This window comes from Rhipicephalus sanguineus, chromosome 3, assembly GCF_013339695.2.
Source record: "Rhipicephalus sanguineus isolate Rsan-2018 chromosome 3, BIME_Rsan_1.4, whole genome shotgun sequence".
NCBI classification, from domain to species: domain Eukaryota; kingdom Metazoa; phylum Arthropoda; class Arachnida; order Ixodida; family Ixodidae; genus Rhipicephalus; species Rhipicephalus sanguineus.
In genome coordinates this window covers 207839558-207900809 of record NC_051178.1, presented here as the reverse complement: position 1 = coordinate 207900809, position 61252 = coordinate 207839558, and the positions used below count along the sequence as shown (strand labels likewise).

The following is a 61252-nucleotide window of genomic DNA, read 5'->3' as shown; positions in this document are numbered from 1 at the left end:
CAAAAGCAGCCTATGTCTACTTCGCTTAATCGCGATAACTTAAGAGGTTGTCATACGCTGTTTATATTAGTAAGCAGTGCGGTCACTAGTGCTCCCCGTTGTTCATCTTTACCGCGCCCATGCGCATTCGTCTTTGTATGAATCATCAAGCTGACACTTTCCTCGAGAGCCGTCCTCCGCTGTCGTCGTCGGTTCAAATTACTGTTACTAAGCAACACCACCCGATTATCATGACAACGCTTTACTAGACCTTCACAAGTTTTTCGCTGGGTCATCGCAGCACTGTGGCAATCTTTCTGAATTTTAATTATTTTATGCAGTCTACTGTATATATGTATTACTGATAATTAACAGGCAGAAAGTGCAGTCAATATAGATACTCGATTTTCATTAGTCACAATCACGTAAAAACCAAATATGGAAATCAAGCTTAGGGGAACTCGTTTCAGTTATTTAATTCATGTAGTCAAACTATGATATAAAGCGAAATTATAGTTGCAAAAGAAAAAGAAAACGAGCATATGTGGTATACGAACCCACAGCTCCAAATTACCCATGCAAAGCTCAGTTTATGCATCACATTACTCGGGTACTTGCTTGACACACACGCACACCTTTAATTTTTCGCAATGCTTCATACTTTACTGGCTGATGCCGGTTCAGCATCTTGTACTACTTTGTCAGTTCCATACTCCTGAAAAAAATCCGCAGACGTAGGCATCAGTGGACCCTCCAGTGGAGATATTTTTTGACGTGCAAATTGGACTTGAGAGATATCTTTAAGATCATTACTGCTTTTCTCTCAATTATGCAATGCTTTAAACGCAACTGCCGAATAACTTTTGTCCATCTTTTAGCATTTATCGGTGCCAAGAATGACATCACTTGCATGCATGAACGTTAAGTATGCAATACTCGAGCTAGCCACACACAGAAAGCTCAGACTGTAGCCAGCGCATTTTTATAAATGCAAAGTAAGCAATTCAATTGTATATTTCTTTGCATCTTAAGGCGCCCAGCAGCATTTCTTCTTTTTTTATAACCAACAGTGTATCTAGCACAGAGATTTGTTGTGCTCATAGCTATAAGGCATGGTCGGAAAAACGGACACAGGGAAGCAAAGTTGCAAATGAAGTACTAGTTTATTTCTGACACAAAGTATGAAACTGTTGTTGATATTGCAAAAGACACACAGTTATTCAGCCAACGGATCTCCACCACTAAATGTATTCCAAGCACATTTTTGGTGAGCACAGACAGCATCAAGTTACAAAATAAGGAGGTGACAGTTTTACATTACTACAATACAACCAGCTGACACATTATTATGTGTGTTGCTAGCGCAAAGCAAAACATCATGCAGTACTCTATGCCAACATGTGTATTAACCCCACAAAGCCCAAGCACCATTTCACAGGAAGGAACAAATAAAAAAACTTGACCACCTTAATTCCTGTCCATACAGAGACTATACATTTGTACCAATTTACACCAAACAATGAAATGTTATTTGAGTAAAATGTAATTAGTAGAGCAATTGCCTATTATTAATCAGTTAGCAAACAGGGCACAATTTATCTTGGTAGAACATGACTGAAATTTTGATGGACAATGCAATGAAAACAGAGGGGGCAGAGAAGTGAACCGAGTGCAAAACTTTTCAGATAGCCTTGCTGTATACGTACATCACACAGAAGCACTATTAAGTCAGTGCCCTGACCACATCTCTGCCCAACTGTTTTCGTTACGCTGTCTATAAAAACAGCTTACTAAGCTATCCACATCATAAACATTGCTCCAATGAGTCGAAGAAGCTACTGCAAGTGTTGGGTTTAGTTTTTCATGCTTAAATCAGCGTTGGTTTCTCACACAAACAATATTCAACTAAAACACACTATCACGAACTATTCAGTACAGATAACATAGTAGTACTTTATTCTTTTAAGCAAATTGCTTGAAATTTTTTTTCTATTCAGTGTCTGTTGTTTTTGCAAAAATTATATGTCCCTTGTTATTTGTAATGCATGTAAGCAAATGATAACAAACCTTTATTGTCAGTTATATTTTATTGCTGTATTGCTTGCATTATATCTTACCATCATGTACAAGTATCTTCCACAGCATAAAATACTTTGCTGTTATTATTTAACTTTTAATCAGTTCCTTCTTGGGCCAAACATAGCCAGCAGTACAAATAAATAAACAAAAATGCATCAAACTCAGCGTGTCAAAGCATGGGCTCTGTGGGGTCACATGCAGTTAAACAACACTGTGATGAAAGATGACATGCATAATGAAATCATTAAAAAACTCTTCAATTTCTGTACAATAACAAAAGGCTTTAGTATCTTTTGGATTCCTGTAATAATAACATGACTAGTTAATGTACATCGGGCACTAGTATTAGGACTAAATTCGCAGCTAATACCGGACTTGCACAATATCAGTTGTAAATAAACACCTAATTTTCACTAGGTTCTCACGGAAATATATTTTTTGTAATGGCTGGATAAGCACAGCTTATTAATTTGTATAAATTAAGTACACAAAATGTCAACTCCAAATAAAATTTACAGGCATACAAAATACATCTTCAAGCATGTTGTGTGACGATTTTGGCATTCAATCTGGCAAAAAATAAGCTTCTCGTAAGAAAAACGAAAGAAAAAACTCGCTTAGTTGGTTTTGCAATAACATGCGCTTCTAGAGCAACGAACAAATGATGAAATCTTAAGGGCAGCAAGGCGACTACTTTGGTGACTAGATAACTGCTGAAAGTGCCAAAGTAATGTTTGCTGCTGTCATGCACTAAAGTTACTTAAAACTACACTCGATATGCAAGCTACATGAAAATTACATGTGGTTATTACATTCTCACTGATGCTGATGGGCAAGTGGCAATATTTCAAAAACATCAGGCATGGCGCAAAAAAGAATCATACGTCAAACAATTAAAGGGACACTAAAGTGAAATGATGAATTAGTTTAGACTGATACATTATTCTTTGAAAACTCCACTGTTATTAATTTCATCATCATAGGTTAATTATTAGAGGAGAGAATGAAGGTCAAAGTATGATTTTTAAATTTCGCACTGAATAAAAAGCACATGAATGTCAGCATGATGCCATGAATTTCAAAGCGTTTTTTTTTTCCAATTCGGGTACATTGGCTTAATAAAAGTTCCTGGAACTTGGTATGTTATGTCTATGGCCCCTTCTAGAAGACAATGTACTTTATTTTTAGTGATTAAGAGCTATGCAAGCCACAGTGGACTCCAACAAAATCTATGACATCACGGCGATTGGTGCGAGAACTTCAAGGTGACGTCGCCACCTGCATCTTCTTTCTATGCATTTTCTCGTTTACCAAGCATCTTCTCACGGCAGCAGTGGTGCTTTGCTATTATGCAAGGGTAACCTACTAATACAAAAAAAATCATTTTTCTCTTTTGCGTCCCTTTAAGTAAACAATAAAATAAAAGCCAGTGACCAGCAGACTCTGCTATTTGGAAGCACATTAGCAGCATAACATAATGTTTCTTCTTCTGATCTAGTAAACTTACTGCACAATTATGAAACATGAATATAATGGATACAGAAAACACACTGCATGCACAGCTCTCTTGACTCCTTTTAAATTAAAATAGCCAATACACTGAGTGACTTGCCTGAAAGTGTTTCAGCTATCAAGAACATTGTCACTAGAAAACATAACTGTCGTTATGTGTTAAAAATTTTGAAGTGCACACAGCAAACCCAACCTCCAAAGCTAGTCTGCATGCTGGATAAACATGAGCTGTACTCAATACTCACAGCGTAGATATCTGATGTATAAATTCTCACAAGAACATGTCAAGGGGATCTCAGAAATCACTCACTCTGTCCACACTAAAGTTTACCTCTACCAAAGTTGAGGATGTAAAGCTGTTAACTGGGACATACAAATCCTCTAAAAACACACACACACGCACAGGACATTCACACTTGGTTACACACACCAATCTTTGACAAACTAAAACTTACTTTGGTAAAATGACACAAATATTGAGCCCAGTTGCAATTATGTATTTTATACAGCACTGCACAGAGCATGTCTTAGTTTTGGCACATGTAAACATACCTCTAAGACGCGTACCAATATCCACTCATTCATCACCATAATCATTATGTTAAAGCATAAATATGTATACCACATCCTAATTAAATTGCAAAACAGCTCTGAAATTGCTTAATCCTTCAATACATGAGCAACTGAGATAAAAATTTTTGCTAATCGAAAATTTAACAGAAACCTTCATCCATCATTGATCATTTCTTGTAACGACAGGTTATTCAAAGATTTCATATGTAAGAGCTGTGAAATTTAATAATTGAAGTGGCAGAACAGCACATGCACCTGCAACGTCACTCACAATGCCCTTCGGTATTCAATAAATGTTCCCCTCCCAAGTGCAGTTTAGCAATAGCACACAGCAAATGCCTTCAATCAGTGCATACCAGGGGCGTAGCCAGAAATTTTTCTCGAGGCGGATGTTCAATTACCCCTTAATGTATGTTTGTATGTGCGTTTGTGTGTGTGAGCGTACATATACAAATACAAAACTGAAAAATATCGGGAGAGGGGGGTTTATCCGTCCAACCCCCCCCCCCCCCAACCCCCTGGCTACACCAATGGCACATACAATGCCGATGTCCCTCTTATTCACACACCCATGTGGTGCCATAACGACCTGTTTCCTTGCTAATAACTACAAAGGGGCCCTCAACACCTTTCTAGGTTATTACAGAATGAGTTTACTAGTTAACTCTGTTGCTTCCCAAATCTCCAGCTACAAAAATTTGACAACAAAGCAAAAGGGAAAGCAAGAAATTTTGGGCTGCTTTTAAAACGAAAATTAGTTCCCTGCTGACCTCAGTGCAATATTATTTGGTTTTTATATTCACAGGAACCTTGACTAGAGATAGGCCATACTTTCTGACTATGTTCAAAAAATGTCATAGCGCCCCTTTCAGATAAAACTTGCCACTGGCTAGAACATATTCTTGGTCCTTAACGTTCAATTAAACACTGACCTTGTTGTTTCCCTGGTCCACAGGAACATTTAGTTCCCTACGAGCAGCCAGAGCAGCGCACAACACTACAGCACCTAGCTTCTCTGATAGTGAATGATCCAGTTGGACAAGGACATCTATTGTAATATAACTGAAAGCTTTCACATAAAATATGCAATCTTGTTGCAATATTTGAGCAAACACAAAGCAGCACCAAGTGACAAATCTTTTCGATTTTTTAACATGAAAATGCAGGTCCTATAACAAGCACAGAAAATAAAAATGGGACTAGTATGGCTACCAAAGGGCAGCGCTCATTAAAAACTTCAAGTAGTTGAGGGAAAGTTTCCAGGCGTCACGAAACTCACTATAAGCTCAAATTTGTGAAAGGCAATTATTATGTTCATGCCACTGATGAAAGCAATGTTTCCTCTCTTATTGCAACGTTAGGCCTAAATATATAGCTCTGACAAGACTGCCGTTGAAGCAGGTCTTTCATAGATGTCACCGTCACGATAACAAGAGAAGTACCACTGCAAAGGTGGTGCACAGGGAAAACAAACCTACAGGACTCCTAACCAGGCTTGGAAATCACAGCCAAAGAGGTTTGATGCGCAGCTAGTGTGGCGACAACTTTGTCTGCAAAATATTACATGGTTGAAAGGCTTTTGCAAAAACAGATTTTTTAAAGGGGTCATGAACCACCCCTCGTGCCTGGTGAAAAAACACATACAGCAGAAAGCAGGTGCTGCTGCGAACAGCTCAGCCAAATCTTACAGTTATGCACAGCAAGAAAAGTTCACAAGCGGAGCACGAAGTTGCCACTTTCTAAAGCGCCCTCTTTTCATACAAAGGCTTATACTCGCGCTCTTCGGAGGACCGTCATATAGCAGATTTTGAGTCCCACAAAAAGATTGCTGCTACTGGCCGATAGTTAGCATAAAGCAAGAGCGGTGTTTGGATTAGATGCGCTTCTTGCCACATGGTGCCGCCAAGTACAGGGTGATGCACCCTATAGTGTGCTAAAATGACATAGTAGTGACTCTTGCGCCCACAGGAGTAAAGCGGGGAGACAGTGAACGAGTTTCATGATGCGTGCTCAAGGTCACGGCACGCGCATGTCGTAGCTTCGTTCCCCCTTGTCATTTTTCCGAGTGTGGCTTCCAGTGTGCTCGTTGGGGCAATAGAAGAGAGAAAGCACTTACAGCGTGCAACAAATCCCTGCAACTCCGCTCGTACTTGTCGAATTTGAGAAATTTTTGCGGCGATTGATTCGCGAGGCAATAAACTCCGATGCTAAGGTCAATTGATCGTTAGTCAGAAAAGTGGTTCATGACCCCTTTAATGTAGCCATTTTGACAAGCAGCAGAGATAATGTCACTGGCACGGTACACCTGCACATAAACGTGTAGCATATGCATCACATGGACAGCCAGCAACCATACAAACCACTCGTGAAATGCAGAGCATGAAACCACCTCTGTTATTAGGCTGTGGTGCAAGAAAAAAGAAAGGCAGGGCTTGCAACCTAAACACCAGACAGGCCCTCTACAGATGTGAAAGAAGGAAAAGAGGAATGTCACTTCTGGGTGCTGATCCACACAATGGGAAATGGTCTCTGCCTTAAGGGAGGATAACTTGGCTTCCAAAAACATGGACTCGCTACTTTCCATTTGCTGCTATCCTGGCTACTACTAAACATTGTTCGACTGTAACAATGAGAAAGAAAATGTCTGGATTCCATTCCAACCTAGTGAGGGGTATAAGCACTTCGTTCTGAGATACACCAAATAAGCCACAGAATGCAATCCAACGTACGAACACAAATTCCAAGTACTTGAGCATTAATTTCTGCACTGACATTTGAACTGTTTGCTGTGGACAACCATATTAAATTTCCAGCAATGATATACAGGGGCTTATACATACAAAGTTCTGTACTATTACTGCAAAAATCTATTACTAGAGAAGTGTATCCAGCATACAGCCATGCTGTTGACATTAGCCCTGCCTCTATGTAGTGAGGTGTATCTAAGAACAAGGCAACTTATTTTAGTAATGTTGTTTTATAATGAAACAATGCTCTTTGCAGCTACTTTGATGACTGAGGTGGCCACAAGAATCAATGTATGTACTGTGCTGTACTGCTAGCAACATTTTAGAAAGAAAAAAAAAAAATAAAGACCCTTTGCTTACTATTCTACTGCTAACAGTTAATTAAAACAGTGACTACAACACCAGTGTTGGACAAAACAAATCTGTGAGTGTAGTACAAATGGTAACACGATACAGACAGAACTCGTCAAGACTACACAACCCTACCCAGCTGAACTTCATTATATTATGTACAACCATGTCACAAACGAAAACACACAAATCCAGATATAGTACATTCATCTTATGTTGCGTTTGGCTTATCACTGAGCCATATTCAAAGAGCCAATTATTAGGGAATACAAAATGCATTCACAAAGCTGTAAACTGAGCAGCATTATGGGCAATGTCTTCAGCAACTAAAGATGTACATGAACAACACTCTTTTCCCGGACCCTCTTCCTAACTGTCAAATTATTTCTCATAACATAGTTCTTCAGCATATATGAAATCCAGCCACTATTTAAATCAGAGCAGAGCTAATGTATTTCACTGATTTGGATGACACTGATGTGGTAGCCATGGTAGCATCAGATAAAATTTTGACCATTAGCATAGGTAGTTCACTCTTTTTGAGTAAAACTGACAAAGAGCCCAATTACGCAGTCTGCAAAAGAATGTAGGCTACACATGGTGGTGAAGTGCAATTATGAAATGTTCTACTATTACAGTAAATGCTCATTATAACATATCTTCATCTTCAAGCAGAAGGCTTTGCTCTGCATAATCTTGGGAGTCAGAGACATGCTAGGGACACAAAGGCTGGTGGTCCTTCATTTTTGTTTTATGTGCACCAGGTGAAAGCTGCTGCCTGTGAAAGCTGTACTGCTACAATATGCCAATGCAATTAATCTTCTTTATCACGTGTGACCAGAAATTATATGGGAATAGAATGCAAACTCTGGGAGTGGCAAGGAAACCTACACAAGCAAAGGAGTCTGGGGGGCACACCAGCCTTCCTTTATGTGACCATGTGCCCTGCAGATGGACAAATCAGCTTGAGAAATAGCAAGAAAAAAAAAAAAATGAAATTTGAGATATTTTGCATGTGTAGCCTGTACAAAGTGCACTGTACTAGTTTTAATCGAATGCAGAACTATGGCGTTGATATGACGAGTGAAAAAGGAACTGTAGGCGTATGATTCTCAAAGCCCTACACAAATTTCAATGCAATATGCCTATCGTAGTTATGCACCAATGAACTCAGATCCAGTGCCCATACAACATCTTATGCCTGCCACTTTCCAGTTTTGCCTCACTTTGTGCTCAAATAAGGCAGCAGGTGTGAAAAATTCAAACTCTGATCATTCAAACTTTCAGTTAATTCAAACGGATTTCAAATTATTGGTTGGCTGGCTACTTTTGCAATGTATTTTAAAGCCTCTTAATTCAAACTGCTCCATCGCTTTAATTTGGGTAATTCATACCTTTTGCTTTTCTGTGTCAGAAAATATCTGCTACTTTTGTCACTCCTAGCTGAACATTAGCATTCTTACATAACTAACAGTCGCAAATACAGCCAATTGTCTCCTTACATGTGTCAAAGCAACGAAACCTCATGCACCAACAATTTTAGTCGATTAAGGAACAAAGAAAAAACTGAGATGACCTGACCTAGCTCTATTGCGTGCCAGACGCTTCTGATGTTTTCGCCACAGTACACAAGCGTCATGTGGAAGTTGTACTAACATTGGGAAGGAGTTACCACTGGTCATGGGACGCAGCAAATTCTGTCCTTTACACAAGCTTGAATATGCCGTATAATGACAAGTGTACCACTATGATCACTGATGTCTCCAAACTTTACTGGCAAGCATTCAGAGCTGTCTACGGTGTTGCTGCGGCCCTAAGAAATAATAAACAAAAATGCACACCAGTTTTCATTTGTTGTCCTCCCCCCCTTCGCACTATGAATCCCCTAAATTTTGAGGTCCCCGGTTCGGCAGGTACATATGTATGTGAATGATTCATTACACAATTTCTTTCCCCTTCCCCTTACCCCCGTGAAGAGTAGCAGGCTAGAAACCCACTTTCCAGGCCGACATCTCCTCCTTCTTGTCATTAAAACGTCGTCGTCGTCTTCTTCTTCATTACACCACAAGTTTTGATGTGGATCCGAGTGATATTTATGAAAACGTCTGATAAGTGAAACAAAATACAGGGGTCCCCTGAGTTTGAATTATAGAGAGCATACTGTAGGTTTAAAACTAAGTGAAACGAGACAAAAACATAATCTCATGACTTCCAGTGCTAAGACTGCTATAAACAAGAACAAAAGGGATGCAGAAAGAACTTCAAAGAACAGAAAGGTTTCCTTGAGGTATTTTAACAGCAGCACATGACTCAAGGCTTCGAGTGCACTAGCAGCCCCTCCCCCTGGTGATCGTGTGTGCCACTGAAGTTACAGGAATTGACTTTGCAGGGTCAGTGTTTGTGAAAGACTTAAGTGGCGCTAAGGTGTATATATGCTCTTTTTATGTGCTGTTGTTTTAGCAATTTGAGTATGTTGTTGGAGTTGCCGCAAACGCTTTCCTCATGGCATTCGAAAGATTTTGTGCAAGACGTGGAATACTGCCAACAGGGCTGTGCCAATATCAGCTCATTTGCTACAAAGCCCAGATGTCTTCTGAAGCACTCAGCTCATGCAGATAGACACATGGGACCTAGGTGAAGAATAGTGCAAGTGTGTGTGTGTATTGTCGCAGTGGCTCGATTTAGTGGCACTGTTACTGTGTCATCAAATGTAGAGTGTATTGAAACAAACTTTATCATCATTGCTTTACAAATCTCACCAACTCTATTGCTCTGCTGTGCTCTGTTGATGTGCAAATAATACATGAAATATATGTATTACAGGCGCAGTTTACTTGAAACCAGAACTAGCTTCTTTGTAATTATCTGCTTCTAATTATTTATTTTTTACAACTTTTGAAGATGCTGCCTGATCAATATTAAGAGACATACACTAACTTTATTCTGCATGTATTAGTTCAGGCAGTACTAACAAGATTAATTGATTTATTTTAGCTGCTTCAACATATTCAGTGCGGGAAATCTTGCAAATCTAAACTCCTCTGTGCCGTGGTCTGATGAGATGCGCTACTGGGCACACACAGCGGTGCATCTCATTGCACATACTATGTGGCACATTTCTACAAACTGCACTGCACGCACTCTCTTTTGTGCTTTTGTTGTTATGTGGCAAGTGGCAAGCATAAGCAACCACAGAGACAGTTGTAGTACTAAATGCAATGCTATCTTGCTTATCTTGCAAGTGATCTCGGTTGCTGAGATAAGGGATGTTGCCGACAAGGCTAGTATCTTACAAGCGATCTTACAAGTGAGAAAAAAGATGTCATCACTCGTTTCTGGCTATCACAGAGCTTGCTCTCCATGATGTAATGTGGGTAATAAAATCCATAGGACTGTGTGGATGTTCTGTAATAAAATCGAGTCACAAGATTATAAAGATATGAAGTTGAGCTATGTGGCAGGGATTTGTCGTAGAAGAAAGTATGGCAAGCAGAAATGGGCACAAGACAAGAGAAACAAGCAACAGAAACACCAATTATTAAGGGGGGACGCGGCCCTTGAAAACCGAAAAATCGCGAAAAAGTCGATTTTTGAAAAACCACATTTTTGGGTTGTATGTCTCATAAACTACCTATTCTGTAATTATCAGCATCTAATTCAACCGCAAAGTGGAAAAAAAGTGCTATTTTCGAGGCCGCCGCGGTGTCCAAAACATGCGCAAATCGCGAAATCAAACCAAACTTCGCGCGCACGCCATTCCCAGACCATGCGGTCGTCCCGCGCCATCTTGGTGTTGTTTTGACCGTGAATTCTTTCTCTCTCGTTTGCCGCCTTGCAAAATGGCGTCGGCGGCACGGTTGAGACGCTATTGGCGTTTTCCCGCGATGCGATGCGGAGCGCTGATTGGCTAGAGCAGCGCATTCATATCTCGCGGGAGAAAGCGCACCCGCCATTGGCTGCTGTGCAGCAGCGGGGGCGGTCGCTCCTGTCGATGGCGCGTCCAGCGCGCTCGCCTCGTTGTTCTCTGCACCGTACGCCTGGATAGACGTCTGCTTACGAGCCGCTCTTCGCCTTGCGCGATCTTTTCGATCATTTTCGCTTCTTTTTCTTTTTGCACTACTTCTGTGCCCTTCGTCTTTGTTGTTGCGGGCGATGCCGGCAATGAAGCTGAAAACAGTGCCGAGGTCCGGTGCGCGGAGGCGCGCTATACGGCTTTTACGAGCATCGAAATTCCGCGATTCTGCTACGGGTGCCGGCTGCGTAGACGCTTGCAGCGGCGGAACTGTGCTGTAGGCTGTTGCCAGTCGAGAATCCGACACATCGAGTGTGGCTGGAGCCGCAAATGCACCGAGTGTTTCCGAGATCGCTGCACGCGGCATGTGCTCCGTATCGGTGCCATCGAGCGCGACACCGAGTGTTTCTGAGATCGCCGGACCCAGCACTTCGTCGGAATCGGTGCCATCGAGCGTGACACCGTCGCACCGAGTGTTTCTGAGATCGCCGGACCCAGCACCTCGTCTGAATCGGTGCCATTGAGCGTGAGTGGACCGTCGCTCCATCTGCGGACGCGTTTCCTAACGAAGGAAGAAATCGATGCGAATGCGAAACGTCGTGACGCGGCTCGCGCTGAACTGGAGACACAAAATGCATCAGTCATTCCACTCTATTTTGTGGTCCCTGATGCCGAAAGAACAGCACTACATGAAGCGGTGCTGCAAAGCAACCCAAGTGATATCGGACTCCATTGGACTTCAACCAGGTCACCTGGCCGTCCAGCGAGCTCGTGAAAAATATGCTTTACGCGTTAAAAAAAATTCAAAATGACACCTAGAGAAGATGGAGGGAAGACAAAAGAGGCAAAGAGTGCACAAGGAAAGAAGTGTTAATTTCAAGGGCTCGTTTTCTTTGTTATACACAATATTAATGAGAACTAACAGTCTGTTAGTTCTCATTAATAAGAGTGCACAAGGACACTTCAAGCTACTCTGCAGGAGCTTTTTGAGAAAAACACATGTACTGAACTTTCAAAGCCCGTTTTCTCAGAATGGATTTTTTAGCTAGTTGTGGTGCTGAGGAAAGCGATGTCTCAAGAACTGCTCATCAGATTTGCGTGCAGTTTTTTTTTATTCTGTTCCTGGATGATCTGTCCAGGGTGTAACAAGCTGCTTTTTTTAAAAACTGGTGCTGATAATTAATAACAAACAATTAAAATTTGATAAATCTCATCATTGTGGGCTACATCAAATTCAAAGTTGCATAAAAAATTTTTGGAGGGGAAATTAAAAAAAAGGGCTTTGTAGCACCCTAGGATATCTATCCAGGGATGACCACAAAGAATTTCAGCTTTCTACTATGTCCTGGGATTTCTCCCGGCTCTTCCTCAGGCACACATGTGAACCACCCAGTTAGACCTCGGGAACTGATCAACACAATTTGATGAAACTTTGCAGTTTCTCAAGTTTTAGTGTAGTGAACATACCCTGAAAGTTTCATCAAGATATCTCAAGAAATAAAAAAGTTCGGTCTCCGGGGTAGCCTCCCCCCTTAACTAAAAAGAAAAAGGTTGCACTGCGGCAAAAGAAAAGGTAGAAACAAAACTTGTCGGTGCATGCTCGGGAACGGAAGCACCACCTGTCAATCTGGCACACATGCCAGCTCATACGAGTTTAATTTAAGCATGACATTTCTTATTTACGCGAGGGGATCAAAGGCTAGCTCACACATGCACTTCTACAAATACTGATATGCCAAGTCTCTACCATAGGACGCGTTCTTCGTTCTTGTGTCTGTATACAAACGTGCATTTATCGAATCTCGGCGTGCATTTATAATCCCAACATTGCAATAAAAATCAGATGGTGATCCTCCTGTTAACCTCTGATACCTCTGATAATACAATGGCTTGTCTGCCATACGTAAAAGTGGCCGCAATTTATAAAGTAGACCAGTATAGCATTCTGTAAATTTATTGGAGTGTTTTATGAAACACATATCTTTTGTCTTTCCCCAGCTCTCTCTTTCTCTGCACAGCGGCACATAACTTCCCTAGTTTATTGGCAGCTGTCAAAAACATTTTCTGGTGTTACTGAAGTTAGTTTCTTAAATTTTATGCTGCCCTACTACAGTTGAACCCCTTTATAAGAGGCACGCATGGGGGAGAAATTCTTGCCTGTTATACGAGGTGTCTCTTATAAGCAGGGTACTAAGTTATGCATTTTCCTATCAACCCTTACTTTCATGTAGCACGCTGGTGTCTCTTATACCCCACGTGTTTCTTATATCAGTGTCTCTTATAAAGGGGTTCAACTGTATTTGGTAATTTAATGTGGCCCATTCTATGTAAAAAAGAATTCACTAATGACCATACAATCCTTAAATGCCAAATTTCAAAATAAAGAAGTAAACTGACAATTTTACTGATTTTGTTATTACTGAGGTTTAATTATTAACTGTATTCCTATGCTGCCAATGTAATGACGTTGCCCTTACATCAACTATCAAAGACAAACTTCTGGTGATGTACTGGCTGTGGATCAGTGTGCTTTTGTAAAAGATATGTTATCATCAAGCTTCATGTCTGTACACTGTGTGCTTACGCTGCCTTCACATAGCTAGGGCACAGGCCAATTCAGTTATGGTGCTATATTTCATAACCCATTTCATTCTTTTCTTTTTTTTTGCTCTTTCATAATTTGTCGCATGTAGTGGCTGACACTGGCAACGATGATGTCAGGGCGCTGTCAGAGCCAATAACAAAGGATAGTGGAAATGAAAGACAGATTGGATTGCTGCAAAACACAGCCCCTAATGTTACCTCTTCCAGAAGTGACAAGTGAGAAGGGTGGGAAGGGGGACACAAGGCCACCTCTGCAGGTTTTCTTTCCTACAGCATGAGCCCCTTTTCTCATAACCTTGAGCATAAAAACTCACTGCAAAAGTCCAAGACATGTACACATAGGACATTGGGTGCTCTAGTACCTACATAGAGCACTTGCAATGCAATCCACACACCCCAACAGCAAAAACACAAGATGGCACCAGTAATGAAATTTCAAGGCTGCAGCCACCAGAAAGCAAGCGAAGTCAAAAGGGTTCTGAACGTCCTTCAAGTGAATTAACAGCTATGGAATTAATGCTCTAGCATATTAAATATGCTAGTCAATGTCTGTCTAAAGTGGGTAAATATTGGTACTGCACACTTACAGAAGATCTCGCTAGTGATCACTTACTGAAGTCTGATGAAAGCATGCTTGACTAAACTTACTTCACAAGTACAAATTGTGGCACCTTGCAATGAATCTGAAAGTAGCAATGTGACTGAAAACAGTGAATGTGAACCAGTGAGAAATTACAAAGTTCCATCAAAATCCTTATCTTTACAGTTGCAAACATTCAAGGCAGCATCTTTCAATACATCAGACTCTGCAAAGCAAGAACACTTGCTTTCAATTGTTGCCCCTGTCATAAACTAAAAATACACCAAAACTCTCTTATGCCTACTTTTTTTTTTCTGGCAACAAAACTTCTACAGGAGAATTCGGTACTCCACCCAAAGTGGCCATGATACAGCAAAGCTCACTTTTCCACGTCTTACATATTACAAAAGAAAAAAACAGTTCATTTTCACTCAGAGTGCTTTAGCTGTCAGTCGGAGAGTTATGACAAAGCAGTACAAGCGGTGCATTCAGTCTACACCAAGCAGAACAAACTTTAATCTAAAAGTGCAAGTGAACTAAATGCAAAGATTACAATTCAATTAGTACTATTCATAGTGGCCACATATATGCACGTCTCATCCTTTAGGCTTTATCCTTTTGAATAGAGCTGTGCGAATAGCAAAATTTTGGGTGCGAAGCGAATTCGAATATTGAAGTGTGAGTGCGAATCGAACTGAATATTTTTTGAATATTTCTCCGAATATTTCTCGAATATTTTTCAAATACTTCGAAGAAAAATTGCAGAAAGAAAGTTGGAGAGGATTCCTAAGCATATTCTTATGAGATAGCAACATGAAAGTGTTTCATTTGGCTAGGTTGATGAAGCGCTGGCGGGGTGGTGTTTCATAATTGTCTTATCAAGAATGAGGCAATGTAGAGGCCGAATTGCATTTATGTACATGATTTGGTGCAACCAAAGTGTTGCCGACAACACTTTACACATGACAGGCAAAGATGCCATTTCCTTAGCCTCTCCTCCTCTTTCAACTTCTGTAGAAGCCCAACTGATATGGCGGACAGGGGTGTGCTCCCTTCAAGTCCGGAGTTCCAAATCTGCCTCGTATACGTCGATATATAAGAACATCTGAAATTTTGGATGCTAAAAAGCTTCGGCGTCCGATTTTTCGGACGTCCTGCCCAAATTTCAGGTCCAAAACAGCATTAATTGAACCCCCACCTCTGCCATATCTTTCGTCTCCATGTTGGAACCAGCATTTTCTTGAGTTAATACATTTGCGACTGTAGCGGAGCTTGACAGGCAGCTTTGCCGCAATACGGAGGTGTGATGAGGTGAAGCATATTGAAAATCTAGGGACCACTTCCAATCGGACTTTGTGTCTTGGCCAAGTTCGGGTCTAAAGGAGCTTGAAAGGCAGCTTTGCCGTAGTACGAGAGTGTAATGAGGTGAAGCATATTAAAAAATCTGAAGGGGTTACTTTCAATTGGACGTTGACTGTATTTGCCTTTGGGAAGTTCAAATTGTTCTAATAGTAAAATTCCAATGCGAATCGAATAGCAAACACTATTAGAAAAATATTCGAAATTTCGAATATTCGCACACCCCTACTTTTGAATGATGGGCACGCCATGTGTTACTATGCACCATGTACCATAGGTTTAAGGGCCCCTGCAACAGCTTTCTTAAGTTACCATAAAATGATCTTACTATTGGACTCACAAATCTCCTGCCACAAAAATCTCTATGAATCCATCAAGTATAAGAGAAGTTATTCGCACAAAATACATGCTTTTTCTCTTCCTCCGTCACCATAAGCATGCTGGAAACTATGGAGGGGGGCGGCAAGGATGCGATGTGTTGCCCTAAAAGTTACAATGCTGTGCACCATGGCTTTGAGCATTTTCTGTTCTTTCTTCTTTGACCGTATTCATCATTACTTCTGATTCAAATGTGGGTGGCACCAGCACATAACAGCAGACAGTCACTACCTTGAGTTCATAAGAGGTTTTTGGGTATCATTAAAAAAAACTTGGATGATGCTTAAGCTTCGCCATCAAGAGTAGAATGCCATAGCGTAATTGGGCCTTGTTCGCATAGCCTTCTCATTTGCTACCTGCTCGCTACACCTGCAACCTGCAACACCCAATTGCCACGCAGAAGGCCTGGGTTCAATTCCGGCTCAGACCCATGATTTTTATTATTTGCATAAACAGCAATTTTTCACTCATGGACAATGCAGATTTTTCGCTAGCAACCAAGACACCAACACCGGGAATTTCTGAGAAACAAGCTCTTTAACACTACCGTGTTAATATGTAGGCTACTTGCACTGGTCCATCATATCAGTATTTCAGAGACAGGGGCCATTCAAGCAACACCGACTCATATAGGCTTTTTGACACCACTTGTTGCACAGAAATGAAAGCTATTACAAAATTTTTGTTTACGAACACCTGCATGTAGTAAGGGGGCTTTACAATTGCAGATCCTCTCAAGAAATAATTGTTGCAAGGCTCAACATGAGCACTCAAGAAGAGCAAGGCAGCGTGCACAGACACCCAAGCAAGATAACTTGAGTATAGCACTGCTAAGGTTCATGGATGCATATACCAAAAGTGGTGAAAAATTCTCACCATGTAGCACCAGAACAACGTTTGCTATGAATAATAATTTCATTGAAATGTTTGCATTTAGTATGTCTCTAGCATTGGACCTAAAGAACTGCACAATTTGCTATCATCAACTGAAGGTTCAGGTTTCTTTTACAATAATACAGTCAAACTCAGGTAAATCGAATTATCTTTTATAACGAACAATTTTCGATCATGGCAATGCTTCAATGTCAATGCATAGGAAAATCTACGGCTACATCAACCAAAAATAGCCGGAACACTTGGCACATTGAACATCGAGCAGCGGTAATCGCTCCACGAAGTTGGCTTTCCCTCACAAACTTTGGCTTTTTCTCACGGAAGGGCAATTTCACGCATGCATTTGGGACACCGAGCGGTGTGATTAAAAGACGCTGCGCAGCACGAGTAGAAACTACCCTATGTCATCCCGTGCTTTGCCCCACAATTCCTCGTCATTGTGTTGCCAGCCCGTCGTGCAGGGCCGCCATTCGCTTTTTCGCTTTCTTATTTAACGTCATGAAAAAACAGAAGCACCTTCTGTTTTTCGCAAAGCTGGCGATAATCAATACAGTTAAATTTGGGCCCTATGTCACCGCTGCGTACAGCATCCAAAGAAGGACGCTAAATATGATATTGAAAAACAAGACTGACATAGGGCTAACACAGACTTGATGCTTCGAGCGCCCAACGAGTATGCATAGCTGCATATGAAGATCTTGAGGTGCTACTTACATCAATACCATATTTTCTCCCTTATAACCCGCTCCTTCATATAACCACACACCCCCAACTACAAACCACGGAAAAATACAAAATAAAAAATAAAAACCGCATGTTGCCGTGAAGGCATCTTCCTTACATTATCATGACGCAGTGCCGTGAGCTCAGCTCGCACAATGAAATTCACATCACAAGTACAATAGTTTCATTCAAAGTTGTATATCGAATTATCCGATATATCGAAGTAATTCCTGTTTCATGCGAGTTCAGTATATGCGGGTTCAACTGTAGAAGAAACCTTGTAAAGCTTGCAATGACTATGTGCACATGTTAGCCTCCACCAACACACAGCTACAACCCTCTGAATAATGCTGCACTATGTTGTGCCTACTCTGGGCAGGATACCAAAAACTGCTATAAAACCTTTGTGACCTCAAAAGAACTTATCCAAGGACCATGCTTAAGCTTAAAAAATGACAAAATGATAGTTACGTTGTGCATTACCTGCTTCTGGTGAGAATGTTCAGACAAATCCATTCAAACACGTGTCAGAAACAGATCACTTCTAACCTTCAAAAGTGTGCACAGTGGTGTGACAACTGTGCATTGAAATGTGCAACATAAAAAATCTTACAGCTGATATATTCCAGTGGGTAAACTGCAGCTTCACAACTTTTCTTTTTTTTTCCCACTGTGGGATGACAAAGGTCATGAAGAAGCATGCACCCTCAGTTTGACGTAATGAGGTCATCGTAGACAACACAAACATGCACGGCATCACCTACCTCACTGGAATTCAACATGGCTTCATGGCGAGATGAATGCAAAGAGGCACAACATACAGAAGGGGGTCTTCACAAAAATGGCTGTTTTAGGGATTCCTCAAGTTTTCGGTGAGCGCCTGGTCAGAGAGTTCTGAAGCCGGTAAAGCAGTGTTGTCTTGGGGATGCCAAAGCGCCTTGCCGCAGCTGTCATAGGCACACCTTCCGCAAAGACAGCACTCAATGCCCGCTGCATCTGCTCCTCTGTCCAGCCAGAGTTGCGACCACCTCTCGCAGGAAATAAGGAATGGGGAGTACCTGCAAAATGGAAGGAAAATGTCAATATATTCATCATTAGTTTGGTTTATTCCACCAATGATGAATGCCTCTTCTTGCCATACGTCACCTCCACCTACCCCTTGCCAGTACATTCCATACTGCCATCACTCCCTGATCCCCTTGCTGCCATTTTTGCCATCAACAAGGCCAGCCATTACTTTAATAAACCACCAATTCACTCTCCGCCCAACACATTATGTGGTATATTGAATTCTCTGTATAGCATTGTGATACAGTAGCGCATGAGTGCAGTCATGTGATTCTATTTCATATTTCGCGGGCTTTCTTCAAATGTCGGGAAAAAAAACACCACGCAGCATGTACAGTATGATCCACTGTTAAAAGGAACACCCAAATGAGCACCTTACATATTGCTGGCCCTCTAAATGCAAGTACACGTGGAAACTTGGCTTGTGCACGGCACTAGTCTGACAAAAGGAGTCAGAACTGTCAACCACCAGCAGTCGTATGCAAATCTAAGCCACAATGCTTTTCCAAGGGAGCTAAATCTAGACATATACTTCATGCAAGTGTTTCCTTTAACAGTGGACCCGTCTGTACATAGCCACAAAATATTGGACCGATTCTTTTGGAATGGCATCTACAATGTAACAAAACGCACTTGACCTAAAGTGAACATTAAAAATTTTGCACAATTGATCTCAGTTAACTAACGAAGCACAATATAAAAATACCCTAACGATGCCACACAACAGCAAACCATATGTGATTGGTTTCATTCAGTTATGGTTATCTACTTCTTTTTATACCTTGGTTCTTGCCATGTGAAACACCCTATATAATAAGCAACACACACTACATCCCTTAAAGGGCCCCTCACCAGGCCACATAGCAAATTTTAGTTAGACGCTGGAAGTTGTTGTGTGCCGAATGAAGAGCAGTATGCTGCAATAATTTTCAAATCGGTTCATTACGAGCTGAGAAAAACAATAAATTGTAGCGACGTGAAACCATGATGCGAGGAGTCGAGTTTCAAACCCTTGCCACTCGCCCCGTGTGGCCTTAGCAAGCCAAATCCCTTCCCTGCCCTCTTCACTTGACACATACGCATGAACACGTCATGTGCATGCATGGTCACGTGCGCATGACGTGCCCGAGCCAGCCCGAGCACGCGAGCGGCGTTGCACGGCCGCTACCTTTGCTTTTATGTAGCGGCCGTGGCCGTTCTGTCGGCGTTCTCTGTGGTGTACTGCCTGTTTCTGCGGGACGGGCATGAAAGTTGAGACATTTGTACGGGCACGAGAGTGGCGGTATCATGAGCCAGTGCCACATGAACGTTTACTTGGATGCGGTAGAATAAATGAGCATAATGAGTGCTCGAACGCGCCAGAACACTACTTTCGTTTCCAGGGCTGGCGTCTGCTCGATGCGCTAACCGCGGGGACACGAACGCATGAGAAAGGGAGGCACATTAGCCCCGCATCTCGCTGCAATTCACGAAAAAAAATGAAAAAGACGCACACATTCCCTTTGTATGTCTTCATTATTTCTCTCAAGTTTTGTTAATCTATTCAAGCAACAAATTACACAAACTACACATGTCGTGTCAAATAATTATCGCAGTGTCACGTGCTACTGCTGGCGATGTCAGAGCACAGTCGTCTACGTAGAGGAGCGACGTCACAGCACTACCATCTACGTAGGGCCATTTTCTCATGTATGTCATCCCCTCAGTCTCTAAAGCGCGCGCCCACGAGAGGAAGGGCAAGCAGCAGTTCACCTTGTAATTTGACCCATTTCCGCGGCAGCGTAGCATTGCAAATTTTGGCAGACGTGATCGTGAACGCCCAGTGTATGCATTGTGCTCATTAGCTCAAAATTGTCAAACCTTGTGAGGGGCCCTTTAACAATGGCCCCTTCCGATTCTTTACGCTTCACTGCGTAGCACCTTTGTACTCTGGTGAAGCTGACTTTTAGTAACCGCTATAGGTGCAAACTGATTGGCATGTGAGAGTGCTGATTCGAGGCTGCGAGATAATCATGACGGAAGAAGTTGTGGCTTGAACATTGAAACGACTGATGGTTAGTGGATGGGCTTTGTCAGTTTTGGTCTCAAGGAGGCACCAGTAGTGCATTAAAGAAAACATACCTCTCACTGCTCCGACTGGCAAGTGAATAACATGCAGTTGTGCATGTGGTCGTTCTCTATTATACATGGCATTCTAGAGAGAAGACAGGTTTTGCAAAAATGTATTTGTGAATGTTTCTCTTTTGGGAAAAATTCTTTAGTGCTTGCTGCTGTAGATTTGTTTATAGAGAGTCGCAAAAAGTTTAGTTCCGCTTAACAAGGAGGAAGAGGAATAAACTTTTATTGAAACCAGCAGTTTAGTTGGCTGGGTCTAGGCCTCCCACGTGGGGATGTCGAGGTCTTGCCTCTTCGCCGCCTCGTGGGCTTGCTGGGTAGCCCAAAGTTGGCCTTCGAATTGGGAGCTGCGCAGGGTGGTGTGCCATCTCGATGGGAGGGTCTCGGTGTTGATGGACGGGCATTGCAGTTTACATTCCCACAGCATATGCAGGAGCGAGGCTACCTGGGTCTTGCAGATCTTACAAGTGTGACGAGGATAAATGTCTGGGTATATTTTGTGGTATCGATACAGTGATGGGTACATGTTTGTCTGTAACAGGCGGAGGGTGGTTGTCTGTGCTGTTTTAGCTTGTGATGAGGGGTTGGGAAGATTCTTGTAGCAGGTGTACCAGCTGCAACAACATTCCGCTCAACAAAAGCTTTTTTTTTACATTACCCAAATAGAAAACAAGCCAATTAAAAGGCTGCTCCATATAAGCAGTAATTCCGTGCGATATTGGTTTTCTGAGACTCTACTGTGCATCTATGAAACAATCAATCACATGACATTCTGCCTGAATACTAGGAAATGGCACAGGAATCTACAATAGCCGATTGTAACCATCAAAAGGCTCATAATTTTTTTCTTTCTTATGTAATTTAATAATTGTCGCACCTTGCCCGGAACTGTTGCCAGAGTTTGAGCTCTCGCCTGATGCTGCCAGAGTTGCCAGCAGCGCAGACGCATCTTCTTCTGTTTCTGGCTTTCCGGAACCAGACTCCAGCATTTTTGCTGTAGCCAGCAAGCTAAGCTGAGAAGACGCTGGGAACATCTTCTGGTGGCAATTGCTGTCAACAGCGCTTGAACTGGACTGCAAAAGAAAGATGGTGTGTGTCATGTTTGCTGGTTCTACAAAGAAGCATTGGCGACTGCATTTTGAGTGTCAGCGTACATGCCGCATCTGTGAAAACGGCATCGTGGAGCAAGTGTGTGTGCGTGTGTGTGTGTGTGCAAACTAACGGCATCTAGAGGCAAGGCAGAGAAGATGAAAAGAGGACGAAGCATCGTGGAATAGGTGCCTGTGAGCCAAGAACAGCAATGCGGGTAGGCGGAGAAAACATTCACGTATTAATTAAACTAACTAACGTGTGGGACACTCACGACCTTGCACACAATGATAAATAAAAGCTAGGGTTTGAAACAAAATCGACACCAGGCACTCTGCCTGGAAGTCAAGCATTCTTCCACAGAACCATTCAAGTGCTTGAAACTTCCTCAGAAAAAGTTCATCTGTTCATCACCGATCTCCACCTGTACTCCTATATGACCACTGCAAGTAGTTAGGTGCCATCAAGTCACTGAAAATGCCAGGTGATTCCACGAGTGTTAAGAAAGCCATTACAGTAAAATCTCGTTAATTCAGATTTCACAGGACCAGAAAAGCTGTCCGAATTAACCGAACGCCGAAATATTGAAAGTTTCAAGGAAACAACTCTGAATAAAGTCTATTACACCAATGCACTTTCATTTTCTTGAGGAATATGTCTATCCAGTAATTGTTTTGCATAAGAACAGTGCAAAAGCCGCAATTTTCGTCAACTGAGACTTCCTTCCCAACGTGAACGCGGCTAAGGACCCTGTGTCTTAATCCGAAATGTGCTCTTAACCCATACCTTATTACAGAGCAGCAAAGCGATTGCGGGTGGCGACCACACCTTTTTGAAAGCCCACGGCCATTTCTACTGTCCCCGAACGCCCTTTTCGCTCATTTGCATCGCATATTTGCAGCGCTTCGCGTTCGGCGCGCTCTGAGGATCTTCCGAGTTACCGGGTTGCGGCCAAATTTGACCGAATTAACGAGAGTTTGATGCCATTAAACAATACATACGCTGGCCGGTGGCTAGAGAACACGTCCGAATTATCTGATTTTCCAAATTAACGAGTGTCAAATTAACGAGATTTTACTGTACTTTAAGCTCACCTGGATGTTTCCCATGACCTAAAAAATACCATCTAAACATTTCGTGCATAAGTGGCCTCCTTATCTCTTACCTTCACCTTATGTAGCATTACTTTTCATTGAACCGGCAACAGTCATGATATGGCCAAAATAATTGTTTTACTTTCATGACCTTTACTTCAAATAAACATTAGGGAACAACCTCTTTTGTGACTGAGGCAGTGGTTCATTTTGCAGTCCACGGAATTCACAAAACTCTGCCAGCACTCTGCTCCAAAGAATCTGGCATTTTTTCACAAGGTCTAGAACTCGTACCCAAGCCGGGGTTTAAACCATGAAAACTTTAGTTTTGAGTTACTCGCACATTATTTCAAACTATATAATACAGGCAAGAAAAAAAGCCAAAGTGGAGTCTCACTTCATTGCTAGAACCTCCTGGAAACATGTGATCATGCTTGCAAGTAAGCTGTTGTCAGAGTAAACCTGATAAGCACAGCACATCAATGTCCTTTAGATGTCTGCAAGCTGATTTACTGCGTGGGACCATGCAGAAATGAGAGAGTGGAAGCAGCGAATTCAAGTTAAGACAAGCTTTTGAATCACTAGCATCTTGGAATTACCTGTTAAAACTTGCACCAGTTGTCAACTTGCCACCAATAGTTTGCCCACCTTTCTCAAACTATATTGGGAGCAGATGTGGAGCAGAACTGATAGCATCAGAAATCACTGCAGATTTCCTTTACCAGAATAAAATGACAATAAGAGGAACTGAACAAATATGCCTCCACAGTTCAGAATGTCAGAGTTCTACTGTACGGTCAGTTGCTGCCTACCTCATCACCCTTTGCTAGTGCTTGCTCTAGAAGCCGTGATGTCTCGAAGTCTTTGTCTTCTTCCGTAGTTTCGTGACATGTATGCAGCCTATGCTTTTGCTCACAGTTTCCACTCAGTTCTTTGGTGGACAACAGAGTTTCCAACACTGAGCAGGAGCTTGTGCTCTTGCTAGACCTGGTAGTTCTCTGCAGAGCAACAGCCTCAGAGGTACGCTTAGGCAAAAACTCCCCATCACTTGAGTTCTCCTCCTCTGCCTCATCATTGCTTGAGACCTGACTTTCTGAAAAGACAATGAAACAGCATCAAGGCTGCTGCCAGCAGGCCAACACTTAAGAAAACATGGCTACGACTGAGTCATTGAAACTTTTCAGCTTTTAGGTTAGCTTTAAAAGCTATTTAAGGACTCCAACTCCAGCAGTATATTGTAGTAGAGTCCTGCCAATATGCTGGCAAGCACTGCAAATCTTTTCAAAACCTGCACTTCAGCACTTGTGCCAGTGAAGCTGTATGCCATAAACTATTGGTGCTTTCATAGCTGAGGGCAACCTTGGAGCTTGGCCACTACACACTCATGGACAAGTGAAATACAAACAAGTTAAGGTTAACCAAAATGCATTATTCCGTTCTTGTTTCTGCCAGTGGCGGCACGTTTTTGGCTTGCACGCTTATACTGAGGCCTAAACAACCTCTGGCAACTACATAATTGTTGGCCCGAGATGGTGCTCTCGAATTATGACTTGCAAAACCTATTTCTTTCATTTCTTGATCGTGTTTCATTTGTCTTTGACTGTACTTACAAAGCCTTCAATCAAATTGCGACTAACTTTAATGAAAATACTATGCTAGCTATGAAAATTTGCTTGCACAGACAATTTATGCACTTTGAACTACATGTTTCCCAATTCAGTAAAACTCAATGAGTGCATAATTATGTAATGGAAAATTTTATGTGCCTGAATAAATATTGTAATCATGGCATACTTATTGGTATATTTGAGCTTAGACAATCATATGTGAAGGCAACTCCATTCTGTGTAATGTTTCCACAGCACTTCTGTACAAAGACAATCACCATCAAATTTGGCACTGAGTATGCTAATTTTGTATCCAGAAACAACATGTTGGCACAAAGACAAACCCTGTCGTGCATTGCAGCTGACTGCGGGAAAAATAATTGAAGCAAGCCTTCATTTTGGAGGTTGCAAGCAGTCGCGCAACTTATAGCAGCTCCACCTGGCACATTCAAGGGCATACAAGGGAAAAACAAGCATTTAGTTTTACAGTGGCTATTCTGTTACCATGTGGTCTCATTAACCTAAAAAATCAGTTTAATACCAATGTTCCCTTAGTCCTGTTCCCTGCTTTTATATTCAAAACGTTAAACATATTCAACAGGTGGTGTCTAAAACATGGTTGTGACACATTTCCAGCTCCTGAAAGTGCTTATGCCAAACAAAGGTATGGCTTTCAAGATCGATTTTCGTTACTCCAAGAAGGCACTCAGGGAAGCATGGTTGCAGACACTACCTGTAATGCTGAAAAGCTTAAGCAATCTCCTAGTCACGTGTTCAACACCCTGGTCAGCCTCGCCCCTACGTAACTAAAGTGAATACATTCAGTGTAGTTTGCCATCTTGCCCAAATACCAAAAAGCTTAGTATTGTGTTTTAACTTGGGCAACATAGGTGATGAGAGGGCCGTCAGTGTGCCACTTGAACAGACTACGTCGCAAATTATCGAAAAGAACATAAGGAAGAAACACTTTTCATACATGGTGCAATCTTTAGTCGTGCTAAGCAAACTTCACTCTTGCAATGACAAGAGTGCAGGCAATGGTCCTGGGCACAATCCCCGTACCAGGATGAGTTTTTCGGCAACTAAGAAGCTTTCTTTCCGAGCAATCCGTATCGACTTCCTTGTGGCTTCGTACTACAAACTGGCTGGTTATCAATGTCCCTTTCTTAGTAATGACCAACTACCTTGCTCTCGAGGGGTGACATGTCGAGGTCTCACTCTTTTTCTCTTGCTGCTTGGTGGTGATTTCAGTGGTCTCTTCGATGGCGATGCAACGGTTGCAGAGTCCACATTGCTTGCTCGCACATCAGAGGAAGTCAAACTATAAGAAACAGGCCGATGTATTTATATCCACAATAAAGTCCTTTCTCACTAAAATTGTCAATAATAATGACATTTGCATATGGCACAACTTAATATGGTTATCTAAAAGCTCTATGTGAGATAAAACTGAAGTACATCCTAGATTATGCACTGCTTTTGTACCATTGGCCTCATAGGCCTGCAAACACCCTTACTTATTTTTTTTGCTAAGACTTTTGCCCTATAGACACTTCTGCAGGCATGCGGTGATTAAACATTCAGTTCACATCATGTTTAAACAGTTCAAGAAGATTACAAGGCATCCATGCTACTCACAACAATAATACAGAACAAAAATACAAATGTGTGCTCCCTAACAGAGTAGAGCTACATGCAGAAAGAGTTTACAGAGAAAGCTGTTGTCATCAGATCACAACGGCAGTGCGGTAGTTGTCGACCGCCACGTGTAATCACTACCGCATGAAATAAGAAAAAATTAAATGAGAAAAAAAATATCCAGGATCAATAGGATTTGAACCTGGGCCCTCTGCGTGGCAGTCAAGTATTCTACCAAAGAGCCAAGCTGGTGCTTGAAACTCCTTTGCAAAAAGACCTTACACAGATGTCATGTCGGGCAAGAAATCGCATAAACCCAAAGTCCACGACCATTGGCTGATTTAAGCATCATGAGCTGCATGGTTACCACGGCCGCCGCGGGATGCCACCACGTGCCCGCAGGCACACTCGCGATTACACTGCAAGTAGGCTGCGCATTCAAAGAAAAGAAAAGGAAGTGCTTAAGGTCATGATGCGCGCTTACGAACCGACACACCTCCTTGCCCCTTGTCATCCCCCTGCGTAGCTCTCAGCACGCTCACTGGTACGAAAGGAGAGAGAAAGCGCTTCAAGCGTGCAACAAATTCCCATAACTCCTCTCGTACTTGATGGATTCTAAAAATTTTTTCAGCAGTCAATTCATGAGGCAATAAGCTATTTTAATGAAGCCCTTCGATGATTACTCAGAAAAATGTTGCAGGGCCCCTTTAAATTTTCGTTACAATGCTCCTTTAAAGGGACACTAAAGGCAAATATTAAGTTGACGTTGATTGTTGAAATGGCGTTCCACAAACCTCGCAGTGCTTGTTTCGTGTCAAGGAAATGCTTATTTTGAAAGAAAATCACGTTTTAGAGGTCTGCGCCACCTTAGCACACTTCGAATCCCCCGCCTGATCAGGCCTGCTGACGTAGCAGCTGCCGTGCCCAACGTTGCCCGCCTTTACTGCCCAGCCGCCAATGCTATGGTTTCTTGCGCAAAAGTGGCCATCAACTTTGCCAAGATGCAGCCATAGGCCACTCCAAAACTGTATAGTTCACTGTAACGGAGTTTAGCTTGGTCAGCAGCAGCAGCAGTAGAGTATCAACAGTGCGAAAATAGCAAGAGCCAAGAACACGCAGCAATACGCAATACCGAAACCACCGAGACGCGCAGCTCGGTGAAAACGGAACTTTTGAACCCCTCGCATCGTTCCCCATGGTAACGCAAGTTCTTTTTTCCATGAATCAAACAGAAACGAACAAGCAGCATTTAATTACGTCTTGTGATGCATGGAAGGTTCTTTTTTTATCGCAACTAGTTTGATTACTAGTAGTTAATTATACTCGGGACTCTTGACGACATCGGGATCATTTCCAAAATATCCCACTCATGGCGCACATCGTGTCCTACATTTACCTTAATTTCTCAATTAGTAGAGCACTGCTGTTGATACTACTGATGTTTTAGACAATATCACACATTGACCTTTCACTCTGACATAAATTGTTATTTGCCTTTAGTGTCCCTTTAAAGAGGCCATGACACCAGATTTTTTTAGGTTATATTTTGCCTCGCACGTACAATTTACCATACATGTCCCAGAGAAAGCTGAAAAAATTTGGGTGCATTTGATAAGATAGCAAATTTATGTTTTTGACTTAATTATATTTTTTATGTTGTAGTTAAACTGTGCAGCTGCCTGACAACACTAGCATTTGAAAAACGAGATCACAACCCCAGCAATATCAACTTGAAATTGTCAGAAGCCTACCGGAAATACGTCATAGATACCATGCACAGTTTCATTTTCACGTGTGCATCTTGGCAATCAGATTGAGATAGTTCTCACATTTATGCTGTTTTTTGTTTTGCAAATGAAAGAACCAAAAACACAGTGTACTGTGAAGAATTGGGAGCTGTTGTTCAATAGAGAGGAAGACTTCTGCTACAGTACTCGCAGAGCTGTCAGCATGCATAATCTCAGCACGAAGCACAGTTGGTTCCAGGCTCTTATGGCACAGACAACCCACAATCTTTTACATCTCAAAGCCATACCAAAATATTTTTCACTGTTAGTGTATAGGACATGATTTAAGATTAAAGTTTCAAGTTAGAACACTCACTGAGAGTCCGGTGCACTGAATGTGTTCAACCATATGTTTCAACTGCACTCAGCAGCAATGATAAACTGAGCACTGTTGGACGACCATGTCATGGCCCACCAACAAAGCAGTGTAAGTTCTTCACTACATTGCAAATAATGTTTTTGGCTTGGTTGTGCCGCCTTGCTTATAGATGAAAGAGCAATGCCTTTCACACTTTTTGTCACACTTTTACCCGCAGCAGCATCACTATTACCATCAGCCTGACTATGCCTACTGCTGGGCAAAGGCCTCTACAATGTTTCGGTTATCAACCTGGTCCTGTGCTCGCTGCAGCCACGTTATTCCCGCAAACTTATTAATTTCATCACCCACCTAACTTTCTGCCTCCCCCTCGTATGCTTGCCTTCTCTTAGAATCCAGTCTGTTACTTTTAATGACCAGCGGTTATCTTGCCTTCGCACTACATGCCCTGTCCATTTCTTCTTGATTTCAATTAAGATGTCCTCAACACCTCTTTGTTCCCTGATCCAACCTGCACTCTTCTGGTCCCTTAAGGTTACACCTATAACTTTTCTTTCCATGGCTGGTGGCATTGTTCTCAATTTAAGTAGAACCCACTTCGAAAGCCTTTAAGTTTCTGCTCCGTAGGTAAGTACCAGTAAGATGCAGCTGTTATATACCTTTCTCTTGAGGGATAATGGTAAAGTACCATTCATGATTTGAGAATGCCTGCCAAATCTGAATGGTGGTTTACCACTATCCCTCAGCACCTTGCAGCATCACAGTCAGAACGAGTTCCTCATTGTTAGGCTCCATAAAAAGCCACAGCAGGCCAACAAACCTGGGCAACTGTTCAGCCAATTCAGGAGTGTCGCTGGTCAGGTCGGTCAGGCCTTTCACTTGAAGTGCCTCCGCAGCTCTCAGCAGTGAAGAAAGCTGTTCGCGTGAGACATTCACTTCCCCGTGGTACATGAAATCAACAATGGCTCTCAGTTCAGAGAATTTGAAATCTTTGAGAATGACGATTGGGTGCTGGTGGCTGTTCTCTGCAAATAAGGTCTGCAAAGTATGAAACATCCGGAGATCTGCCGTTACTTTCTCGCTTAACAATGTCGGCATCCGAGGCAAAATTATAACAGTAATATAAAAAATCAGCAAAAGTATCTTTTGCCATTTTTGTTACACAAAGGCATGCATAGAAAACCAGTATGCATGATATGAGCCCAAAGCAGTTACAGTGAAGTGATGTGAGCATTTACTGTAACTAAATCTAAGCATTTTATCTTGTGTTTTCATAACTTTTCAATAAACATTCTAGAAGAAACAGCAAGGCAACAAGCCTACCACAAAATGAAATGACCCACGCTATTCAAGCACTGCCTTTATTCTATTTGAACTTACCTAGCGATAATATGGCAGTAAGCTAGCGAGTGTTTTTTTGTTTTAATTTGTTGATGTAATTTTTCTTACAGATTATTACTATCACATTAACATTCCTCCAAGTCTGGAGCTTTTTGCATGATGTGATATCGAATATGAAGCATTGACATTTTTGGCAAACTCCACTTTCTTTTCCTCTCAAAATTTCTAACTTCATCCTCGTAGTTAAATTTTAAACTTCCATATTTTCCCAGCAACTACATTAAAGACAGCTACATTTTGTTTGTTTAAAAAATAAATAAATAAGCAAATGGCTGATTTGAGCGCACTCAAACCAAAAAATACTGTTGCGCAACTTTCACTGAGTTGTTTGGAGCTGCTCGCCAAACGACATAAGCTCCCACATATAAATAAATCAGAAAAGCAGAACGAGTAAATCGGAATAATACAGATGCCTTTCGAACAACTAAGAATTTATCAGGTACCTGAAAAAAGGGGCTGCAGGCTGACAGCATGGCCTTGTGAGCCTTGAGACTAAAGCCTTCACAGGCAAGCGTGACATCTGTGAGTGATTCGCTGAACAGTAGCTGGTCGAGGGCGCTCAGAAGGTTGCTGTAGTGGCTTTTCCACTTGAGACAAAATTGTTGGGACCCCATGGTGGCACCTGACAAGAGAACACAAGAGAAAGACAACGTGTTTAGTTTGTTTCCAAAGGTACCGTTAGGTTTCGGTTGCGAAATGGGCTGACCCCAATTGTACGCGCGCGACAGTTTAGTATAGCAGAAAAGGTAATGACTCCTCGAAACATTTAAAATCAAAGATCAACAGGTACTGGCCGCGGGTAAATCAGAACTAGCGCCGGAGGGGTCGGGAAAAAAAAAAAGAAAAAAGAAACTCGCTTCCCTGTGATGCAGCCGAAAGCTTTTTGCGAGGCCACTTGAATTTGTGGCAGTGGTAGCAAAACTCACGAACTTCCTGTCTATTAAGCACTTAAGTTTGGATAAGAACGGCCGCTTACATAGTTATTCTCAGCCCCAGTTAAGACGCAGCATGACGAACACATACCACTCCGTGTTTCACAATGCGCAAAATGCATCACTCGACGAGAGCCACGACTAGTGGCAGCGTTAAAACCTCCCAAAAACTAATTGTTGCATTGTTAATGTCAGTTCTCACGTAGTACGTTGCACAATATGAGGGAGGTACTCAGTGAAAAGAAGAGAGTAGGTCACTCACCTCGCGCGAAATAAAACTCTGTTTACAAACCGATCCGACGCTTGCATAGAGTAACAGAAAATGACAAGAGTGGACACACGAGCCTATAAGCGGCGGAGCTACGCAGCTTCACGCCAGCCGTTAGACGGCAGCACGTCACTCCCTGTTTCCAAGAGAACGCGCGTACTAGTTATCCACTGCAGTACCTTTTCTGGTTCACGATACATCTACTTGTCTTTGTCAGACTATGTGGCTGCGGCAGTGGCTTCCGCTGGCTCGTAGTGCGGCTCTAAATCCGTCTTTATCATCTGCGATTGGACAGTTCGAAATCATCGATTGGTAGCTGTCATGACCATATGACCATATATGGTCAGGGATTGCCGGCATGGCAAGACGACGCGGCATGAGCGGCGACGCATGTGAAATTCGCTGGGATCGTCTGCCGGGAACTCACTCTGTTTGGCGGCTGCTTGGTAAGAACGCCTTCATTAGGTTCTTTTTTCCCTTCATTACTTTGCAATGTATTTGTCGCTACAGCTTTAAGTTGACATTTGACGCACTTTGTGTTTTAGCGCCGAAAGCTTCTTTCTGCTTCACGCTTCGCGTATGATGCTCGTGAACTGCTTTGCATTAAGAAATAGCAACTTGAAATGCTGTGCAGCACGTTAGCGAAGAAATCGTTTCTTGGCGCCAAAAATGAGTCGCCGCTTGCGTCGTAAGGTTTTCTTTGTGCATTCAATGCCGTTACACGCAGTTCTAATTCACTGCATGGGTGTGCAAACGTGTGAAAGAGTGCAGTTGTGCTTAGAATCGTTATTTGTGGTATTCACAGTTTGCTTGACGCCTATGTTAAGAGCCGAATAAGAGAGAACTTGAGAAATGAGAACTGTGTTCGTTGGCCGTGGCTACGACGTAATATTCTCGTTAAATACTGCCTCAGTAGTTCATGCACCGAAGGTTGCTTTGTGTTCACTGCGGCAACTGCTTGAGACTGTTTTTCGCGAAAGGGCGCTGAGAAGTGCGTCGGAGACAATTTGCGCGAAGGCCAGAGAAAATACGGTAAACTTTTTTCTCTTTTTCCAGGTCATGCCGTCCGGAGTCAAGTACTACGGCAGCTACTGCTGCGCTGCGTGGTGCAACGACTAAGTGGTTCAGGATTCCGCGAGACGACAGGTAGCCCTTTGCACCTTTCCAAGATGTAATTTTGAAGTTGTGGTTGTCATTAGCTAACTATCAAAGTATGTCCGTATCTTTCGCACTATTTTGCCGTTCAGCTAGTTAGTGTTTGGATGGTCATACATATTCTTCATTCGCTTAAATCGAGTGGCCCCTTTTCTCTCTGAAGTCCCCTTTTCCTCTGTGATGCTAATGCTGTCTTCTGCACATTTATTGTATTGTAAGAATTTTCTAAATATCGCCTATTTATTCCTACTGTGCAATTTCTCAACATGTGGCAGCTGTCTTGCATTGTGCAGTGCACCCATCTTTTGTATGTGCTTAGTGAGAATGTGACTTGAAATAAATGTTTCGTCTCTCCCAACGATTGTCATGTCTGCATAAACAATGGCATTGTGTGCTCGCCGCTCTGGCGGTGTGGCTTACACGAAGCTACTTATGCATGCAAGTAACGCGTTAAAAGAAAAAAAAAATATATATATATAACCCCCGAGACAATCACACGAACAAAAGTGGTCTCGGGGGCCGTGTAATTTTACCTATAGCTAAATAATGGCCTCTGAGATTCGCATTTTTAATTTTTTTTTGCGATTTCTGATCTCTGAGGCGGCTGTTAGGATTCCCCACATCCGTTTGGTGCGCTGCGAACCCAAATCAGCCAAGACACTGTATATCATCTTGCGGACAGTCAAGATGATATACAGCGACTGGCAGATATATGCGGAAGGGAGTGTGAGGCTCTAGGACTAGGATTTAGTGCAACAAAATGTGGATTGATGGTATTCAATGATCACGGAGACCATACGGTATTAATACAGGGCCAAAAAATACCGAGGGTAAGCGAGTACAAGTACCTCGGAGTATGGGTAAATGAGGGGGATAGATATATGGAGGTACAAGAGAAAGCATCGGTAGCAAAGGGAAAGAGGAATGCTGCAATTATGAAGCACAGAGCTTTATGGGGATACAATAGGTACGAGGTGCTTCGAGGGCTGTGGAAGGGTGTGATGGTTCCGGGGCTTACATTTGGGAACTCAGTGGTGTGCATGAAGTCAGAGGTGCAATCAGGAATGGATGTAAATCAAAGGACGGTGGGCCGCCTCGCGTTGGGCGCTCACGGGAAGACGACAAATGAGGCGGTAAAGGGTGATATGGGATGGACAGGCTTTGAAGTGAGGGAAGCGCAGAGCAAAATGAGATTCGAAGAGAGGCTGAGGAAAATGAAGGAGAGTAGATGGGCAGAGAAGGTTTTCAGGTATTTGTATAGAAAAAGCGTTGACACGCAGTGGAGAAAAAGAACTAGGAGGCTCACCAGTAAATATACGGCTGGCAGTGCGGGCGATATGGCAACAAGGAGCATTAAGCGGAAGGTCAGAGAGGCGGAGAGGACTTATTGGATGACAGCGATGGAAAAGAAGCCGGCTCTGAGTAACTACCGAAAAGGAAAAAAACGAAATAAGGAGGGAAAGGTTTTATGATAATTCAAGGGGAAGCGCTTTACTGTTTGAAGCAAGGTCGGGCTGCCTTAGAACGCGTAGTTATAAAGCGAGATTTAGTAACGAAGAAGAACAATGTACATGCTGCGGGGGAACTAAGGAAACGATGGAACATGTACTGATTGAATGTGGCGATATTCACCCAGGTATACGTGTGGGCACGAGTCTACATGAAGCCTTGGGTTTTAGGGACAACAATGGAAAGCTGAACACGTCCGCGATAGAAATAAGTAAGAGACGGTTAGAGTATTGGTGGCAGAAAAGTAGAGATAAAGAACAAAAATAAATAATGGGGGAAAAATAAGGTCATTCTGCCTTAAGAGGCAGAGAGATGGACCGTGAATTTATATTTTTTGGTATAATAACATAGATTTAATCAATGTAGATAAGGTATTTGGCCAACATGAAACAAGGAAGGTTTTTTTTTTTTTTTTTTTTTTTTTTTTTTTCTTCGAGCCTGGTGGCAGACATGTCACCGCCCCGTTTTAAAGGGGACGCTCATAGCATCCATCCATCCAACCCAGCCGCAGGGGCCTACGGGAGTGTCCTCTCTTAACCTTTTTTATATTACTCTATGACGCTTGCTCGAGTTTATATCTCAAGGTTGCTAGTACACCGTTCCTGATGTGCGACGAGAGTGCCAAGTTTAGCGAAAATAACCAACAAAAACTATTGCAAAAACAAACTGTCAACTAAATGAACACCCAAAATACACAACTACACAAATCTTCTCAGTGAAGGTAGCATTAAAGTGCATTTGGAAGTAATTAAGCTGAGTAGATAACGTGTTTTTACTTCTATTAGGCGCCACTGAGGTGTCTACTTCACTGATTTGACTACTAGAATTTGTCTCTGGTGGAGATTAGTAGTGGCAGTAGTGGTGTGGTGGCTAGCCCATATGGGCTAGCCATACCATAGTCGTACGCTCTAGTAGTGGTCTGCTTGCTATGGTAACGAAGTTTAGCGAAGTGCAGCCGTTTCGTTTGTCACCCTTTGCATTCTCGTTCCCGTCTAAGCGTACGCGTGGCTAGTATAAACAGCTGGAAAGAAAGCGTTACAAGCGGCATGCTCGAGAAAGTGATCATTCAGTGTCACCGTTATGTTGTAGGAGCATGCTGTGTGTTGTGGTGGGAGACAGTGCTTCGAAACCAGTGTGCTCACGGAGTTAAAGCCACCGGTTCCTTGTGGTTAAACATCAGCTCCTAGCTTTGCCTTTAGGTTCCTTGTATCCGTACATCTTAAAAGCTGGTGTCTTGTGCATGTTGTGGATGTCTGGACTGTCTTTTTGAATGCTTTCACAGAAGTACTGCTTCTAAAATATATATTTGCAGGGAGTACCATTGTGAGGCTTAAATTTGCTTTTCTCGTGCAGGACTCCACTGAAAAGTGCCGTTGATTACTACTGGTGGAGACACTGCAAGTGTGGAAGTTGCGGTACAAGCCAATGAGAACAGCCGGGTTGTGCAAGTTGACCTGTTTGACGTATCACCGCATAAAGAAAACAAGGCGTTTTTTTTTCCCCTCTATATTCATATGCTTGTGAAGGTGTACGTTATTTTGTTAGTGTGCATTTTAATGGCCAATGTGAATTGCTCTTCGTTAAGCTATTGATGATTGCTATGATATCATGTACAAATATGTGTGTGTGTGCTTGCAGTAAAGCACATCGTAAAAATGACCTGTACTATTATGTTACAAAATGTAGTCCACATAAATACTGCACATCATCAGTTTGTGATGTGCAGTATGTAATGCCTGTGTTTTGCCAATACTTCTGCATCTGACAAATATGGGAACTTAATTAGGCTGACTAGTTGGTACCAGCAATTTCTCCGTGTGTACTTATATTTCATTCACTTTAGCAGAGAGTACGCGGACCTGTCATGGTACCCCAGTGGCAGCATTGCACTACTGAGCTTGAGGTCGCAGGTTCCATCCCATGCTGGAGTGGCCGGATTTCAATAAGGGTCATATGAAAAAAAAAAAAAAGATTATGTATGCACATTTATGTTCGCCCTGTGGCCAGCTGTAATCCGGAGTCCCCCTACTTTGGCATGCCTCATAATGAAAATGTGACATTGGCAAATATTGCTGGCCGGAGGGCACTCTATAGATCTAATTTATCAGCCCAGTTCTTCCGTGAATGGTCTATATATGGGTGTGGAGAAAGTAAGACGACATTAAAAACAATATTCTGACATGCTTCGAGGTTCATCGTTCACCGCTTGCACACTGTGGCGCTTTCAGATTATGAACATTCTTCTCTTATGATCAGGAGTTCAATATCACGACTAATCTTTGTCACATTTTCCCAATTTTGCTACTTGCACTCGCTGATATGCGTTCTGGCACTGCAGTCACAAGGAGAAGCTTCAGCACACGGTGCCCATTCCCCAGAATTTGACTTAACCATGTGTGTGCTGTCAATGTCTCAATCCTCATTCAGCAGTTCTTCGTGTTAAATCAAATTTTCTGCAACAATTTGCGATGAAAATGTCTAACATGGCAACATCCTTGCACCACTGATGTGAAAAGTATTCAACATAATTCAAATTCGGAATGTATGCCAAAACCACAATCCAATTATGAGGCATGCCCTAGCGGGTGACTCAAAAGTCTAACTTTGACTACATGCTGTTCTTTAATGTGCTGCTAAATCAAAGCACACGAGCATTTTTGCATGTACCCCCATCAAAATGTGGCTGGGACAGAACCCACTTTCTCAAGTTCAGCTGTACAGCAAGCCACAGTGCCTCTGAGGTGGGTGAGGTAAACAGCACTGCTGTTAATAATGCACAAATATCCTTCATTGTCTTAGATGCAAAGTATTCCATAGTCTGTCAGTAGGGTGGCAAAAGTTTGTTTGGTTAGGCAACATAGTAGAGATGAACTTGCGGTCACTACGTCTTGGAGTCTGAACATGTTCCCTGAAGCTAGTTGTACTGGCTCTGAAATGAATCCACTTTTTTCATCTTTGACTTGGACACGAACTGCAACTTTGTGCTCACCATGTTGCATATATGCAACAGTGGCCACTCATTATGCTAAATGACAAATAAAGAGAATGCTTTTCACATGGTTATTTCAGTTATGAGCTAGAGTAGTGTGATATGAAGTACAAAGAAGCATCTGATTTTTATGTATGCATGAAACATTGCAGGGCCATAAATGTTTTGCTGTATGAGTATAGCCAGCAGACATGCAACATATCAAAAAAAGGCAATAGTAGACTATCAATTTCGGTTCTGAATTCTGTTCAGAAAGCATGTTTCTGCAACATCCTAAAGATACATTGTGCAACTTCAGACATTGACATGACTTCATTGTCAAGCTCATACTGACTGAAATTGCAGCTGTGTTTGCAAATGTGTGTGTATGTCAATAGGTTCCATATGGTCAGCATCGACACAAGCACTGGCATGGATTCTTGTTTCATAAGATCTGATAGCTTTGTGCTGCGAAAAGTTGTGTTTTTTCACTTAAACTGCTTCATCATGCATCAAGAGAATAATGTGTAAAACTAACAGTGTGGCAAAGAAGACAGCAGAATAACACAAACATTGGCTGCACTTATGCTTGTGTCTCTTGCCTTTAAACTTCGTCTGCACTGCATTGCTAATGTTAACCAAGAACAGGCACCTACTGGCCCAGTTCTCTATGTAGTCAGTGCTTGCGATACTTTGCTCACCTTTTCTTCATATTCATTGCACTGTTTGTCTTAGTCTATGCATCAGCACCCAGTTCACTGTCCAGTCAGTGCTTGCTTTGAATCGCTTTTATTTGACTTCATCCTTGTTTTGTCGTTGGTTTTAACCAAGAACCAGTACCAACTTGCCCTTTTTTCTGTTTTCTTGAAAAAAAAGTCACAGTTTCACCGCAAGGGCGAAGCAATGAATGCGATAGCAAGAAACTAATGCTATACGAAGTGAGGCTCGCCAATGGATACTCTCAGTTTGAACAGCGCTCCTGTTGCAAAGGCGGCCGAAGCAGCGAAGGAAACTAGCGTGCTTCAAGTGTCGAGCTGTGACACTTGATAGTTCGCGCTCATCGTCTGTTTGTTCGTTTACCGGCGTCCCTTCAGCTCGAGTGACTTTTGTACGCTCCGTAACATGAGCACGGACATCACGGTGAAAGGTTGAAACATCCCTCTTGCCCTCACCACGGGAAAACCGCGCGAGCAGACAGCGGAAGGGCAAGGTTCTCCCTGCGCAAACATAAGAAGCGAGCGAGCTCGCCGACGACTTTTAAATGCGCCCGTCGTGCTCCTAGCGCCATCTCGCTGGTAATGAAGAAACGCTTATAAGCGCCGGCCGTCTCCGAGTCCGTCCAGCGGTAAAGGGTGTGTATATAACGCTCGCCGTTAGCTACGTGGAGGATCTGCGTTTCGTGGCGTAGCGGTTAGCGCCGCTCGCTGCGGAGCAAGAGGTCCCTGGTTCGATTCCGCGCTTCGGAAGCATATTTTTCTTTGCGGCTTTTTTATATATATACATACTTATACATATACGGTGCATGACGGCGACGGCGACGGCAAAATTCAGCCGAGACTGTCCATATAATTGCTATCGCAATAATAATTTGTGAAAACTGATACTGAACTCTGACTGGCACAAGTAACGGTGGGAAACTGTCAAATTTTACTTATCTTCGCATCCCCATGGTCTGCATGAGCATTTCATGTTTGTATCACTGCCTCGGAGGTCAGAGTTAGCTCTTGATGTGTCTTTGTAGTTGTCTGCTGTTTCTTGCACTTGTATTCCTTTACAGTGAAATACTTTCTTTTAATTGTTTGTCTTTTTGGTGCTAAAACTGTTTGCAACTGTCTTGGTGCAAAACTTTTGGTGTTGGTTTTTTGGCACTTATACTTTGCGACGAAATCAGAACTGAAATGGTCTACCTACCCACTCTATGAAAAAAAAAAACAGTCACATTTTGCCGGAGGTTTTTTTTTTTAGATATTGCTTGATATGTGCATTCACTGATCAAAAAATGCATGTGTTTTATGTACGCAATTCCTAGAATAACTACTTCAATGCCCGAGGTTGCAGATATGCAGCACTTCACAGACAAAAGAGATTGTTATGTTGCTTGGACTTCATGAACCTTTTGATTCAACATTTCTTAATTTTGAGGCGTGTGCAGGTCTTTACAAAGTGTGAGGTGTACTGACACTGCATATAGCTTTGCTTTTTTTTTTTGCTACCTTCGAATGCCGTCTGTGTCACTGTATTCCATCGAATATTCCTGACAGTGCATTGCACCAAAGCATAATAACGAGTAGTGTCTACATCCTTAATGCTCCTAAATGTGAATACTGTGAACAACTTGCCTTCATAAATTGTTTTGAGTAACTTGTAAAGCAATTAATCTCCTCTTTTATGTATGACCATTGGAAGGGTAATCAGTAATGTTGCACGGCAAAAAAAAAAAAAAACTGCTCGTTGCTTAACTTCTTTTATTCCGAAGTCAATCAAAGAAAAGTTGGGCAGCTCTTCATGTCACTGAACTTATGCAATTTGCCGGTGGTTGGGACAGTTTCCACCTTACTTTAACTGTAGCACTTAAGCCAACTTTCTTTCAGCCTCAAATTAATTGAACACTTAAGGCACTGCATGTTGGCTCACTGCTAGTGTTTGAGAGGTATCCGTTTTAGATGCCTGCTGTTTCAGACGAAAGTGAAGCTATTGCTGGGCTGCTCATTGTCAGATTGCATGTTCATTTGCAAACTTTAGTGGTAGCATTTTATGAAATTGAAGTACAAATGCTGACCAACATCTTTTGATATTTTAAAGTATGGTACGTTGTCTTTGTACCAACACTACTTTCTACTTTGAACCATTATGCTGTCCAGCTTAGTAGACGTTCCGTAGATGTGGCATGCATTGTCCATGAGTGCTCTCTATTATCTTATGCTTTTCTTTGCCGCCTCTGCAAAAGAATTTTGTTTGGTACTAACCACATTTTTTTTATTTCCTTTCTGAAGTGCGGACACGATCCGGCCCCTCAGTGCTGCAAAAGAAGCACCATCTTCAATCGGCGGCACGACCTGTGACTGCACCATGCCCTTATTGCTTCGCCCATCTCAGTGTGAAATCCCTGTCAAGGCACAAGAAGGACATGCATGGAAGCCAGAAGAAAGTGCACAAGTGCTCAATGTGTGATGCTAAGTTGACACGGCTTGACAATCTTCGACGACACATGCTGCTTCGTCACCGTTACCAGAAGACACACTGACACCACTAAACATGTGACTGGCAGGAACCATTCTCATCCAGTCAAATAATCTCAATTTCAGTATGTTTACCTAATGGTTAGTTGTGACTTGCTTCTGTGCCAGGTTTAATTGAATCTTAGCGGTGATGTGGAGTAAGTGCAATGAGAAACCAACATTGCAGCAAGGAAATGTACATTGAAGGTTTTGAGCATTACGTCGATGTATACTGTGTGATTTACTTTTGTGCAGCATTTAAGTAAAAGTGTGCTTAATTTCTAGTGCCATTTTACAGCAGACTCTACTTCACTTTAGAAAAAAGGAAAATTTCTTTTTGTTTCTTAATGTGTGATGCCGTTTCCATGAAACTGCTGCATTTACCAAACAATGTTTGCCAACATTTTAGGTGACATTAAGAGAAAAAGAGTGGACCTGGGCTGGCCACATGCTTACTGGCACAGCTTTTTGTGAAAATGAATGTTAGGTGATATCACGTGTTATGATAACTATGTGAAACACATACTTTTTATACCTTCTTCATTTTTAATTGTATCTTCTCTGAAGCTTTATTGGTTTGGTTGTTTTTAATGGCTGCTGGCATCCCGTTCATTCATTGTATACCATCAGGGGCATAGCCAGAAATTTTTTTCCGGGGGGGGGGGGGTTCAACCATACACTATGTATGTTGTGCGTGCATTTGTATGTGTGCGTGTATATACGTGCAAGCAAAATTTGAAAACTTTTGGGGGGGGGGGGGGTTAGAACCCCCCAACCCTCCCCTTGGCTACGCCCCTGTGTACCATATTTAACTCTCTCTGATGTATACTCGGCGACAACTTATCTTGGCATTGAAGCGAAGGCTACGGAGGCGGGGCATCCGCACATTTGTGTTACTACGCAAGTAGTTCGGCATCTTGCAGCCGATTTCAGTTCCAGTTTCGGTTTCGCTTGCTCGCATCCCTAGAGCGTTTAGCACCACGTCTACATGCAGAATGGGAACATCAGTGTGCGTAGATGCATCTACCTACTGTACTGTATATTGTCACAGGGTTGTTACGTTGACGAAGGCAGCAGTGGGTGTGTCGAAGATGAAACTTTATTTGGGCAAACTTGTAAGCGGGAAACGAGTCAATCAGAGCATCGTCCGTCAATAATTCTGACAAGTCGTAAAGCGTGTCGGCTTTTATACATGTTCTGTCGAATGTTCCAGTGTTATCGCTGGTGGCCACGTAATCTCTGACTATTCGCGTACCGCGCGCAATCTTAACAGAAAGATCTAAAACAATCGTGACGCTTCTGGAACATCGCATCGCGGTCTGCGCGGAGCATTCCAAACAGTCTTTGCGGGTGAAGCCCGAAGACAACAAAATAAGGCACATGAGAATATGACGAACGCCACCAAGCGCACACCGCAACCTGAATATGGCGTTTGCTAGATTGTAACGCGAGGGGCGACTTTAGTAGCAAAAATTTGGAGAGAAAGCTCGCATTGTATTCGAATAAATACGGAATGCAAGTACCATGATGCCGCTGAATTGGGTTTAGATTTAAAGAGAGCTCACGCTTAATTAAAAAGAGACTGATGCAGATTATTTTATCAAGCTTCGCTGGTCACACACCTTCACAGAGCGTAGTTTCTCGGCCGTAGGTATTTCATTGTGCATGAAGGAGCTGTGAACTTTGCGCCGCAATGCTGCCAACGCAAACGTGTAATAGCGCAGCAGCCGCGTCTTGCCGGTGATGCGCTTCTCAGTTTGGCCCGAGAAATTCAATTGCGCTTCGGGGAGGCAAGTGGGGCCCGCAGAGCTTCAGCCTTGATACGCTTAACTGTTCGCTCACTCACTCCGGTGAGCTCGGCGACAGTCCGGCACACTGCATTTGCAGACAAGTCACGCTGACGGCGCCTCACTACAGCGATGACATTGCAGATAACTCGCGTGGTCTGGTTTGATAGCCACTTTCTGTCACATTTAGAGTACAGCTTCTTCGGAGAACGAAACGGCGAGTTGGCGGCCGCACACGGTGCAGGCCAACGGGTCAGTCGGCATCGTAACGCCATGTTTACTGAGACGAGAGAGCAGGCGTGAGGAAAATGTGGTGCAGGCGTGAGGAAAACGTGGTGCTGTCCAAAAAATAAAGACAGAAACAAACTTGAAGTTTACAATAAATTATTTCACGAATGGCTTCCCATACTCGTTCTCTTTTTATAATGAAAAAATCTTTATTTATTCGAGCTAGGTAACTTTTCGAATTAGAAAATAAATATAGGTACTATTTCTTGGCGCGCGCGCATGCAGGCACTTTGGCTCTGTAGCTTCCATAGAGTTAATATACAGTATATTAACTCTATGGTAGCTTCCACAGTGGTGCCAAGAAAAGTTGTCGCGGAGTATAGTTAACCAGGTTTCTGTGTGGTGTTGGTTGCATTGATAAAAAAGACTCCTGCAAGCAGAGTTCACTGCAGTATATCCTAATATTGCAACAACCTTGAGGAATAGTTCAAAAGTTTACTTAGTCTCATCTTGCCCTTGAGTATGACAGATCTGTCTAAATTCTTTGCTACTACATTATAAGAAGAAAAAATTCGCTGAATATTTTTCAGATTGAATAAGTGATGTTCACAGGTGGGTTCTATTGAAAACTAAGAATGCATTTAAATTTTTACATTTTAAAGACTGATTTTTTTTTAATCTACTCCTGGACTTATTTTAAGCTTTCTTTTTTTTTTTCGTACTCAAAAGCAAAGGCCCTTGACAAAGTCTCTTGACTGAGGAGGAAATAACTTTAATAAGTGTCCAGCTGTTAACGAGGGATCAGTCCCTGCCTATACAGCAGCCAGTAAGCCCATGGGTCCGCTCATTCTTTGTATAATTGGCATCTGTCCGAGCATTGGCCTGGGTAGTAATTGCTGAAAGCCACCTGGTTCAGATATGTGTTAGTTTGAAGGAGGTGCCAGGCCACTGAGAGAAAAAGATTGAAAGGTGCACATGGTAGCTGCACAATGACTGCTTTAGAGATTTATCATTTGATGCATATCACAATGATGTGTGTGTACAGAACAGGCGAGCAACATCCACTGGATGCCACAATATGTGATGTGACACTAACACGCTTTGGTGCTCATGACTCGATGTTTATGCATTGTGACAGAAAGCTCATTTTTCTGACTGAAGGTTTAACATTTCAGACATTTTTTTATGTCACTGCCGAGAGCTTGACACCCTTTGCTAAGCTTTGGGAGGTAGTGAAAATACTACTCATCTTTAACCATAGTCGAACATGAATAGAAAGATGAAAATCATTGTGAACCATAGCATGTTTAAAATGATCTCTCAAGAATGTCTGTACTATACCACTGAGGATTGTATTTAGTAAGGTATACAGTGTGTTCAGCATACTCGGGTGAGAAGCCTGTCATCTGCCAGGTGCAACCGCAATGTGTACATGCAAGTCCAGATAAAGGGGCAGCATAAAGACACGACAAAGAAAAATACTGCATTTGCTAGAGATTAACATAATGGAGTAGCATGTTGAATAAGGCTTGGTGGTACATCCCAGAGCTTGAGTGTAACAATAGTAAACTTGAAACCAGAATGGATGCAGGTGTGATGTATTTCAGGGACAGCCTCTTGAACATAATGTGCAATGTGAAACTCTGAGCATTTAGAAAATGGCAAAAAAAGCAAGAGCAAATTCTTTCCAAGCATTGACCAGAAAGTAAGTGGAAGGTACAAATGGCACCTACAGCATACAAACTTTTAGTTCATGCAGTAGATGGTAGCATTGAAAATTTATAGTTTTCATTATGTTTAGAAACTGTTACCTGGAGTATAATCTCATATATTTTAAGAAAACCTTGACAAGATCTTAAAACATACCTTATTTTTATGCCTGTTAGCAGCACAAAAATTTGGGAAACTTGAATGTAAAATTTGGTTTTAGTGCTTTTTCTTTTCTTTTTTTTTGCATGGTTTAAATGGTGCCGCACCATGCTTCAACACAGATCAGTTATGAGGGCACCAGTTACTGTGCATACAAAATTGTGTCTGGAGTTTCACATCGCCAACAATTTTGTCAGGTTATTAGTACAAAAGTGTGGCCATTCTTATATGCAGTTTTGCAAAAAATGACAGGCTTCTTTTTCTTTTTAGTTGTAATGTGTGTGGTGTATCCAGTTGTGCATGTGGAAAAGAAGTACCTTATCTATTTCTCAGAGAGCTGTGTAGGTACTGGGCACTATACATTAAGGACAGGGTAGGCACAGCACTTAACGCGGGCTGTAACAAGTTTGTCGTCATCTGCCATAATGCACTGCATGTACAAAATATTTTTGATGACTTAGCACTACATATTTTGTCATCTTTCTTTTGAAGTGCCTGCCTACATGCCATCAAACATCACTGCTGAGTGGCTCCTCATTAATAAAAATTGAACACCAAAGGCTATTATCTCATCATTTTCTCTCCTTACAATGTGCACAGTTTGAACACAGCCATTCGCTTTAAAGATTAGTGTGGTCTGTCATATTGTCACTGGTATCGAAATGTAACTCAGGCACAGGCGCCGACATGACACCTAATGGATGAAGACGGCACTGTTGCTGTTGTGGGTTTGAGTATTGAGCTGCCCTGTTGGCCTGTAATCCTGTGCGCTCTGAGCAGCGCTAGCTCAATCATTTCTAACTGAATACATAAAATCCTCCCCATAACAATATTAATGAGGCTTACATTACAAAAACTAAAAGGGGAATTTAAGGGCTCTTTTTTTCTTTGTTAGACACGACCCGAATGAAAACCAACAGACAATGAAGCCAGGGAAGGTATAGGACATTATTTGTTGTCTTTTAATTGTAGTGTAGTAATTATGATATAAATGTGAAAAAATTAAAGTGGACGAAAAGACAACTTGTCACCAGTAGGGAGTGAACCTGTACCATTCGCATAATGCGTCCGATGCTCTACCATTTGAGCTGCAGTGGCGGTCATCCTCTCGTCCACTCTATCAGGTACTTCTGTGCGTGTGAACCTGGGAGTCGTCAGTCAGTGCCACTCACAACCGTGACATGGCAAGTGTGGAGCACTCTTTTTTGCCAGCTGGCATCACATAGCATGTCATGTAGCATTTGAGCTGAACTTTGAGCACTTTTCAATGTCTCAATAGAACTGATCTTTTAGACTGTTGGAGGGGCCCAGCATATGAATGCAAAGGCATGTGTTCCCACTGTTGTCAGAGGCACACAATATACAAAAATCCACGAGGTTTACCAGTTTTCTTCACATAACGTTCAATGAGGCATATGTGTTTCAGCAGATGATTGGCATTTTGCTTTCTCGTTGCAGCCATGCAGTGACGAGGTGCAGTGGTCATTGCAGTTTTTTAATGACACCACTTGTGAGTTTGAGAATACAAATGCACAGATTACCCCAAACGATATGAATTCTATTGATCATCACCTCAACTGTGGGCAGAAAATTAAGCTGCAAATCACAGTCCGCACAACTGAGGGAGAGAGGGAAAACCCTTTATTGAAAGGCAGAGAATTTAGCTGGCGTGTAGGAATTGCCAACATGCTACTCTGCGCGGGGAAGAGAAAAACTTGAGGAGAAAGGTGCGCCAAAATTTTTTTTAATGTTAAAAGAAAAATATGAGTACAAAATCAGGCACCAAGTTTTCTGACTTGGGCAATGATGTGCAGTGGTACAGTCCTTCATTGTATGCATCGTCCTGTAATGTGGGGACAGATTTCGCTGGATGAAAGGTGAATGAGGGTACAAACAAGAACTAAATTTTGTTAACCAGACCAATATTGTTCAAATATGCATATAGAAAGTTCATCACACGCCTCTATTGCATGAGGCAGGCTAAGGGTCCTAAGACACAGTCAAATGATCAAGGTCTCCGTGTGTGATTGAAAGCATGCAATGTTCATAGAGCGTGGGCTCATCGACATTCACTTGACACTCAAACAGAATATGCTCCACAGTTTTTTCCATTGAGCCACAGTTGTTGCAGTGTAGACATCCTGCTTGATCAAAATGACATCACAAGCAGTTTCCATAGGCAGTGTCTAGATCAAGCCGATGATATAGTAGTTTCCAGATGGAATGCTGGATGGGAGTCTTGATTTGCTCTACTTAACTGCACTGCAGCCTAACAGATGTGATTTTAAGACTCGCAGTAATAAAAGTATAAACGTTTCCACTTATCATTGTCTTTTCGTTTAAGATGCCACTCCAAGCAAATTAATTTTAGCAGCTACAATGCAGCTTTTTGTTAGTGACAGCTCGAAGTAGCATTTTGCAACCAACATTATCGAATAATATAAGTGTTTGCTATTCTAAACACCTTAATTGGTGCAGACATTTTAGAGCTGTGTGAATAGCAAAATTTTGGGTGCGAAGCGAATTCGAATATTGAAGTGTGAGTGTGAATCGAATCGAATATTTTTCGAATGTTTCTCGAATATTTCTCGAATATTTTTCTAATACTTCGAATCGAAATTGCAGAAAAAAAGTTAGAGAGGATTCCCAAGCGTATTCTTATGAGATAGCAGCATGAAAGTGTTTCTTTTCGCTAGGTTGATGAAGCCTTCCCTATGAGGAAGCCCAACTGATGTGGCGGACAAGGGTGTACTCCCTTCAAGTCCGGAGTTCCAAATCTGCCTCGTATAGGCCTCGTGCGCTGCTGTTTCAAATCGGATATGCAGCGCCACTGCGGCGGCTGCTGGCAAAATGTCCCTGTTCCCTCCGTACCGCCGCGCTTGGCCGCAGCAGGTTGGTAATGACCCCTAGCAGCGCAAGCGTGTGTACGCGGCGAAAAAAGTCGACTTCTATCCGCTCTTGCGAGTTCGCATGTCATAAGAGCTACAAGAACATGGCCGGGAAACTGCCGAATGTGCAATTTTATCATTTTCCATGGAATTCGTACGAGGCTGATCGGCGAAAACGTTGGATCGCAGCCGTTCGGCGCGCCCGATAAGCAAACTGGTCCTGTCTTGGCACAGTTTCTTTCGATTTCTATCCAAGTCACTGGCTATTGACACCCTTCCTCGCCCTTACTCCCGATTTTTTTAAAAATTTTGCATGTGTATGTATATTATGTATACACGCACACATTGAAACGCGCACGGACGAAGATACATAAAGTATGATTTAACCCCCACCGAAAAAAAAAGTTCTGCCTGCGCTACTGCACCAGGTAATATTGACACATTGTTGGTTCCCTTGATCCTCTTATTTACTGTTCGCCCGAACGGAGATTTCTGGCAACGATTGCGGCGCAAGACACTCCTCTGCAGTGCCCAATTTGTCGGCTGTGCACGACTGTATCTGAGGGGCCTCAGGATCGGCTTCATGATCGCACGACCTAGACAAAAAACAGTTGCACATGTTCAAAAATATAATTTAGCAAAGTGTTTGACGTACCAACAACGCTAGAAAACTAAAAGACGGGGACTTCATGCGGTCTCTATCTTTTTATCGTTGCTAATATGTCATTTCAACTATCCCCGCTTTCTGCTAATGCGCGCCGGTCACAGGACAAGCGACGCGCGAGGCTGCCGATAAAAAGTATTCTCTATCGTACGCCAAGAAAAAAGTTTACTCGCTTCTAAACGCTCGTCGTACTCCACGCTTTTTATTTGTGCGACGCATTTTCCGAATATTTTCGACGGACCGACGGCACTTGGAGTTCTTACCTCACGCAGTAAACGTGATTAGCGGCGTACAAGTCGCCACGCCGAAGCGAACTACTTTGTTTGAAGTATTCCTGAACGTTTGCTATCCGTCCATAGCCGCAAAAAAGCAAGCAGGGCTTGTTTTGCGTCCACATTTTCACGCATCGACGTTCGCCACACACAACTTCGAGGTACGCGCCAGGAGGAGAACAGGGACAAAATGCGCAAAGTGGCCGCATTGGCGCTGCGCACTCGGGAGAGCGGTGGCGCCATCAACTGAGCGCACGAGGACTATACGTCGATATATAAGAACATCTGAAATTTTGGATGCTAAAAAGCTTCGGCGTCCGATTTTTCGGACTTCCTGCCCAAATTTCAGGTCCAAAACAGCATTAATAGAACCCCCACCTCTGCAGTATCTTTCGTCTCCATGTTGGAACCAGCGTTTTCTTGAGTTACTACATTTGCGACCGTAGCGGAGCTTGAAAGGCAGCTTTGTCGCAATACGGGAGAGTGATGAGGTGAAGCGTATTAAAAAAGTCACAGTTTCGCCGCAAGGGCGAAGCAATGAATGCGATAGCAAGAAACTAATGCTATACGAAGTGAGGCTCGCCAATGGATACTCTCAGTTTGAACAGCGCTCCTGTTGCAAAGGCGGCCGAAGCAGCGAAGGAAACTAGCGTGCTTCAAGTGTCGAGCTGTGACACTTGATAGTTCGCGCTCATCGTCTGTTTGTTCGTTTACCGGCGTCCCTTCAGCTCGAGTGACTTTCGTACGCTCCGTAACATGAACGCGGACATCACGGTGAAAGGTTGAAACATCCCTCTTGCCCTCACCACGGGAAAACCGCGCGAGCAGACAGCGGAAGGGCAAGGTTCTCCCTGCGCAAACATAAGAAGCGAGCGAGCTCGCCGACGACTTTTAAATGCGCCCGTCCGCCCGTCGTGCTCCTAGCGCCATCTCGCTGGTAATGAAGAAACGCTTTTAAGCGCCGGCCGTCTCCGAGTCCGTCCGTTAGCTACGTGGAGGATCTGCGTTTCGTGGCGTAGCGGTTAGCGCCGCTCGCTGCGGAGCAAGAGGTCCCTGGTTCGATTCCGCGCTTCGGAAGCATATTTTTCTTTGCGGCTTTTTATATATATACATACTTACACATATACGGTGCATGACGGCGACGGCGACGGCAAAATTCAGCCGAGACTGTCCATATAATTGCTATCGTAATAAAATCTAGGGACCACTTCCAATCGGACGTTGACTGTGTTTTGACAAAGTTCAACCGTAATGGAGCTTGAAAGGCAGCTTTGCCGCAATACCGGGGTGTGATGAGGTGAAACATATTAAAAATATGAAGGGGTCACTTTTAATGGGACGTTGTGTCTTGGCAAAGTTCGACCGCAACGAAGCTTGAAAGGCAGCTTTGCCGCAATAACGGGGTGTGTTGAGGTGAAGCACACTGAAAATCTAGGGACCACTTCTAATCGGACGTTGACTTTTGGCAAAGTTTGACCGTACCGGAGCTTGAAAGGCAGCTTTGCCGCAATACGAGAGTAATGTGGTGAAGCATATTAAAAATCTGAAGGGGTCACTTTTAATCGGGCGTTTACTGTATTTGTTTCTGGGAAGTTCGAATAGTTCGAATAGTAAAATTCCAGTGCGAATCGAATCGAATAGCAAACACTATTCAAAAAAAATATTCGAAATTTCGAATATTCGCACACCCCTACAAGTTATAAGTACCGGCAGCGAGTTAGGTGGGGCAATGAAATTAAGATCTCACATTAAAATTAAGGTCACATTAAGATTAAGATTTCACATAAAATCGGCTCACACAAGATGGGTAAATTGGAGATCATTAAGAGAGGCCTTTGTCCAGCAGAGGACAAAGAAAAGGCTGGGTGGGGGGGGATTACGGTGATGATGCACAGCCCAAGTGGCACACAGGCTAAGAGGGGCGATTTACTGCCGGAATCATTTTCTTGCCAAAAAATTGGTACTTGTCCTGTGGCACAAGTTAACCTTGGTTGAGCTATGCATGTTTAGTGCAAACCGGCTTCTGAGAAGATGTGCTCAGAAACATCCCTATTCAGATAAAACTTCCCTGCTTATGCAGATGGCATCTAACAAAATAAGCACATGTAAAATAAACATCATTCTCCTTGCAAAGTTAAAGTGTCTGAATGGTGGTATATTTGTACAGAATGCCTTTACTATGGAAGACACAATACTAATGAGAACTAACAGACAATAATGCCAAGGAAAGTATAGGGGATGTTATTTGTAGTAATTGGGATATAAATACGAAGAAAGTAAAGTGGGCGAAAAAATAACTTGCTGCCGGCAGGGATCGAACCTACGATGTTCGAATAATGCGTCCGATGCTCTCGATGTCCATTTTTCCAATGTCGTCCGATGATCATCCGATGTTCGTTATTTGAAGGTCACAGGTTCGGTCCCTGCCGGCGGCAAGTTATCTTTTCGTCCACTTTACTTTGTTCACATTTATATCCCAATTATTACAAATAACATCCCCTATACTTTCCTTGGCATCATTTTCTGTTAGTTCTCATTAATATTGTGTCTAACAAAGAGAAACGAGCCCTTAAAAAATCATCTTCTTTCCTTCATTTACTATGGAAGTTAATTTCTGCATGCATTAGCTGGGACTACAGAGAAGTTGGAGCATAGGAACTGAACTGTATATCTCGTACCTGCCCTGTTGTAAGGGTAGCCAGTGTTATGTCTCCACTCTCAATCAATATCCTAGCACATTTTCCTCCTTCCAACTTAATCAGCCTTAAGTGTCTCCACCATGCCATATTATGATGATAAATGCGTATCCCCAGTACAAAGTAGAACATTGAGTTCATTTTTCTTTTGCAAGGCTGCTTAGCATAAAATTTGTGAGACAGTATTATACTACCTTTGCTATTTTTTAAATATTATATTGTTTTGTATCCTAACAACTTCATTTCATTCATTAAATTTTTTCCCTGCTGTACGACGGGCGTTCAATAAAGATTTCCCCTGACTGACTTCTATTTATTGCAGGATGCTGAAACTGCGCATGCGTAATGACATAAGTCACTGTAGGTCACGTGCCAATGTGCAACTCTAAACTAGCAATGGTCTTTCTTGTAGAAGTGCTGAAGTGGTGTGAGGTGTGATAATGGATGCAGTAGAAGACAAAGCAGCCGTCGAGTTCCCGTACTTGAAAGGCCGCTCTCCAAGAAAGACGTTCGATGAGATAAAAGAGGTTTATGGGAAGGATTCCCCATCAGAAGATGTAGTGAAGAACTGGCATCGTCAATTCAAATAGGGTCTGATTTCGGTGGAAGCGGCTCCGATTGCAGTGCGACCTCACTCCGCTGTCGATGAACACACAATCCAGCAAGTGAAGGCTGCCATTTTGGAAAATCGCCGCGTTAGCGTTCGAGACCTAACCCAAGATTAGTGTGGGGTCCATGGAAAAAATCATTCAGGACAATTTTCATATGAGTAAGGTATCCGATCGCTGGGTTCGCCAGCTGCTCACACCTTTCCAAAAGCAGGAACGAATCGAATGCTCCCAGGCTCTTTTGACCATGTGCCATGGAAACTAGCAGGACTTTTTCAACGAACTGATTACACAGGATGAATACTGAGTCCATCACTATGATAAGGAGACTAAAGTCCAGTCGATGCAATGGAAGCACTTGGACTCACCGCCTCCAAAGAAGGCACGCACCCAGCCCTCGGCGGACAAGGTCATGCTCACAGTCTTTTGGGACCAGCACGGAGTAGTCTTGATGGATTTCCTAGCAAAGGGTGCCGTGGTTACTGAGGCATACTATGCTTCACTGCTGCGGAAATTGCGAGAGACCATCAAAAACAAGAGACGTGGCATGCTCACCAAAGGCGTCCGCCTTCTGCAAGACAATGCCCCAGTTCACAACTCACATGTTGCCCAGACGGAAGCGTGCTCCTGCGGCTTTGAAATTCTACCGAATTCCCTTTATTCACCCGACTTTGCACCCTCGGACTTCCACCTTTTTTCAACATTGAAGTCATATTTGAAGGGAAAGCATTTTCCAGATGATGAGACTCTGATTTCTGAAGTTACAACATGGCTTTTGCAGCAACCTGTCGACTTCTACAAGCGAGGTGTTTACAATTGAATAAAAAGATGGGAGAAGTGTGTGTCCCGGGGTGTCACCTATGTAGAGAAGGACTAATAAATCTGCAAAGTTTCGTTGCTCTCCGTCCCCAGGAAGTGGGTCAGGGGAAATCTTTATTGAACGCCCCTCATACTTACCATTTCACCACTTATATATATTGACAGTATTTTTGTGTACTGACATTGTTTCCTGACATTTGCACTCCATGTAATTTTTTTTCCTTTGCTGTACTTACGTGATTGTTTTTTTTTTATCAAGTTTGCTGTTCTTTGTATGTCTTGTCATGTATTATTATTAACCAAGGGTTCTATACAGCCTTTAATTTTGGGACCCTTGTCCCTACATTATTTAAATCCCATAATTTCGCTGCACATAAATAATAATAATAATAACAGCAATATCACTTTTCTCAGATCAGCAAAAGTACCCTGTTCCTGCTCTACAAGAGGAAAAAATAGGTCAGTTACAATGTATTAGAAGGAGCACCCTGCTGAAATTGATAGTAACTTAAATTTTGTTTTATCAATTGTTTATGTGAAGACACCTGATGGACTTGCCATACCAAAGAGGCAAGCTAATTTCTTTGTTCTAAATGCTTTTTGAAACACACCCAATGTAATAGACAGCAAATAAAAGTTGACATGCCTTAAAGAGACACCAAAGAGAAAAACGATTTTTCTCATATTGGTAAATTACTCTTTCACAATGTCAAAATCCCCACTCTTACCGCGAGAAGATGCTTGGTAAGCGAGAAAACGCCCAAAAGGAAACTGCAGTTGGCGACACCACCTTGAAGTTTCCGCACCAATCACCATGACATCATAGATTTTGACGGCGCCTACTATGGCCTGCGTAGCTCCTAATTGGTAAAAATGAAGTACATTGTCCTCTGAGGGGGCCAGAGACTTAACGCACTAAGTTTCAATGAATTTCGTTGAATGAATGTCACCAAAATAATACGAAAAATTCACTTTGGAATTCGTAACGTCACGCGGAGATTTTATGAAATGAACGACACTGGTGTTTTCAGAGTATAATTTATCAATCTAAACAGATTCATTGTTTCACTTTAGTATCCCTTTAAAAACTTACATATTTTGAACATAGAACTGGGCACTGCATATATCCAATGCATACTGTGTCTCTTGTGAAAGCCTTTCATTTTACAATCCACCATAACTGTGCAGTATTGTACAATAACATTGTTTATTAAATCGCTTAATGTATCCGATTTTCATATTGTTTGCCTAAATAAAAGAGTAATTTTCACACAACATGTATGGTAACTTGATGGATGACAACCTTTCACTTTACATCTACAAATCAATGACCACTTTGTGTACTTTTAAAGAACTTGTTCTATCAAAGAATTTGGAAAGTGAAAAGACCATTTCCTGGTTTGCTGGGTGAGTTGATAAGTCATCTTCAAACGGTGGTGCGTGAGAAGGCAGTAACACAAGAAAAAACATATTTTCTCTTTCTAGTGTCACGGTCCTTTTTGTGCACCACCATTTGAAGTGAGGTTATGCAGTTTGCAAAAGGAAATGCGGAAATGGCAGAGATGATACAACAGGCAACTAAACGGACAGTAGGAAATGGTTGATGTGTGTGTGTTCAACAACACATGGAGCTTGCCAGCTTGCAGTGCAGTAAGGAGAGGGAAGGCATCAATGGTATGCATGACAGCAGGAAGAGTGCGTGTATGATATCAGCTGACCACTTGAAAGGCAACATGTAAAGTGCATTCAATTTTTTCAGGCACCCAGAATATCTTAGTATTTCATGATCTGTTCTCCATTTTACCAAAGCCTGGCTAACCACTCTCAAAAAAGAAATCAAAGTCAGGCATCAACACGTTTTGATCTGAATTTCTGTATAGGCTGTCAGCAACAAACATGTTGTAGACATTATCAGATGGTGAAAAACAAGAACTCTTGGCACGGGATAGGCTGTTGAGGATATCATGATGTAGAAAAATGTTAGTGACTTCACAAACTAGTGGTATGATTCAGTATTATATTAATAAACACACACGCACAAAAAACACCCACAACATTGGCTTGTAAATCACTTTAATTTTCAGCAGCACAATAAACACTGTCGTCAATCAACAGTGCTATATATTTAAATTGCACTTAAAATGTGATAGTCGGACTACTGTACAGTCGGTTCAAGTATTCAGTGGACATGAGCTGTAGTGTCTAAAATACTGGCTTGTGCATGGACCACCCTTTCCCACAGTGGGAGAGCGTGGCATTAGCTTTAGTGAATGCCTACGCCAATGTCATAGGGCGTGTCTCTACAGGATGGTGCAGACCACATATGTAATCTTCTTCACACAGTAGTTTTTTCAGTGTTATTAGTATTATTACCATGATGTATGTTTGTTGTTCATGTTGTCAAAGCTTAGAAGGAGTTTGTGAATGTTGTTTTGTCATGCCTGTCGCTACAGAAGAATAACAGCAGTGAAATAATGTCAAAGCAAGGACATAGGAAAGAGAATGCCTGTTTTGTGCCACTGTGAAGAAGCATCTAACACTCAAAAAAAGAGCGTGTATCCTTGTTCACTGCACTATATGTTGCAACATGGCTCGCAAAACGGACAAGATGGATCAGAAGAAAGGACAGAAGGCTGGCATCAACTGCTCTGGTTTGCGAAAAACGTTTCGAAAGCAGTTTCATCAAGTACACATTCACCATTACTGTGAACGATACTGTGACTGATACTGTGAACAAACTCCTCCATGATAAAATTTGTCTGAGTGATGCAATATCGACAACATTCCCTGAGCATACCAAGCATTTTATACCAGAAATGTGTTTGTACGAGAACTTACAACAAAAGCGGAATAGACACTCTTCGTTGGCAGCCCCTGAGTTGTGCTCAACTGTTGAGAATGCCAAATTGAAGATCCTCAAAGATTCTAGTGTGCACAACCAAATTACTGCATCTGAAACGTGCACCCCACATTGTAGCTTCAAAGCTGCAAGCATGCAAAATGATGGAGCACAACGGCTGTAAATCACTTGCGAATGTCTGCATGTAATAAGCTGGAAGGCCTTTTCAGAACAATTAAGACAGTTATCAGGACGTAATGACTGCCCAAGAGCCTCACACTTTCTGATGAATGTCAATTCATAGTCATTTTATAATCTAGCAAAGTGACCCAGAGGAACTCGGGACTCAGCAGTCAAAGCACTGTCGAGTTCAAATGAGCTGTTATCAACTTGCAGTCACCTTTAGTATAAAATAAACAGCCTCCTTGACCACGATAATGGAGTGGGAAAAAAAAAAAGCTTTGATGTACTATACTTTACTTGACCAACATGACAGCATTCCAAGCAGCAGTTGCCAACATTCGTCGCATGTGGTGCCACCTAAGGGACCACAGCCTCAGCTCACTAAACGGTATGTTCAAGATACTATACATTAACAAACAAGTGCTGGTTCATGTGGCTTCATAAAAAGATGGGAGGTGGAAGGCAGTTATAAGCAGTGTACTGTGCCAAAGACCTCGATATGTATCTTTATGCCACACGTCCGTGGTCATGCATTTGAGAAAGCACTGGTATAGTGTTTTTAATTATCCATTACAGTTACAAGCTAGCAAACCAGTAGGTGACAGGGAGCAGGATACTTAACAAGGGAGGTGCTATCTTAAGTACAATTACAAACATTTTCGAGACGGTGTAAAATATTAAGAAACAAATTACACTGAGGAAAATGAAGAGAGGTGCACACATACACCAAGTCAGAAACGAGGCAAAAGATAGCTTCATTGGTGTGCATATAAATGCCCTTCAAAATGTGCAAGTTTCCTTTTAAACACTCGTAAACATAACATGCATTATTCCTGAAGAAAGCCATTCAGTCTTATGGGTGATACCTGAATTTCTGAGTGACAGCAGCTATTATGCTGCAGAATCTTCAGAAAAATATGTTAAGTACAAAGTGGTAAGCATTATCAGTGAAACAGCCTCTTTTCGCCTTAGCAGTGTGTTTAATTCAGATCCTGACAACTGTTTCACCAAATTTCAAAAATAAGTGGTGTGTTAATTAAAGGCCCTGTTGGTCCAAAGAGAAAGATATGATGAGTGTCTATGGTTGTGAAAACTGAGAACACAGGGTTGATAAATGAAATAAAGGAATGCTCCAACACCACTGTAAATTGCACAGCAAGGAAAACATGGCACGTAAAAACGCCATAAGCGGCCTCTCATACCCTTTCAATAGGCCATCCTCAAAATATTCCACCATTATATACAGAATTTTTTTTTCCGTTTTCTAAAGTTCTTTGCAGCACTTTTGTGGAATGCAGATCTTTTGCGTAAGATGCAGGAAACAGCCAATGGCACTGCTATAAGGATAGCCACACCTATGTTAGCATGCCATGAACATTCATGCGATGCTCACGCACATAGTCCTTTCTTGTAAACTCTTTGGAGCAGACACCGCATGGAAAGCGTTGACGGTCATTAGCCAAGTGTCGCTGCATATGCCGTCTAAGGCTACTGCTGTTGTAGAACGTCCGCTGACACAGCCGGCAGCGTGGGTTCTTTTTTTGAAAGTCAAAAGTTGTGCCGCTTTGGTCCAGGCCACCTGAAAAGAATAACAAAGTTGTTGCCACAAAAGGTGATCAATCTATCCACACACCTGTCTATCAATGCTCAGCATTTCTTTTCACAGAATTCACCTCCCAAAATAAAAAGATCTAATGTATATCAAAGGGGTCATGAACCACTTTTCCAAGTAATGATCTAATGGCCTCAGTATCGGAGTGTACTGCCTCCCGAATCGATTGCCGCAAAAATTTCTCGAATCCGTCAAGAATCAGCGGAGTTACGGGGGTTTGGCGCACGCTCCCAGCGCTTTCTCTCTTTTCTCGTGCCGGCGAGCGCACTGGAAGCTAGACAGGGAGGGATGGCATGGGGGAAAGAAGTTACGCCAGCGCGCGTCATGAAACGCGATCGCTCTCCCGCTGTGATTCGCTTGCGCGAGTGCGGCTACCGTGTACTGAGGAGTGCGGCGCCGGCAAGTGGTGGCACCCCGCGGCAAGAAGCGCATCTGATCCGAACGCCGCTCTCGATTTACGTCGGCTATCGGCCAATAAGCATGCTATGTCTCTTGCGACGTACAGCGGACAGACGCCCCGCCCACCGACGAGAGTGAGAATCGGCCTCTGTTTGAAAAGAGGGTGGCTGGGGAAACGGCAACTTCGCGCTCCGCTTGTGGCCATTACGTGGCGCGCACGACTGTAATATTTGGCAGAGCAGTTCATAGCCGTGTCAGCTTTCCGCAGGATGTGTTTTTTCAATCAGCCCAAGGGGTGCTTCATGACCCCTTTAAGTAAAAGAAGTGAGAACCTTCACCTATATCTCTTACAAATGCTGCTTTTAAAGCCGTCAAATTGCCCAGCAGGGTGAACACCTGCTTCATTATGCAGCCACCACCAAGTGCCTTAAGCAACCAACACATTGATAAGCTAACATTGCAAGGTGCACCAAGCATTTACGCGGCTAAATAAAGCAAGGGGGCTTCTGCAGGTCCATCATATGCTAGGCAGCTGCATGTGGATGGTGCGTAGAGTTTTTGTAGTACAAACTTACTGTAAGCCAAAACTTTCTCAAATCCAAGAAATAGTTCTTTCAATTTACGATATCAGTTCAAAATTACTGGCATGTCAACACCCTTGAGAGAACTGATAAGTCCATAGGGACTAATTTAAAACAAGTGCCACTGATGAGAATTGTTAATTAAGGCAGCATGCTACACATTTAGTTAGGTACCTTTCAAAGCTTAACTGAGTGTGGATATTCCACAATTCAGTCAAAATGGTGTACAGGGAAGAAGAATGACAATAAATCAGACTTGAATCACACTTGACACGTTGGTTATCAAGAAGTTACCTTTCTAATAGATTACAGACTTAAAACTTTTGAGCACCTAAATTTTAATCAAGAAGACGTGGAGGTTATAATTTATCATCAAACATCATTAGTTATTGTTGTAATAAATCACATTTAGATTATTGAGCAAGGCTTTTATAAAATGCAAGAAATAATTAGGGGCCTATTAACAATATGTAGGCAGAATATGAGCTTGTGCTGACTAAATGCTTTAGAACCAATGCTATAGAACAACACACAACACGATATTAAGCCATAAACTTTATTATATGAAGTGACAATAAGCTGCAATACCAATGTATAGTGCCCTCAGAGGCACTTGCAACTTCATTATGTTGCAATGTGCATGTTTGGGCTAGTTGGTAATCTATCGATGCTCAGACTTCAGAGACGAGGGACGAGCGGTGTGTGTGTCGTGTTCTTTCGTACCTCGTCTCTGAAGTTTGCGCTATAGTAGCATGAACATGTTGATAGCAAGCACGCTATGCAGCAGTGACAATAACACATTAATTTGGAAAAAAAATCTCGAACAGTGTTTAACTTCAATATAATTTGTCAGGTTTCCTTACCATCTTCTCATTGCAGGAAGGTTTCACACTCATTTTGAAAGTAATGACCCAAGCACAAAGAAACAAGGATTTGATGTCCCCTGTCTTATCCCATAAAGAAAACAACATGTCTTTGCCCATGTCACAGCAATGAACAGTTTCAGCACAAGCTGCACAAAATACTTTGAATGCTGGAAGTATGAGAACCCACTGCAGATATGGCATATGAAGAGCATTGTAACAAACAATCACATAAAGGATTCAGTCACAACAGTAAAGCTACGTGTTCCACAGCATCGAAAATACTTAAAAAAATCTTTTGCTACTGCAACTCAAAAAATAAAATAAAAAATAAAAATAACGAAAGACTAAAGCTAGTCAGATGTTCAAAATTAAAAAAAAAAACAGTGTTAGTAGGCAATGAATAGATGTCCGACCGCATCATATAAAAGCACTTGTCTGAAGTTTGAGTCTATTGTACCTAAAACATGGTGCTTGAATACAGCATAACACTGATGCAGAACAGGGGATAAAAGGAATATCAAGGTTGTTTGGTCACACAGAACTTGATCAGCTTTGTACCAAAGTTTCAGTATCACAGTCCATACTAACAAAATTATTTTTTGTACATCATTGGGAAAACATTTATACTACTTGAAATGCTCTTTTAAGCTTGAAAACTAGCAACAGGTCATCATTATCACTATCCCAGAAGTTTATGTTGCCTGTTAAATAGCATGGAAGTGTCATCATACATTTTTGCAGATCCTAAACTAACACATGACCCAAAGGTGGATTTATTTGAGTTTATAGCTCATTAGTTCAAATAGCCTACCTTGTTTGAGTTTGCTAGTACTATCCAGGGTCACCAGACCAGATATGCACACATCACATTACTCCATGTTGAGCAGGCAGTGAACATTAAGGTGATGAATTTTGGCATAGTTCTGCCTGGAGAAATTCTTCTGGCAGATTGATACTTCGGAACATCATGAGGAAAATGCTGAGTCACGTGCCTCTTCATGGCAGTTGGACTGATGAACACCACTAAACAAATGGGACAACAGTGCTGTGCTTCTGACGACTGTTCGACGTCTGCAATGAAATGGGATAGAGAGAAGGCTTTGTGCTTCATGTAAATGTGCCAATGATAGCACTCCCTGCTACGGTAAAAATGTTTCATTTTAAGACAATGACAAAAAAATGGGTATCTCCCAGCCCCATGTGTTAGAGTTCTCACTTTATACGGATGAAACAATATCAGAACATTTTGGATTAAAAAAAAAAACATAACGTAAAAGATTAAGCCAGCAGGCTACTATAAAAAATATGCAGTCTTTATTAAATATTTTCAATGCTTGTGAAAGGTGGACTGTCAAAATATTCTTGAAGCTAACAGTGCAGAGACCGACACAAATTGAATGTTTTCTTGTGACAAAAAGGACACTTCCGTAACTGCCATGCCTGCACAAATGCCTCGTGCAATTTCTGCGAGTCACCACTACCAGGTTTCTTTTGCTACCAAAACAAAATATATGGTTGCTTTGTTTTTGAAACCCTCAATTCTCATAATTTATCCGAGTCATAAAGTGAGCACAGCCGTTCAATATATTTAACCTTAATGTTTAAACACTATCATGCACAGTATGCCTGTCTAAAGCAAATGGGAAAAAAAGCATTATTTCCTGGCTATGTTGAACAAGTTCTGCGGATCACTGTCTTGTTGCAAAGAAAGGCTAATTTTCATTAAAACTATTACCTCTGCTGTGATAACAGGCATCAGGTAAGCATTTAATAAATTTCCCAATTCTGCAACTGCCCAGACATCATTATGAAATGTCAAATATAAACTCTACAAATAGAACAAAATGTTTTTTTTTTATTAAAAATGATGAACACTGATAAATATCACTAGGTGATGTGCACCTACTTCCATACTTAGGACAGTAAAGTACATAATTCTGAACAAATGCATTGTATGACAGCACACTGGGAATACAAAGCAGGACAAAGTAGTTAATACCATGGGAATGGGATTGGGTTCTACTGCATAGCATTACCTGAATGCTTACATTACCCCTTACCAAAAAAAAAAAGAACCAAGTTAGGATGATTGAACTGTAATGTTTTGATCAGCATAGCTCGCAGTTGTCAATTACATCCTCGCAGTGCAGATTTTCTGTAACTCTTTATTCATTTTTTTTTCATCCATCATGTTTGTGTATTCACTTACCTGCTGCGCAACATAACAGTTTTTTTTAACTTGCAGTCAGTACCATAAAACATTTTTTCCTTGAGATATACATTTGTCTTTGCTTACTGAAATTGTCAAGAAAATACAGTCAGAGAATGTTATCAACACAAAACTTCAGTTTTGCTGAACAAATTTATTTACATTGATTTGTATTTAGAAGAAACAACTCTCCAGTGACATGTCATTTTCTTGCACTGCCAAATAATATCCAAATAAGCAATAAATTCATTCATCCAATGTCCTTTGCATATTCCTTTGTGTAAAGTTTACAAAACAATCTCCAACACCACTAACATAAAGCAACCTGGTAGATATGGTGCACACATAGTGATCCAGCCTTTTGACACATATATACTATATTAGGATCCCATTTCCACTTCAACATGCTTTAAAGCAGCACTGACGACAACTGCACCATTCCTTTTAAGATATAAGATCACTCGGCATGCTCATGAACACGCACTTCTTTTGACACCTTTGCTCACCTCTCTGTTCGGCACTTACTTCTACACATGTGAGCCTAGTCCCCATAGACCTTTGCAATGGAAACAGCCTTTCATTTGCCATACTAACCCAGAGTAACAGTAAACAAAAGCTGTTCATTGCAGAAATGTAGGCACACATTAGAGCCTTGCATTACAGTGCCGTGCTTGTAATGACAACCATTCTTGTGTCATCAGTGACAGCATTATGTGACGTAATTCTCTCCACAGGTTGCACTAGGCACCACGAGTTCTGCCTTCTATGCGTGA

The 61252-nt window shown here is 42.1% G+C and overlaps 1 protein-coding gene and 1 long non-coding RNA gene across 3 annotated transcripts; one reads left to right on the top strand and one right to left on the bottom strand.

Moving 5' to 3' along the window:
- Window positions 1-1123: 1123 nt before the first annotated feature.
- Window positions 1124-31149, bottom strand: LOC119388178 (longitudinals lacking protein, isoforms H/M/V). 2 transcript variants are annotated; one of them, XR_007415516.1, is made up of 8 exons: window positions 31104-31149; window positions 30353-30531; window positions 29329-29546; window positions 25949-26085; window positions 23970-24250; window positions 21852-22047; window positions 18552-18849; window positions 1124-7198 (listed from the first exon to the last, which is right to left on the bottom strand). XR_007415516.1 is itself a non-coding variant. In XM_049413852.1 (7 exons), the coding sequence occupies exons 2-7, from the start codon at window positions 30521-30523 to the stop codon at window positions 18653-18655; spliced, it is 1200 nt and encodes a 399-aa protein (XP_049269809.1). In that variant the 5' UTR covers window positions 30524-30531; window positions 31104-31149; the 3' UTR covers window positions 18509-18652. The 2 variants fall into 2 exon arrangements, 1 of the variants encoding a protein (XP_049269809.1); XM_049413852.1 differs by lacking the exon at window positions 1124-7198 and having other exon boundaries at window positions 18509-18849.
- Window positions 31150-34641: 3492 nt separating this feature from the next.
- On the top strand, window positions 34642-40606 carry LOC119388177 (uncharacterized). The gene is made up of 3 exons (XR_005182636.1): window positions 34642-34881; window positions 35127-35301; window positions 39735-40606. It is a non-coding gene; the product is annotated as an uncharacterized LOC119388177 (long non-coding RNA).
- Window positions 40607-61252: the final 20646 nt, after the last annotated feature.

Excerpts from the sequence above, each read along its gene's own strand:
- LOC119388178 (XM_049413852.1), bottom strand. The coding sequence starts at position 30,523 with ATGGGGTCCCAACAATTTTGTCTCAAGTGGAAAAGCCACTACAGCAAC. Across the intron at positions 26,086-29,328 it reads TTGGCTGAACAGTTGCCCAG|TTTGACTTCCTCTGATGTGC; the intron begins GTTTGTTGGCCT and ends TGTTTCTTATAG. Across the intron at positions 24,251-25,948 it reads TGTCACCCCTCGAGAGCAAG|AAAGTCAGGTCTCAAGCAAT; the intron begins GTAGTTGGTCAT and ends TTGTCTTTTCAG.